The sequence below is a fragment of the Hippoglossus hippoglossus genome, chromosome 9 (genome assembly GCF_009819705.1).
Source record: "Hippoglossus hippoglossus isolate fHipHip1 chromosome 9, fHipHip1.pri, whole genome shotgun sequence".
Classification (NCBI taxonomy): Eukaryota; Metazoa; Chordata; class Actinopteri; order Pleuronectiformes; family Pleuronectidae; genus Hippoglossus; species Hippoglossus hippoglossus.
Window position 1 is genome coordinate 19,528,465 of NC_047159.1, and position 69,566 is coordinate 19,598,030.

Sequence of the window (69,566 nt, forward strand, 5' to 3'; positions counted from 1 at the left end):
TAGAGACAAATTCTCTATAATCATTCCCAGCAGGCCAGAGCTAGTTTCAGGCCTGTTAGATGTCACCTGTTGTTCACTGAGCCAAACATCTATACCGGGCCTGCTGCTCCCCCTACTCTTCCTGTGCCTATAGCTTTGATCAATAACTCTGCGGCCACCCGTCAGCCATCACTGCATCAGAGAGGGGCCCATTGTCATCTAATTACAGACCTACGAGTCTCTATGACTGAGCCAGTGCCTGGGTGAGTCTGATTAAAAGTCAGCTGGCACATGCTTCGGCTCTACCGGCTCTTTCAACTGGAACCAACAGCTTGGAGACACAGCGCAGCCAAACAAAGCTTTCTTCAGCCTGAAACTTTAAACGCTATCAGCGCTGGCGTCTCTCTCAGATGGGGGTTCACAGGAGTCAGAAGGAAGCGTGGTCGAGCATCTCATTTGGGATGAAATTGCGAGCACCTGCGACATCTGAGTAGGCTGAATCACACATGAGCTCATCTTCACGGCGAGAGCAGCGGAACAGCAGGACAATAGCCTCATCATCATCTGAGTCGGTGAGGAGCCAAGGCCATTGTCTGTCTTGACGGAGGTGAAGGATGGTAAACACAATAGGAATCTCAAGAGCTTTACCGGGCACGTGTGCATGTGCTTTCGGGTCCATCTGTATGTACAGTAATGTATATACCACCACCCCCTCCCTCCAGTGATAGCAGAGATCAGTTGAGTTTTATTTGATTTTGCAAGACCACAGCAAAATCAGTTCAAGATGGCGACCAAGCCTTTAGTCTGCATTGACTCCACAGTAAACCTGGACTGGTGGACGTAGGAGGACTATTGCTTGGGGGAACACTCACAGGAAGCACCTTCTGCTTTATCATCTTTCCTGCTGTTTTCGCTGGCAGCGCCTGCTCTCTCTGTCCTCCTCGCTAATCTCCATGGCCGGCGCGACCTGCACGCCATCCCGGGCCCCACTCACACATACAGCCACCTTCTTCCCAGGCCACTCTACACACAGAATATCGCAATTTGTTTAAAAAGCAGATCAGATAAGAGACGAATGATGTGGTATGTTGAAAAAAGGGCAATCACATTCGACCCTGTTCAGCTGCTAGATAATAAAAGCTTCATCTATATGTTATTGCTCCTTGTAGCTCCTAAATGAAGAGGGTGAACTCAACGAAGCATCCCTGACTCACTCATCTGTTCATGTGTGTCGCAGTGATTAATAAAGAGCGCTTTCCTCTCATCTGCAGCAGTCATGTTCTTACATCTATCATGACGGAGGGCCCCGGAGCAGATGTAGGTCTGGGGTTGAGTTTAGGTGACAACAGCACACACATGCAGTCGAAGCCACAGCGAGATTTATGTTAAGGCAACATGAGTTCATATTAGCACATGGACGAAACCTCAGATGAAGATCCAGCTCCAGATGTCTTCTTATGTGGCTTCCCTGACTCCAGTTGTATAGAAGCTATGTTGTGCTGTGAGGAGGAGGTTCATTTTCAGTGCAGTGAAGTTCAAACGTCGCTGATGTAGTGCGATGAAAAGTCTCGACTTTGTTCTGTACAATAACTTGAGATAATGAATGTGAATATGGAGCTACAAAGATAAACGTGAATTAAATTAAAATTGTTTTTAACTACCAGACAGGAATTACTGTATCAAAGGGTAATCAAACATAAGTGCAGAGAGTTTCATTGATTGGATAATGAGTCGTCACTCACCTATCAATTGTAAATTCCAGGAACGGGTGAGGACCCAAATGTTAACCTCTATAAAACAGATTCTGCATTTGAATATGATAAAGTATTAATGTTTGTGTTTCGTGTGGACAAACGTAAAACATGTGTGACAAAAGAAACTAGATGGACTGTTGACAGTGTACAGTGAACAGAAGACGGCGTCTTGGCCTGAACATCCACTGTCTACACCGGAAGCCCCAAAATATTGGCAGATATAGTTCGGCACTGGTCCGTTTCTGCCAACCCGCACCCACAAAGCACCGTACCAGATCCGACTCGTTACTGTCTCTATGCCTGGACCTTTTAACATATGACCCGTGACCCGATCCGTTACCTATGATTAAACACACTTGCCAACCTGTTGTTCCATTTTGGTGGCTGAGTTGTGTTCTTGAAAACGTATCTGAATTGTCACACAAAGTCGCTGAGAACGTATTAACCACTGGCTATTTCTGTCTTTATGTGTGGTCCATTTTGATGTACTAGCCAGTTAGGTGTCGGTATAGTGACAGTTATTTGAGTAGAAGGACAGATTCCACGAAGAGTCATTAGTGTGACTTACAAGTAGGTGAACAGGTCGACAGTCAGGAAGGCAGTGGCATCTAAAAACACAAGGTGAGGTAAAAAGCAAAACTTGATGAATGAATCACAAAGGAAGTGACAAGACAAACTGAACAAAGTGAGACACAAACAAACTAAACACACAAAGTCAACAAGACACAAGTGAAGCTAATGAAGGCGGCGCTGGTAGCCACAGAGGAGGGAAACCACACAAAGACAGGAAGTAAAGTGAGAGAGACACACAAGGAATGAAGATTCAAAATAAAACAGGAAATGATGAACTCAAAGTGTAAAGATGTAAATCCAAAAAACAAACACAAGCAAAGCATCAAGGTCAAACTCAATAAACACAATGAATCCAAAAATAAATAAAAGTCATTGAAACAAATCTGCGTCATTTGTGATGCAGCCTAATATATTTAGCTCTGCATGATTTGGTGCGAGTGTGGTTTTAGTTGGTATTAAATAGAAGAACTTTTTAGTGAATAAATTTGATGCTGAACTCATCGTCGGTTTCCTCCCTCTGAACCACCAGCTTGAGGGTACACTCATAATAACTGTGCTTATATTTAGAATTAGGTGTTTAAAGAGTAGGGAAATAGTAGGGAGCAGCTAAACCCTGTATGTCGTTATGAAAATAGGGAGTTGCCTTTACAGAGTTAATCAACAATCAATCTTTATGAATTATAATCTAGAATAATCCCACAATGTTTTGCCAACTTGATTCAGCCCTCTGGCTCGAACTGAAACCGGATGGAGAGGAAGGGGCTCTGTCCCCGCAGCTCTGCAGACACAACACCCTCTGTGCTGACACACGAGCTGCTGTTTCATCCCCACAGCTCATTGTAAATAACAGAAAAGCCAAGTGCAGAGCTCTTTTCTTGGGAAAAAAAGTCTGCTTTGTATTCCTCAGTGTGTATATTTACCCTGCTGGAGTACTGTACGCCCCTCTTCCTCACACTACTGGACTCCAGGGCCAGTTCTTTTAGAGGGGCCCCGTCTACACTGCTGAACATCAAATCTGCTGGCTCAGTTTTTGGCTCCTGCTCTGTAATGCTCAGGTTACACCTCATCTGGTCCACATAGCACTGTAGCCGCAAGGGGGTATCCTCATCTCCAATGTGGGAATATGTACTGTCTGATTTAGGAGGAACCAAAGAGTGGCTCCAATTACCCTGCAAATAGAACAACTTCTCTACATGGGGGGATCAGCCCCTGTTGATTCACTTTAATCAGTAAATCCACAATAAAGAGAATTCACAGTGAGTTAGATTACTTGAAAAAAGTGAGACTCTCCAGAAGTGCTGGCATGTCTGACCTCTGACTTATTTGAGGAAAAGTGGATTAAGACCATTTATCAACTAATTCCAGAAATCTCTGTCTATTTGTATATAGAGCATATATCTTGAGAACTGTTCATCTTATCAGCTTCACACTCGCTGTGTATATTGTTAGAGGCCCAAGGAAGAGCAGTGATGAATAACATTAAATATTCATAATATAATCATTATTTTGAATAGCATCTGTTAAAGGGAACACACTTAGAATATAATGAGCTTTGTTGATGACAGGGTATTGAGCTCCCCTGACACTGATCTAAATTATTCAGCAAGGGGGTTGAAACACACAAACACACACACACACACACACACACACACACACACACACACATCTCCTGTCCTGTCTCAGTGTATGGAGCAGTTTGCAGCCAAGAAGACACTTTTCGACTTGATAAATCAATTCAATGGTGTGTTGAAATTCAAGATTTTAATCTGTGTATTTGTATAGAATATAGAATAGAATAAAATAGAATAGAAAGGTCACAGGTCCTATATGACAACTCAACAAATATGCAGGTCCCATTTAGTAATAAAAAATACAATAAATAATGTAAAATATAACACAAAGATATATGCTAGAGTGCAACGGTGTTGGTGTCCCTTCACCAGAGTAAATGTTATAACTTTATATAATTGCTATAATGCTATACAGTACACGCGTTGGTGGGTATATGCACCAATCAAACTCATTCGTAATGGGGTTTGTTTTCTCATCCTCAAATATGTGTATCCATTATACAGTGAGGCACTTATCATGGCAGAGCACTTAAACCATCAAATACAAGTGTGTTTGTGTATGTTGATGGAGAACCGTCAGTCCAGCTGAGCGTTGACAGTAGGACTCATCAGAGGAGACTTTACTGCTACCACATCTCACAAAAACCCCAAACAATGACAGGAAGAGGGGAAGTCTTCAGGAGATGAGCCACACACAAACATCTTCAGGCGGGATTCTTTAGACTGGCGCTAAGTTTGGGGGTGGCGGTGGTGGGGGGGTCCATCCATTTCCTGTTTTTACCTCCCAGCTCAGCGGTGACGAGGGCCGGCATGTGCCAACACCCTTAATGACTAAAAACCTGTGAGCTGGCACTCACACAATCATTCAATTCACCATCATACCCAGAGTGGAAGTGGTGCAGACCACGCAGCCCTGAGTCTGCACATGTGTATTAGAGCAACAACATCATCTCATCATCATGAGCGGTGACCAGAAATGATGCCAATGACCGTGAGTCTCCAGCTACAAACACAATGGTTTATTAAGAGCCTGCTAACACAGAGGACATCCTCCCCATATGGCTGAGGGAGCCTGGCTCCAGCACTAATCTGCTCCCACTGTTTATAAAATAAACAGGCCCCCGAACGCTAACCGACGGGCTGCCCAGTTCCCCCCCCCCCCCCCCCCCCCCCCCCCCCCTTCTGCGCCCTCTTCACTGCATCTGGCTGACCTTTGACCCGGACTGTTTGAACTGCGCTTCCTGTCCAGTGCGATGTGAGTATGGCACACTGGCAAAATCTGCACCGTAGGCATTTTTCTTGCAACGGAAGAGGGGATTACCAACACATCCCCATGGAGGTGGCACATGTGGCAGCCCGCCATTCACACACATGAACACATCAGGGTTGCAACTTAGAACATCCGTGTTAATGTAGAAAAGGAGGTTCAATACCCAGATGGCGTGCTATAAAAGTGCAAATATATACAGATAAGGCTCCATTTAGTGGTGCAATGTTACTCCTGATTACAAAATCTGTGCCACTTAAGGGCAACAGCATTACCTTCTCAAAACAAGGCTGTTTTCACACAGACATCCCCACCAGACACCCCCACCCCTTCTCTCCTGGAGCCCTGAGCCTGCTAGGACTGCCGGGGGTGGAATGAGACGAGATAAGCCCAATGGTCGGCCTCCATCAACACATGAGACTTGCCAAAGTGAGTAGAGTTACAGACAGACAGGCCCTCCTCTGGGGCTCAGTGGGAGTGGGAGCGGGGCTGGGACAGGGGGGTGCTCAGACATGGGAGGCTGCTAATCTGCCCCTAGCCAGCCTGCTGATGCCCACCATCTGTGTCTGTAACTCATCACCCAACCGGCCAGGAGCCTCGGCAGGAGCACACACATGTAAACAAACAGCCGTGGAGAAAGCCATTTAACAGCTTATTCTACCTGGCTCTGTTAATTACTGATTATCAGTGCCACCCCCCCCCCCCCCCCCCCCAAAAAAAGCAGTGGACAGGGGCCACGCAGCAGAGAGAAGTGAGAGGGGATAATGGTTAATGGTGAATGGTCTGTGTTTATATAGCGCTTTTCTAGTCTTGATGACCACTCAAAGCACTTTACAGTACAGTTTGTTTGCCACTCACCCATTCACACACACACATTCATACAGTGCACCTGTGGGCAGCACTGTGAATTGGGACCAAGAAACTTCAGGATGTGTCAAACAAATCTGCAAAATAGCTCCATCAGTGCACAAGACGTTAAAGAACATACTGACAGCTTGGATGGCCTCCAGCAGGGAAAGGAAGACGAACTCACGTCAACAGAGCTCAGGTGAAATGTGGCTGCAGCTTATGCTCCATTTGCTTGACAAGATTTTCGCAGTCATAATTGTGCATGCCTCTGGCTCCACTGAGCCAGGGGATGTAGGAGGTCAAGAGGTCAGGAGGATGGGTGCAGGGGGGTGTGTGGAGCGAGGGGGGGGGGGGGGGGGGGGGGGGGGGGGGGGGCACGCGATTAAATGAAAAGCCCAAAAGTCCCCAAGGAGCCTGAACAGCCACACAGGTGTGCAGCACTTACCCCCATGTAACCCCCACACGCCCATCGTTCAGAGCGGAGATGTCCTGTAGGCGAAGCAGCAAGCAGGTGATTAGCGGACTCAATTACTATGCCTCACTTACCTTTTTATCATTCACCCGCATGTTGGAAACTCACTTTACAGAGGCTGCCTTGTTGTTTTGAGAGATTTAAAACCCCTAAAACCTGAGACTGGCTGCGGTTTGTGAATATTTTATAAACATTAGCTGAGGGACTGTGTGAAAAATAAGGTGGGGGGTGGGGGGTGGGGGCGTCAGACTAGAGGGAAGGTTATCTTTCATTTCTTTGAGCTTAAGGAAGAGCGGTTTCAAAGAATCTTTATCTTTTATTTCCATTACCAAAACGTACAATTTATTTCATCATGTACAATAAATACCGTCTTTATAAATTGATCATTTTAGAGTGAAGGCCCCTCAGTTTGTGCTGAGTGGTAATAACTGTTCATTTATTAGCTCTTGGTTTAAAAATAAAGAGCCAATGACTGAGATTTCATCACATGAACACATGTTGGCGGAAATTAAGAGGGGGGGGGGGGGGGGGTGGTGTAATTGAGACATGGTAAAACTTTTGGTTTCATGTCAAGCCGAGCCCAAAAGGAAATGTTTACACACACATGTTTATGTATGTAATCAACATCCCTATTGTGTCCACAGTTTTATTTGATCTCACTTTATGTTAATGGCGAGTCATCCTCTACTGTTTAAACAATCTGTACTCTATTTGCTATGTGGTTTGTTACACTGATTTGTTGCATGAGAAAAATAAATATTGTAATTACCGAAAAACAATAAAAATAAATTAAGATCAATGAACCAAATGTACTGTGTGTTATTGTAGCACTGTGTTACATTGAGGGTCCAAACTAAATTCTTATAACCTCGAGAAAGGAAGGTCTTGCTTTTTAAAAAACATTTTTTAAGATAAACATGTGGTTGAGCCCCCCCTCCCTGCACCCCTGATAATTTTCATGTCGTCCTTCAGGCAGGGCGGCCCGTCCACCGGGAGTAGCCGGAATGAGAAGAGTGATGACATTTAAAGTACTTTGCTAAATGCACCCAGGAGAAATTTTGGGGTGTTATTCTATGTTAAATGTACCTGCTAAGTATTTGCCTTACATGTAGTCATGTGTAAGAGCCCGAATGGAGGCAGGAATCGCACAATGGAAACAACATAGGTGCCAAGACTCCATTTTCCAAGATACACAGAGCCTTCTTTAACCCATGATGGAGTAGCTGAGCGATACAGGCACGGGTCCAGATTTAAAACATTAGCAGGCTTTAGTAACGTAATTTAACAGTCGTCTGTGTTTATGGTGGTCACAAATATCTCACAGGAGCCAGGGGATGGAGGATATTTACAAAGCTATGTCTGGAAATAGAGCTGTTATGTTTCCATCCAACTGACTGTGCATGCTACGCCGCAAAAATAAAGGACTGGTATAGACAATCTGGTTTAAAGGTCTGCGTATGGAAAGGAAGCCTGAGAGGGGAAAAGTGAGAGCTTCTCCTTTGGCGTAAGAGGGTCCGTTAGAAAGAACAACACACGGGCGATTCAATTATCCACCCTGACCCTCTCACAGGGATCCCCCTCTTAATGTCTCCCGCACAAAGACTAATGTTTTCCCTCGGTGCAATAAATACGTTTTTTATTCCCACTGCCACGGAGAGTTCACCTGCACAGACGATCACAATGTCTGCCCTCATATTTGTTACCGCCGCCTTTTAATTTGACCTGAGCCAACCTGTCATGCTCCATCAAACGTGGGAATCGGATACCTCAGGAACACAGGCGCCTTTGCTTTGCCTTAACACATTGAGCCTGGGAGCAGAAAGAGAGTCGCCCGCATCACATGAATCAAGCACTGTGACAGGGGTCCGTTGGGTCCGGGATCACACGGAGGATCACAAGTCTCCCCTTTTACCGCTCGCTCTCCCGTCTCTTGCTAGCTGGGGACGAGAGAGAGGCGGGATGGCCCTCTAAAGGCGTATATTTCCGTTGATGAAGAGATAAATCAGATCATTTCTGGAGTTAGGAAGGGAGCACAGAGGGAGCCTTCTTGGTCGTGGCCCTTTGAGATGTAAATGGAACGGTGGCACTGAAAGAGGGCCAGGTGTCCGATGCAAAGAGGGAAAGCGTGACGGTGCATGCATTCCTCAGGGACCTAGAGCATTAACTGTTGCTGTGCCTCATGTGGGCAAACATCAACAGATCCCGTAATGGTCCATAATGGCCTCGTGGAATGACATCACGGGTAAGTATGATTAATAGCTATTGACAGGTACTCCCTTTAAAGAAAGATACTGTATGAATCATGTCTATATGCACCTCGCCTCCCGAACGTCACACTGACAATTTACAAGGAATAAAATTGTGAGGACAATGACTGTTTCCACATTACCTTCAACTCAATGCCATCTCATTTGATCACAACACTGAGCTGCTGATGGCCAGAGGTCAACAGCTGCAGCTCACGCCTTGCTGGACGATTGGAAACGAGTTAGCGGGCTTACTGAGGTCATCAAGGTAGCAATTTAAGATGAACTCTTTAAAGCCTGAGGCATAAAACTTCAAGTAGCCCCACACCTCAAGGTGGAGAAAAGAGGTCAAACAGCAAATTAAGAAAATAGTAGTTAACTGTCATTAGTCTAAACGAGGAGAGGGAGCAGGAATTGTCTTCTCTCTGATCAAGTTGATAAGAAAAGCCTCAGAGGAGACAAGTCAAATGTGTAATGAATGGATTCACTCCTACAGGATGCTCAGACACAGACACCAGGCCACTGACCCCCACTTAATAAGATACTGTACCATAGAGTCTGATCTGAGATGATAGATTTTGGTCATTATACAGTGGTATCGGAGATTCTGAGAAAGTTAAGTTTTATACATTTTCTCTGCCACATATTGTGGTTCCCTTCCTGGGTCCTTTGCAAGAGGTTATAATATAGAGTATGGTCAGATTGGACATTAGTGACGCACTAGACCTGGGCATGCTGGGTAGCTGCTGGTACACACACACAGATGTAATTTTAAAGGAGCTGTCATGTTATATTAAAGAGGCATATTTATTAAATGAAATGCAAAAGTATAATGAATGTCTTTGTAACGATTGCAGCACATTGTTAAACATATGCAGTAGAAAATGGAAATGAAAACATCATTGGAAACCTTTGACCTTTTCTTCCAGGTTGGGAACCACTGCTTCATTTCAAAGTGATGACTCTGGTGCGCCATCTGCTGGAGAATATGAGACATTGCATTGAAAAGCTCAGACAACATAATGCTACTCTGAATACAAAAAAAGAAACACAACGGAAATGCTGCAAGTTTGCTTTAAATAAAACTTTATTTGTAAAAGTTAAACTCACAATGATGCGAACTGCGTCATGGTTGTCAAACGTCTTTCATCACCTTAATGAGAACGGTAAAATACCAGTCTGGAGAAAAGTTTTTTCAGAGGCAGGAGTTACCCATTTATTCCAGATGAATGAACATTTCCCCCAATAGTGTTACAAATAAGGATGTAAAATATATTGTCTGAGACTGCAACTGAATTAAAGTTTCTCTTAAATGCTCGATAAAATATGGGATCAAATGTTGAAAAATAGATTTCATTACAAAACAAATTGTTATTTTACATGTCATATCTACAGAAAAAGCATTAAATTAAAATAAAACATATGTAAAGTGTGAAATACAAGCAACTAAAAAACTATTGCATATAGACAAGTGACTGCTCGAACATGTGTTATTCTTTTAAACCCCACTGGTTTGTTTATAACTGACCTATACATGCACTTTTTAAAGCAGAATTGTATTTATTAAGTATACACACAAACACATCCCACATATGTACTTGTGCTTGTCAGGACTCCCTTTCTCATTTATCATTGTGATGAAAGTTACAAGACAAAAGAGCCTAACAACCCATGCTCATCTCCCAATTTCCCAAAGATATGAGGGCTCTCAGGCAAGAAATACCCCAGTAAATCTTGAAATCTCTAAATGATCCCTTGTCTGTGCTAATGGAATAAGTCTGGTCACAGGAAGCGGTCAAAGATCGTCTCAAAATAACAGTCTTGATTTGCTTTGGAAATTCTAGCAAAAAAATATTTAAAAACAGAAATAAACCCAACAAACTAGACATAAAGATCTGCTTGGCCCCAAATGGATACTTGAGCTACGTCAAGTGCACTAATCTGCACTAACTCACTGCCCCGGCTGTGACAGGAAACAAAGACAAACACATACACTACACAGATTAAAATTTGGCAAGAGACATTTGTTAGACGATTGGCTTGTAACAAGGCAGACATGTAGGACACGATGAGGAATGTGTGCTCCTCTCTGCTGCCCAGGCAACATGAATTACTGCTGATTTAAAGTGGCTAGATGTGCCTGGCACACGGATATACAGAGATTAACTGTGTCTATTAAACAGACTCTGAAACACTTGAGAGCACAACTTAATGTTCACACTGTTCTTTAAATAATAGTGCTTTGTAGAGGAAAACATGCATGAACTCAATGTGGGGTGAGGTCATGACTTGAAGAAGATCATTTTCAGCTGAAAAGTAAGAATATAAAACATGAAATGCAAGTTGTGAAAAAGTTCCCCTACTGGACAAGAAGAAATCCAACATCAATGTCAAACGTATATCTCCCAAACTGAGTGAATCCTAAAAGGAAGCCCATCCCTGCTCTGATCAGTTTTACTAACAGGTAAGAGGAAACCTTTTCAACACTGCCCTCTAGTGTACAAAACCCCTCATGAAACATATTGGCTAAAGTAGTTTGAAAGATGAAAAGAGTTTGTGTCCACTGCTGCACAATATTAGCATAGACTGTACATAAAGATGGACACATGACAGCTCCCCAAGGTGAAGCGAAAGCATCTTGATAGCCACCTGGTGGCTGGCTGTAGTAAAGGTCATAAACCCTACCTACTCCATGTTAGTGGATGGGATACAAGTTCTCATTTTCCAGTAAGTTTGGTTTTTATGAAGTATTTGATGCTATAAAAATGAGGTGAAATGTCATGAATGACAGGTCAGACTGACATGCAATTGGTCGCCTGTATTGGCGAGACCTTGCTACCACGGCTCGCTACTGTGCAGACTCTAGCTTCAAATGTGCAAGAGGGCAGCCTTAGTATCTGAGATATTTTGGCTTCATTTATGGATGATGGGAGGAAGTGGAGACTTCACGACCAACTTTATACACAGTCTATGAGCTGTGGCACCTCATTGTCCTTTGAGTCCCATTTAAACCACACCTGTCTGGAGAAATGACCTAGCTTCCAAAAACTCAGTAACGTGTCTCCCTTGTAAACAGGACACCTGGATCTGAGTGAAACCATTAACAGGAGATCACAGCAGCTTCATGTGGAGAAATGGCATCAAAGCAGTTTTACATTTAGCAACTATGTTTTTGGAACATCAATAATATCATAGGCATAACGGTTTTTGAAATGAAAGAATGAATATAAAACAGTCTAACACTAGAAAAATAGTGATAGCGATGCCGACAAAGCCAGCTGGTTGTTGGCTGATGGGTGCTGGTGTTTCACTCACACACACACACACACACACACACACACACTGACAGACGTGGAGCTACAGGTATGTGTCCTGGTCTGTGCTGCAAAGGCTTTGTGTGGATCGCTGAAGAAGAGATTCTTTGGCAGGGGGGAGGACTGTAGGAGGCTCTTGCTGCTGGTGAGTTGAGTTTGTTTCAGTTTGTGGCACAGCCTCGGCTGTCTCGACCCTGACCGGAGGTGGGGCAGGTGGCTCTGTGGGCGGTGGTGGAGGCGGAGGGTCGATTGAAAGAGGGTAAGGGTTGGGGACCTCCATAATGGGTTGGGATTTCTTCATGCTGCTCCTCTTCTTCTTGCTCTTCTTCTCCTCCTTTCCCTTCTTCAGCTGCGAGGTGGGCGGAGGCACTTCCAGTACAATAGTGGGGTTCTGCTGCAGGTCCTGGCGCCTGGGCGGCTCTGCCAACATGACGAGCCTTGCGCCGTGCATCCTGGGAGGCGGTTTGAAGTTGAGCTCTCCGCGGTTCTTCCTCCAGCGCTTCAGCTGGGTGTGATGCTCTCTTTCCACGTCTCGTGCGGTCACTGGCACCTCCAGAATCTGCAACAGGAAGAAACACGTCATCAGGTCACAGCTGGAGTCATATAGATCATAGTCAGGGGAATGTGAAGCAACAAGAGCAGCCCTTGCTGGAAAATATGTTCCTTCCATGTTTGGCCATTGTGCTAAAATGTGAACTTTGTCAGTAAATGCCAGAGGGCCTTGGGGTTGCTGTAGATACACCAACACTCACTGTCGAGACAGCCCCATGTATAAGAGGGGGTATTGTTAACATGGACAGATACTCACACAAGACTCGCACACAGGAACCAGACAGTGGCCAGCCAGCACTCTGGTCAATTTGTCTCTGTACCACTTTAAATCACTCTCTCAGACTCTGCTGGTCCTTTGGCTACATTTGTGAACACTCACTGTTCTCTGTTTATTTCATCCCCAATGACAACCACTACATCATTAAAGGATTTTGCCAGTGAAACAAAACTTTTAGCCACAACAACACAAAGCATGTAATCCATATTCTCTCGTTAAAGTAGATTTAGCCTGTTTATAAATATCCATCCAAAATCTGAATGAAAAATAAACATATAACAACTTAAACATGTGAAAAAGCAGTTCAAAGTTATATATACAATATTCACTGTTACCCGACGTCGCACTAATACCAGCATCAGCTTCACCAGCCGTAGCTCCTCCCTCCCTCCCTCAGCAAGCTGCTGCCTATACAATCTATGGGTGATGTGCAGCTCAGAGAAAGGAGCCTCTGAACACAACCAGAAGCATAGCTACATAAAGATCCTCTGTGTACAAGACAGCCAACAAAAAACAATCTGTGAAGATTGATCAAATGAATCGGTTGCTTCCCATCCACAGGTTGTCAGTACTGGTTCAGTGTCTGAGCATCTGTGTGAGATGCTTTGGTCACAAAATGTGTGTGTTTAAAAAAAATTAATTTAGGGCTGCTCATCTTGCTTTCCCAATTGCAACACATTCAACTGGTCTGTATGGCGGCCAACAGCTATATGCAGCATGGCTAGCATCACTAGCATAGCCGTGCTTAGCTTTTTTCCTGTATAAAAATAAGGTGTTAATAGCACCGTCGTAGGTAGATGACAGTGTTTGTGTGCTCTGAAAGCACCACTGCATGGGAAAGAGGTGAAATTTAGGCTTTTCCACCCTCTGTCATGAATACATCTGTGCAAATCAGAGCTAGGCTGGAGCCTAAGAGAGAAAATATCATGAAATTGCAAAATAGCTTAAATATAGGTAGCCATATTTTTATATGACCCAGCCCCTTGTGTGACATAAACCATATTTATTTAACTAATAATGCCTGTTACTGATGGAGATATAGAATTTCAGTCACTGTGAAGCAGGGTGAAAGATTGCCTCGAAAGCCTTGAAACACATGCATTCTTGTTAAAGGATTGTTTCTGTGGTGACATGTTGCTGCCCCTCTGCTCTTACCTCTCGGACGAGGTAACCCTCCTGCATGTATCGAGGCTCGATGGCCCTGAGAAGCTCCATGGTCTCGTACTGGCCCTGACAGGCCTTCAGCTTCTCCCGGGTCCCCAGCATGCACTTGAGCAGCACCAAACCAACACGTAAGATTATCTTTACTCCTGTGAGAAGGAGATAGAGCCAGGTGAGTTTCAGTGTGAAGAAGTCCTGAAGTAATACTCGTCTACAAACACGGAAAGTCTATCACTGAAGGTGTAGCACTGCAAGTCATTGTTTACCATCACAGAGGAACATGTCCCAGACACGCAGCACAGAAGCCCAAGGCAGCGTTCTGGAGAAGGCACACATAAACCATTCAGTCATGTAGAGGATGGGGTCGATCTTGTGTTTTTCCAGATGGCGGAAGGCTAGTGGGGAGACGCGTCGCAGCAAAGCGTACAGGATCTCTCCATCCAACTGTATAGCTTCCTGGAGGAGACACAGGGAGGACAGCATTAAAAGAGGAAACAAAAACTTTTGTACTCTGCATTGTTAGGTCAGAAACCTGATACACACGTGGATGTTCATCCATTTAAAAAAACAAGTACAAATGCATCATGTTGCTCTACTTGTAAATCATTTCACACTCTGCATGACAACCCAGATTTCCTAACATCTTTTGTAGCTCCATGCTATACTTTCATTACAGAATCCTTGATTCTACTTAAAAATAATGATATCATTTAGAAACTAGAATTACCGCCCTGTGATTGAATACCTCCACCAACCAGTGCAGTTTCATATGACGTCACTGTGAGCTTTAGATTTAACCACTAAACTGTTCATCTCTGAGTTCAAATGACAACTGGTCAAAATTTGAAGACGATATTAAGACATCTTGTTCAAAGAGGCCATAAACATGTTTTGTAAGGTCACAGTAACCTTGACCTTTGACAAATTGACATCGGTTAATCTTTGAGTCCAACTGAACATTTGTACCAAACTAGAAGACATTCCCCTCAAGGGGTTCTTTAGATATTGTGTTCTGAAGAATGACAACACGAAAAAATAATACTGGACAGTAACCACACAACAAAAGTAATTACACAACATAGTTCACTCATGTAGCTTGGCAAATAAATAACCCAAAGTAAAATGATGGTCTGACAACGCCTCCCCGGTTTCATCAGCAGCTTATAACCACAGAATTCCTACGTCTGCAAAAACAAAACTGCATTCCAGTTTGAGCAAGTCGGCTCAGCAGGTCAGTGTGGATTACTGTACAGCTCTTGTAACAGCAGTGTCACATGAAGTCATACTCTCTCACGATGAGCTCATCATTAATGCTTGTTTGTATTTCAGTCTCACCAGGCCAGGACTGTAGTAGCCAGGAAGATACTTCTCACAAATTTGGACCAGCCCCCAGAAGGCATCCTGTGGAGACAAACACAGATGATGTCACATAACGCCAGGAGGTTTTAGTTCCATAACTCAACTGACTAACGTAGAGGAAATTCAAATTTGACACAGCAGCACAAAAGAGTAGCGATGCAAGGGGAAAATAAGGGGAAGAAACTAAATAAGCAAGCAATCTCAAATTAATAAAAAATAAAAGGGAACTACCAGTTTCTCCCATAGACTGTGGCAGCCCATCATATTCTGATTGTTGCACCACAGTTTAATAATGGAAAAAAAAAATGTTTACACCTCTAATAATGATGATATAAAACATCTCTAACTTGGTGTGTGCAGCGCTATTTGTCGTGCTCCTGCTAGCTATCACATGCTCACGCCATGGTCCATAACAATGTTACCGTCCACCCTGACAGTTAGACCTCATATTTGCAGTTGCAGAATGCATCTTTCTCTCTCTCACAAGAACTTGTCTTTCACTCTTTAGTCTCTGTGCCACCTGTCAGTGACCTTCGTGTGCAAGCATATGCACCCCAGTAACGCTCATCGATTGTAGATAGACTGGGGGCCACACTGGAAATGATAGCAGTATACAATGAAATGTAGGCTTTTTATACATAAGGAGAAAAAAAATAATTAAGTCCAATTAGTCCCAAATCCATTGTAATATACAATACAGCATCAAACAATGAGTGATTTATTATGTGAGTTTGTGGAGTCACAGCGATACTAAAGAAAGTTTTATTTGAATACACAGCTTATCACTGTGAATCAGAACATTTACATAAACAGTTGTCAAGTCACTGCGGCTGCTTGATGCATTATTAAGTTTCTGGAGCAGCTCCAGGATTTATCTCCAAATGACATCATCTGTACAGTCGCTGCTGTTCAGTCTAAAAATAGACTTCTTCAAGGTCACAAATAAAAGTGTTCATGTGATTTCTAGTTTAAAGAGCAAAATATAACAAACCTTCAGATCTTAGTTTTTTAACACAGGCAGCTAATCCCTCCCCAGTAAAACACAGTATGGAGACAGCCCGTTTACACCAAAGGAGATACTTTATATGGTGTTTGTGGTGGAGTGAAAGTATACAGTACCTCAGCAGGCATGTGCATGAGCAATACAGCAGCTATGGGAGCCTGAGCCTGGCAGTATCCCTCCTCTGGCCTGTAGAGAGTGTAGGCCTTAAGAACACGAAACAGATCCTGCTGTCTGTGAAGAATCAACATACAGATAAGTTAAGACAAATGAAACGCCAAACAAATCCCCAATGGAGCCCTCACGCATCACGTCTCACAACTTACCCGTGTCCTCCCCGTGACACAAACATCTCATGAAAAGGAAACTGTCGATGGAGATCTTTCTCAATCACATCAACCCATTTGGGATCCCCTGGCTGGCTATCCAGCTCCTGGCCAAACACAGGGAGGAGACTTTATTACACAGTAAAAGCACTGTGGCCCTTCAAACTACGATTTAGAAAGAAGTTATTCTATAAGATTCAGTGATCACAGGATTACTTCTAGCATAAAAAGAACTCCATTTAATTATCCTACAAAGTTAAATCGAGAGTAAATGTTTTATTATTAGCTGTTAAAAATCTCCAGTGCTGTGCACAAAAATCAAATCAGGGATCTCAACAGAGGAAGTAACCCTGTAGGACAGCCACAGTTTCAGTAACAAATTCAAATGAAATTCAATAGTGAAACAAGAGTGAAAGATCAGCATAAACAGACCTGTAAGGAGGAAATGAAAGAAGAAGCTCTCTGACCTGAAACTTTCCTTGGTTCTGCTCTTTCTTCACCTTGCCCCCTGACAGGTAGAGCCATGCACGGCCTCGGAGGGCAGGAGGGACTCCTTTCTGGCACCGCAGCCTCACCTGAGCCACAGAGGCAACACATTATATAAAATAAAGCAAGATACAAAAAGGGAACAAGTGTGACAGAGACATAGTCGCTATGATAACTAGTATGTATATTGGTGGAGCTGTCACTTGGTGTTGGTTTTTCTTCTTGAATTCATTCCAAATGTAGGTATCTGCTCAAAACAGCTCAAGGCATATTTGACATTTTATATTCAGCAACAATTACTGCAAAGTTATTGCGCTCCAGTTTGTGAGACATCTGTTTTGGATTTCTGTCAGTACATAAAAAGTCTAAATGAAACATAATTATAGTGACCTGAATGGACCCAAAACATCCCGTATGCAGTTACTAAACATCAACTAAAAGCACCTCAAGCAAAACGTATGTTATGTGTCCAAGCGGAGACACAACTAATCTGTCATACATAGTCACAAGCTACTGTTTACGCAACAGATTGATTACAGTGAAATATGGTCCCTCTTGTTTGCTTTTCTGATATGAAGCTGGCACACTTCCCCAAGGAGAGTTCAATTTCTACTGTAAAGTTTGTGTAAAACAAAACAAAGGCACAGAATAAAGGATTAGAAACTCTGACCTTCAATGCATGACTTTTTGAGCCCACCGGCAAAAACAGGGAAGTGGAAACAACTTTTAGATTTTCATTCTGAAGAGTTGACTTGCACACGAGTACAGCTATAGGATAAAATCACAAGACCTTTGTTACAGCAGTTTCACAGGGAGTCTTTACAGCCCCACCCTGAATTTGAGACTGTCAATCTGTCACACGGTACACAGGGCGATAAAGGGATGGGTCGTGTCCTGCCCTGCTGCTGATTCATGGAAAAGAGTTAAGGCTGCATCTGTGAGCTGAATCGCTCAGAGCGTTTCAGCTGAGAACCAGCTAGACAAGTGAAGCTGCAGACAATGTGTCCGCAAAAGTATTGTCCTTGTGCAATCAAATGCTTGAGCAATGTAATTTACCTCGTCTGATCATGCTGTGTACAAAACCCGGCAGGATTAAAAAAAACTGCTGTGTGGAATGCGACAGAGGTGGCAAAGCTCAGATACCAAATTTATGAAACCTTTTCAGATCTGGACAATCAAAACAAGCCACTTGACATTTTGTGTTAATGAGTTAACACTTGGTGCTGACCTTGTCGAATCTCTTGATCATCCACTTGTCCCAGTGGTTGAGCATGTCCAGCCACTTCACCTCCCTTTGCCTGAGCACCTCTGGAGGCACATCCTGAGCTCTGGAGAAACAACAGAGAAAAGAATAACAATCATATTTTGCTCTTTAAAACAATATTAAACCCAAGGGACTTTCCTATTTGGAAAGTAAGCACTGCCAGGTTAAAAAAAACATGTGTATTTTCAATAAGGAAAATTGGAAATAAACCTCCAAATAACAAAGAGATGGTTGTTAGCAAGATGCTCTTCTAGGTTGAGTGTTTGTAACAAACTCAAAAGATGACCTCAGAAAGGCTCAGCTTTCGGCATCAGATCTGTGTGTGGCCATCACTCATGCGCAGTCAGTGAACTGTGCAATCCTTCGAACATAACAACTACTCGACTTGCTTTGAAGAGACTATAAAAGACAAAAAAAAACTCATATATAGCCCGTTAAATGGCAAAGAACCTCAAAGAGCTGCAGTCAGGATCGGTCCGCCTTGTGATGTGATTTAACTGCAAATCATTTACAGCCAAGAACAAGCAAGGACTTCACATTGTACTCTCCAGCAGAAAAAGAAAATGTGGGCAAGTATAACCTACATTATGAATGAGGGCTGTTGCTTTATGAAGCTATGTAATCATCTCATCAGCACAAGGCTGTAATTGTAGGCTTCAATTGTCTTCAAAGAGTGTTTCAAACGTCAGGAAGCCCTCCTTCTTTTTATGCACAAAAACGGCTTCATGTGTGTGGATCCGTGCAACGAGATGTCACACTCACGCTTCAGCTCCTAGTGACTCTTAACAGGGATGAGTTACTTTCACTTCTAAATACTGAAAGTTAAACTCTGGGTTTGTGACTACCTATAAAACTGAGAGCCCAAAGAGGCCCCGGAGTAACAGGGCACCAGAGCTGTGGCTCCAAGTCTGCCAAAGACTCCAAAAAACAGCGGGCTCCCAGACAGACAGCCAGGGCTTGGCACAACTTTCCCTCACTCCCACCACTATTTTAGCTCTGTAATGTAGGCTTTAGTCTCCCACTGAAAAGGGAAGAAACAGAGGCCTTCTTAGAACAGAAAAAAAGACTGAAACATGCCTCAAGGATATGAATGAATCCATTCAAAAGGAAAAGAATAGCTGCACAAAAACTGTGAGGGATAAATAAGATCGACACAAGAAACACCACACGTATAATAGAGAACGAGGAAGAATGATGCTTGGTGTTATTATGAATCCCGCTCATGTTTTCATTTGAGCCATGTTGACAGACCAACCGTGGGCATATGTAAAAAACACACAGTGCCACGCAGCTGGCCAGGAGCTCTGTGGTACACAAACACAATATGTCATCATAACTACCACGTTCAAACCCTGGTCTCCACTGGATTACTGGATCGGCACCTATATTATAGCTGGCCCTGAGTACACAGTTGAAATCAATGGGTGTAAATCACAAAAGTTGACGGAAACTTACGACGCCTGCGAGTGCTGCTGCGCCCCGCCGATGAATCCATATTTATCGGTCTGCCTGTCGCTGGTGAAGCCGTTGATCTCCGAGTCGGATCCCAACGAGCTCTCGTCGTCTATGCGGCTGCTGCTGATGGTCCGGATGCTCGTAGTGTCCGCCGACTGACGGCCGTTTTCTATTCTGGCCATGGTAGCAGGAGTGCTAGCTGCTGGCTAGCCAGGATAGCTAACGCCAGCGAGCTTGTTGACAGCCCAAAGTCAAAAGTGCTCCTCCGCATATGTTGACGGATCAAATAGCATCGACGTCATGATATCCCGACTTGACTTTTACAACTATTTCCTCTGTAAATGTTGCCGAAAGTCACGAACCAACTTCTAGAGCACTTTAAACAGGTTTAGCGATAGCTAGCAGCGCTGACGCGATGTCTTTTACAGATTTTACATTAGCTAGCCACTGAGTAGTTAGCCTAAACTCCCAAATGATCCCTGCACTGGCTCTACCTTCATCAAACTCATGCTAGGTTACTCACTTGTTTGTCACAGCTATTAACTAACGGTGCTAGCAGGTAAACAAGTTTAGAACTTGCTCAGCAGTGGATCGCTGCCCTGTCATCACGTCCGCCTGCCGCTCCTGGACGAGTCACAGACCCAGTGTCGTCCTGGGCAGTTCCAGCGTCTTCATGTTATAACCAGCCCTTGTGGTCTTCATGGGAATTACTCCCAATGTCTCGTAAAAAAAAAAAAGCAAAGCAACTTGCACCTTGTCTCAACATCAACAGCTCTAGTAAACCACCTATTTATTCTACACTAATTTTCTCCTACTATCCCTGGGCGTTGGTATATTTGGTAGTCTGGCATCAAAGCATGTGTCCTGTATTAGTTGATACTTTGTTTTATATAAAACAATAAAACACCAAAAGCAGATCAAGATTTTTTTGATTCCTTTATTTAAACGGGTTACAATGTGACTCTACGGTCACTAAATGAATATCATCATGAACAAATCAAAGCTTAACTAAGAGTTTGATGTCATACCTGCCAGACAGCATGTAACTCTTTTAGCATTCAGAGATAAGAGATAAGATGAACGTGCTCTCCATACAGACGGGTATGAAGGGTGCAATAATCTGATACAACTTCCATTCAACAAAAATGACAGGACATGGTGACAAAACAGCCACAAGTAAAATCTTCTGCTCGCTGCGTGGCTCACTTCTTTCTTCCACCTCTCTCCTTCAGCGCCAAGTGAATGATGGAGCCGTTGTTCATGTTGTAATAAGCTAGAGAGTTGGAATCCTTGATGAAAATGCCCTGAAAATGAACAAAAAATACACATTATTGTTTGTTTACTTCTTAAGATAATGAAGTTGAATGCAGGTCAGGCATCACAAGTTCAAATAAGGTCAGAAGGTAAGTTTACCTCGTATTGCAACTTCTGTTTTCCTGCGGCCATGCCTGTCGCTTCATGGATTTTGACTTTAATAACAGACACCTGCGGAGACATTGCATTTGAACATTTGTAATAATGCAGTATTTGTACTGGGATAAAAAGGAGAGATAAGCAGTCAACATTTTCATACCTGGTCTGTGAGCGGGACGGTGAAATTCAGCACTTGGCCATTTAGCTTCCATTCAGTCTTGTCCTGCATGTTGGGGACTTGTACTTTAACTGCCACAGGACCCTGAGGGGAAAAACAACCTAGGTCAGAAAGAGCAATCTAGAGGAAGTATTTGATATGACCGACCAAATCGGTATTTGACCGTATTTATTACAGCCAAAGCTTCACTAACTTAAGAGGTTGGTATACTGATGGGAATAATACATAAAAAATATTGTTTATAAGCCATCACAAATATAAAGGTTGAAACATTGCTCTATTCAAACCTTATTTCTGCGAAGGAACTCCTCCTCTGAAATAAGGTTTTCCTCAGTCTTCATCTTCTTGCTCATTGGCTCGTCGTCATGAGGTGGGGGTGGGTGGGAAGGTGGAGCCGGAGCAGAGCTGGGTGGTTGTGGTACTGGAGGAGCTGGGACAAACGCTGGAAGAAGAGTAAGGTTACTTAAATTTAAAAATGCATTCAAAGAAGTATTAATGTGACAGTGCATATTTATTTTTAATGTCAATGACAAGCGTCCAGAAAACCTTCAACTTACAAGTTGGAACAACCATGGGGGGTGGTCTCGGGGCCATGATGTGCTGTGCGGCTTGCGACATGGGGACCATATTGATGCGGGGAGCAGACATCATGGGAGGCATTGGTGACAAGACTTGTCCAGATGTAAGGCGCACCACAGGAGACATAGGCTGTCTTGGAATTACAGGTACAGCAGACAGGAGAGTGGTGCGCACTGGAGGGGCCATCTGTTTAACAAATACATTAGTGGATTATAAGTATGTTTGTATAAGAAAATACAAACGAAGAATAAAATATTTTTTCAAAAGATGGTAACATACGGGTGGGCGAGGCAATAAGTTCATAGGAGGACCGGGCTTCTGCATATTGGATGCAGACGACATATGGTGAGGCTGGTGATGGTCACTCGGCTTGCTTGGGCCAATTTTCTCCTTGGTATCGTCCTCTCCCACTAGTCCTTTGGCCTTGTGAATGGCTTCGATCTGCTCCTGAAGGGTGATGTTGGCCTGTGCTGCTTGCTGGGTACGAGCCATGCTTCCTGAGTGGCCATCCCAGGTAACCTGGTGGGGGAGGAAAAGCAAAGATGTTACAGACACCAAAACACAAAAAAACTAATGAAAACACACCATTATCACAACTGTAATAACTCAATTACATTCATCTTGGGAAATTTGTTTAACTCAAAGCTGTTCAATTCAAACAAATAACTGTTCTCACCTTCTCCTCTGGCTTCTGGATTTCTTCCTCACCGATCTTTTTACCGATGGCTGTCTCTTCTACACCGAAGATATCGGTACGCCTCTCGGCCAACTGTTTCAAGCTGCTCTCGATGTCCAAACCAGGAGCATAGACTTCATCCTCAATCTGTCTCTCTTTGATAATGCGGTCTCTTTGCTCCAGCCAGCGCGGATCCAGCAGACCAATACGCATGTGCTCTTGCATTTTACTGGCTGCGATCTTCTCACCAGTAATTGGTGAGATGAGGTACTCATCAGTAGGTATAATTGAGGGCTGAATCTTGGAAGCTGGGAGGAAAAGATAGCATTAGATGAGCACAAATTGTAAATAGCTTGTTATTCAGATGATGTTACTTTATGTAAGGAAGGACAAGTTACCTTTCGGGTCATAGTCTTTGCGAATGATGACCTGATCTGGAGTTGGGGGCAGTGGGGGTGGCATAGGGTTGTCTGGTGGCAGTGGAGCCTTCATGCCATCATCATCTTCATCAGATCCCTGAAGAAACAAGGAGGAGAGGAGTGATGTGTTGTTACCAGCATTTTCATTACGTTATATATTTTCAAGCAAAGCATCAGTAAATACAAGTTATAAATTAACTAAAATTTTAAATGACACAAATATTCCTATAAATTTACATCCACCCATTACTGCAACATCTTCATTAGTTGTTACCTCATCCATGTCCTGAACTTGTGTGTCTTGATCGGGTTGTGAGGGATGGCCCCTGTCCCGAACCTCCCGTTCATCGTCTTCATCCTCACTCTCAACCTCCATCTCCACCTCCTCACTCTCGCCATACTTCTCGTAGCGCTCTTGGATTAGGATGCGGGCACCAAGTTCCTCTGGTGTGGTGGGTGGGGGGAAGTGGCCTGGGGGAAAAAAGAGATAACATTAAAGATATTTTATTCGAGCTACATTTAAGGGCTTGCACATTTAAAGGTGATGAGCTTTGTGGTAATATTACCTTGTTCGTTGGGCTGGAAATCCACAGTTTCAACCACTACAAAGTCATGCCAGTCAATTTGGGCATATGCCACTCGTTCTTTCTCCCTTTCCTCCTCCTCTTTCTTTCTCTCACGCTCCTGGAACTTGGCCCACTCAACACGGTACCTCACCTGATGGTTGAGGATTATAAAAGCTGATTAATATGGGCAACATGCTATTACATTCTTACTCTCAGAGACAGTGACAGTTAAAAAGGGATTACCTGGTCCATAACCTCTCTTGGATTCTCAGCCTCTTTCTTCATCTTGATTAGTAGGCCTTTAGGAGGGATCAGTATCTAAAAGGTTGCCAATCAAAACCAAGATACAGTTTAGAATCACCACACAAACGATGAGTAGCAACAGTATCAGAGAGGCACAGTTTGTCAGGTCACCTTAGTGTACTGCTCAACCAGTTTGGTGAAGTAGTTGAAAAGGCTGTGCTGCGGCCGCAGAAAGTCAAACTGGTAGTTCCTCTGTTCTTTCTGCATGAGCTGAGTAAGAAACTGGCGGCCATTGCGAGCAACAAACTGGGCAGTGAGCTTGACAACATCCAGGTCAAATGCTGAGATTGATGGAGGATCTGCGAGGAACTCGAACTCAGGAGGTGGCTCTTTAGGAACTACTGTCTCCTGAATCACCTGAGCCTATTGACAAACATAAGATTTAAGTCATTGTGATGAAATAATACCAGCTACGACAAATGGGGGGGAAAATAAATAAAATTACAGCAGACAGAAATACTATGTCTTACCTTTTGAGCAAGCTGCTGGGCCTGCAGCATTGCCTGCTGCATAACTTTAGGCACTGCTGCAGATGGTTCCTGTCCTTTCCCCTCCTTAAATTCATTGACCTTGTGACGGTAGTAAGCATGGTAGGGGTCATTGGGATTGAGAAAATTAAATTTGGGATTGTTGATCTCATTTTGTCGGATTCTTGCTTCAAACTCGGGCCCATTCCTGTGAAATGACAATAAATTAGCTCTTATATAATAGACATAAAATCCAGTTAAGATATTTGACAGTTGACGTGGGGAGAAACCAACCTGGCAACAAAGCTGGCTGTCTTGTCAACTATGTTTCGGACCTCAGGAGGTGGATATATGATACCAACGATCGGTTTAGTCGCTGGGGTTTCTTCTACTGGTGCATCATTCTGTTGGTAAAATTACAATGCAACACTTAAAAACAGTCACATACAACAAAAAGAAGCAATCAATGAATAGTCTTGTGATAAAACGATAAATCCCATCTATTAAAGTTAGCACACCACAACAACTGCATTTTTATTTGAACATTCTTGACACCAATCTAACACAACGGAATTGAACAAAAATCAGTTGCATATGGAAAAATCCTACAAATATCGTGGTTAATGTGAAAATCTGCTGTAAAAGTCTTCTGTGGGAGCTGCTGTCCACTTATTACAGAGAAAGTATCTGTTTACAATCAGGTAAGTGAATTAACCCAAGTGAGAAATAATAATAATAATAACATAAAGAAAAACTTCCATCTACTTTTACCAAACATCGGGTTTCAGTACTTTCAGTAAACAACTCGTTCACAATTTGAGGGCTTACGTCTCAAACGCTATCTGAACATATAAAGTATTGAGCTATTGGGCTAAGTTGACACTTGTTAGCTTAATGTTAGCCCAACAAGCTAATATGTATGTCTTGCCGCATTGATGGAAAATAGATGTTAAATGCCCTGATGTCAGATTCGTGGATGTTAAATGCTACGGTGTCAGACTCGTAACGGCAAGGGAAGCGTAATTTACCGTTCGTTAATTTCCCAACAGAAGCGGTTAGTTAGCCACATTGCTAACATGAGCTAACCGAGTGGTATCGTCGTTACCTTATTGTTGGACTCCGGCTGAATGATTTGAACAGGCCCAGGCGGCATGGCGGCGTCTTTCTGTAACACCGAAAGCTACCTGAAAACAGCAGGTCAATGAGAAAAGTACACGCAGTTTAGAGACACGTACAACAACAATATAAAATTTTGAACAAGTCTATATTAGCTTAAATCCTAAACTCGCTGTGGCTGAGCACTTACTGCGTCGTGCGGAAAATTGACCCCAATGGCGACGTATTACTTCCGGAAACACGCCGCAAAGCATTATGGAACTCGCAGTTCGCCGAGGTTGCCAGGGAGATTCGAGGACAACAAGCTACACCCACTCACCCTGAGATGTTGCGTTGCAGTGTGAGTTAGCTGGGGTCAGACATGAGTCAGTTCCTGGGTCGCCAGGACTGTATCGAGAGCCTCCGGGGAGACCTGGTGGATCTTCAGGGCGCCATCCTGGACGTGTTCTCCAGAACTGGCCCGCTCCGCGCCCCCTCCTGGAAGTTCCCCGACAAACTCTCCTGTAACCTGGACATGGTGGCTCTGCTGGGCCAGTATGACTTTGTCGAGGGGGAGAGTGAATTCAACCAGCACTCCCATATTGTCTTACTGGAGCTTGTGATTGACAGGTAATTCAGTACGATTATTATTGTTGTTATTATTACTGTAATATTGTTATTTCTATAAGAGTAATGCTTCTTAATAATATTAATATGACTATTTCTTCGTTTTCTACAACTACTAGTGTTCATTGTAATAATAATAATATAAATATGGTAGTTGTCTGTATTTATTAATCACATAAGATTACTGATAACAACAGTACGGGTTTTCTTTCTTCCTGATCAAGACTACTGCTCCTTCTACAAAGCTCCAGTTCTTATGTTGAGCAGCTGAAGTGCAGCCACAGGAGAGAACAAACCCAGCAGAAAGGATGCCTGTCAGTTGGTCTCGTGGTCAGAAACTACTGGAGTAATTTAGTTGATTTTGCCAGCCTCACGGTATGCATTTTTTATTTATTAAAAGAAGATTTTAACAGAAAGTGGATAAATCCCATAACTCTTTCATGCTTTTTCTTCTGTGTTTTAGGGCACCGTCAAAGCCATCAAGAAACAGACAAAACCAAAGACATTTGACTGTGATGAGACAGAGACAGTGTCGTGTGCTTCCCCCCAGATGAGCTCAAGGAGTGACAGCTGCAAACATTGTTCATCTGCCTGGTCTTCATCAAGCTCCTTTAAGTTTTTACCGCAGAACCATGCACCCTCTAGTCCTTCCCACAACACCCCATGCGGTCCTAAAACGGACAGTCGCAGTGTGGGTTGTCAGACAGTGGAATCATCCCTCTCTCCCTGCGACGCCTGTCATCGGGTGCAGTCCACCTTGAGAGAGGCAGGATATGCTTTGGTAGAACTGTTTCAGAGTGAGGGCCTGCCGTCCTCTCTGCAGCCACTGTTGGCTGCTGTGGAGGACACCCTGGAGCTTGGACACATGACAACAGGGGATGTTGCCCAGTGGGCCAATGAGCAACTCAGGGACCTGCGCCGGCTGGAAAAACATCTGCAAGATGTGCGGGCTACAGTCCACCCTCTTAGGGATAGATTAGCAGCAGCAGAGGCAGAGCGGGATAAATTCAGAACTCAGTTGGAAAGAGCACGAAAAGACTTCAAGAAGGAGACAGAGAAACGCCAGGCAACCATTGTCCAGCTGGAGTTTTCACTTAGCAAAGCACAGAGGTCCATGAAGGAAACAGAGAAAAAGTTGCAAGAGGAGAAACAACAACTCAAGAGAGGTGCAGTAAACTCACAGATGAATATGATGAGAACACATAGAGATCACAGTTACCACTCATACTTTTATTTTCAATTTTTTGCAACAGAAACCTTGTCGCAGGAAGATGCATTGCAAGCACTTGGTAAAGATTTGTATGATTTAAAATCTAGGGTTTATATCTTTCAGGATTGTACTAAACACACTGGGCTTAGTTTCACACATAAAATAAACTGATAATGCTGAATGTTTGGCAGAATGTGAGAAGACTGCACTGCAGGAAAAAGTGAAGTCCTTGCAGTTGGAGGAAGAGGCCTGTTGTAAACTACAAAACAGACTCCAGCAATTAGAGAGTCACATCTCTGAAACTCAAGTTCTTCTTGACAAGGAGAACGCCAAGTACCACAGCGCTTGTCGCCAGCAAGAGGTCAGTGTCACAACAAACATCAGATTAGGAGACGTTTACGGTTTCACTCATGGATCAGTTGTGCAGCAGTATTCAAATACACAGGTGTAAATATTTTTGGTGCATGCAGTCAATGCAGGCGAAGCAGAAGTCTTTGTTGGAGAGAGTGGATGCTCTCGATGAAGAGTGTGAAGAGCTGCAGAGGCAGTTGGGAGAGAAAGAGGAGAGACAGAGCGACCGACGCAATGAGCTGCAACAGATGTCAGAGGAGAAGGAGCAACTGCAGGCCCAGCTCACACAACAGCAGGTATATTAGTGCTCCTATCCACAATAATACCCATAATAAATACCTTTAAACCTACAGCTCATGCTTACATTTGTGTATATTTTTCTGACAGGTCTTGCATTTTGACCTTCAAACGGAGAAGGAGACGATGGTAACAAACATGGGCGAGCTAGAGAAGAGCGTGGCTGAGCTGAAGGAACATGTGCAAGTTCTATTGGAGAGGGAGAAGCTGTTGGTGGCCTTTCCAGAGCTCAGCCCCCAAGTGCAGGCCCGACCACAGAGTAGGCATTTATTTAATCTTAGCATATTGACCATCTCTCTTTGGAATATACAGAACAGGAAGATGAACCCAAATAGTTTACAAAAGTGATTCCACAATTGTGTTTCCAGTCATTTATTTGCCACCTGTCTCTGTTGTAGTCATGTTGAATGCTTGCATATTCTTTCTTTGCAACTTTTCAAGGTACAGGAAATGTGCTTTTGGACATGGAGCAACAAATGCAGGCTAATTGTGTTCGCGTAAAAGTTCTGGAGCAGGAAAATGCTACCCTACTCAGCAGCCTGGAGAAACTGAGGGAGAGAGCTAATTTTGTTTCGAGGGTATAATAGGGTAATAATTATCTGACACTAATCTATAACAGTTCACTGTAAGCACTCTAAACAATGTTCTTTTATAAATGATTAATCATGATACTGTGGCTTAATTGTTGCTTTATTTCTTCTTTGTTCCACAGGCACAGCAGCAGTGCAGCACGGCTGGGATGCAGTAACAGGGGGAGGGAACCAAATATACATGTGTGGAAGGTAGATGATGTCAACTTAATTTTGCTTCTTCTTTCTCTTCTTCTTTTGAGGATAAGAAACAGACAAACAGACAAACTGATGTCCAAGTATTAGGATTTGATTGTGTTGCAACTTATCACCTAACTAATACTATTTGGTTGGTCACGCATTATATTGTGCTATATTTTGACTGGTGTGTTACTTTTTTAATCCATTTGAAACAACATGTTTATAAACAACCCATGATGTCAGATACTAGAGAGAAGGCCTCACTCCTATGATACATCAGAAAAAGGGGTTTAGATTGAATTCAAAATGCACAATGGTCTCTGAATTTAATGTATTTGTTAAATACAAATAAAAATACCTGTGGATAAACTCATGTCCTTTTTATTGTCTTACTTCAAAAACAAATATTGAAACAAACACTCACAAACAGTAAAATAGTTTGCTTCACAAAAGTCATGAAGAGAGAGAGCGAGAGAGAGAGAGAGAGAGAGAGAGAGAGAGAGAGAGAGAGAGAGAGAGAGAGAGAGAGAGAGAGAGAGAGAGATAGATAGATAGATAGATAGATAGAGTTGTATTGTTGCAGATCCAGGGTCGCAGCTGCGGTCACATCATGATGGTGGATCATAGATCATAGATCGTTGATTGTGTTTATGGTTCGTGGTGGCAGCTGATTATGACTACAACTAGAACTAGGGCTACGTTGTAGCACTAACGGGCCCGAGCACACGCATTTTGAAGCCTGTTGCGGTTAGTGGAGAGAGCGATCAATGACCAAGCGACGTCTCCGCGTTGCAGGGGCTCTGATGTAGCGTGAGCAATTTTGTGTCAATTGGACAATGTTACAACAACATAATTATCACACTGATCAGTAGGTGGCGCTATGACCCTGCACTAATATTAATATATGGAGGGTCCGTCAAAAAAAAATACGGACAGACAGACGGACGAAAAATAAATAAATAAATAAAATAAAATTGAAATTAAAAAAAATTAAATAAAATCTGTCCGTCTGTCCTTCCAAAAAAAAAAAAAAATACGGACAGACGGACGAAAGTAACTAAAAAGTAACTAAAAGTACGAAAGTAACTAAAAAGTAACTAAAAGTACGAAAGTAACTAAAAGTACAAAAGTAACTAAAAAGTAACTGAAGGTACAAAAGTAACTAAAAAGTACCTAAAAGTGCGAAAGTAACTAAAAAGTTACTAAAAGTACGAAAGTAACTAAAAAGTAACTAAAAGTACAAAAGTAACTAAAAGTACAAAAGTAAGTAAAAAGTAACTAAAAGTACAAAAGTAACTAAAAGTACAAAAGTAACAAAAAAGTAACTAAAAGTACGAAAGTAACGAAAAGTAACGAAAAGTAACGAAAAGTAACTAAAAGTACGAAAGTAACGAAAAGTAACAGAGTAACGAAAAGTACGAAAGTAACGAAAATTTACGAAAAGTAACTAAAGTAACGAAAAGTAAGTACGAAAGTAACGAAAAGTAACAAAGTAATGAAAGGTAACGAAAAGTAACAAAGTAACGAAAAGTAACAAAGTAACTAAAAGCAACGAAAAGTTACAAAGTAACGACAAGTAACGAAAAGTAACTAACAGTAATGAAAAGTTACAAAGTAATGTGCCATAATGCATTAAACGTGATACCATAAAATGGTGTGCCTTTCGGCATTCAATAAATTTGGTTATCAAAATAAAATATTAAATATTAATATTTTATTATTAATATTAAATAATAACTTTAATTGATTAAAGTTACCTCGGGGCCTTCAAAGGAAGGGAAAAGATAGCCAATTTATTGAATAAGTCTCATAAAGGTTCTAACTACAAATTTGGAACTCTGATTAACAATTAAATTAATAACTATAACTGTTGAAAGATATGGGGTTCTTGACAGTGTAGAGGTTGGTAAAATTCACTTCACAAAAACATTTATTATGAATATAATAAAGTATAAAAACACACATTACTAACGGTCTAATTGCTAAACAAAGATAGGTATGTGTGAGTGTCTGTGTGAGTCAGCGTGCTTTCAAAATGGTGGCTGGCCAAAGAGATAACACCCTTCCCCCACCTATTGGAATGTTTACGACCTGTAGAGATAATGAGGTGAAGAGTTATGCGTGTGTGCCAAATTAGAGAAAGTTACTAGATTGGATGCAACGAAAGACTGTGAAGAGCATAACAGACTAACATTACTTTCTCAATAACTTGTACCCAAAATATCACAACACCACAAATCAAACTTATAAACATCACACAGAATCGAATAAACAGTCTTGCTTAGCCTAGTATAATTATTAAGCCCAGTTGTGTTACCCGTCCGCGGAAAGGGGAAAAAGGAAGTTGTTGTGCAGTTCGCAGTTTTGTGTCGTCTTGCTGGTTTCTGTTGAGCTGTGTAGCTCAGTTGCTGGTTGAAGTTTTCAAGCAGGACATCGAGTCGCTGCTTGAAGGGTTGGTAGAGCTTGGATGGCGAGGAGGTTTCCTTGGTGAGATGAGCTGGAAGCTGCACCTTTGTGCTCCTCTCGAAGAGTTGGATGGGAAGAGAAGATGTGAGCTGGAGAAGAGGCTCGACAGCCTTCCCTCCTGTGGAAGGATCGTAGGAAGAGGCAGGAAGAGGCTCGACAGCCTTCTCTCCGTTGAGGGAGTGTAGAAAGAGACAGAAGAGGGGGAAAACAGGCTTATATTGGCCCGGTGACCTCACAGGTCATGGGGTCCAGAGTGACCAATGGGAGTTGAAACCTGTGTCCCTGGGGGGGTTTTCACCCCTCTATGTGAAGTTGATGCCCACTGGGAGACTGAGTTCCTTGCTCTGGTTTTTGATGGCCCCTGGGAGACTGAGTCCTGGGGGAACATGCGGCTTCAGGCTTTGATGGCACATGTAGGCCGAAGTGTGGTTTCACACAAAACCATGGCCCAACAGTAACTAAAAGTAACGAAAAGTAACGAAAAGTAACGAAAAGTAACTAAAGGTAACGAAAAGTTACGTAAAGTAACGTAAAGTAACGTAACGTAGGTGGCGCTATGACCCTGAACTAATATTAATATATGGATGTGTTCAGGTCAGGATTGTGATCATAGGTCAGTAGTTCGGAGCCGGTTGGATAATGCAGAGTGGATTTACAAAGTACTTCCTGTTTCATGGCGAATCAGTAGGTGGCGCTATGACACTGAGGAAATATTGACACATAGAGCTGTTCAGGCTTGGTCTCTGAGCATGAGACATCAGTTTGGCGGTGATAGGACAATGCACACTGGACTTATGACAACATCGTCTCCTTTGGTGAAGGATGAACCTTCGCCGCACCTCAATGTTTACACGGTTTGAGGAAATGTCACAATTCTGACCATGATCCAATGACTTGACTGTATATTGTAAAGCAGCCAGGAGCAGTTCATCAAAGTAAAAACATGTCATTTCCTGTTGCCACCAGGGGGCGCTGTGTTTTTAAGTTATGATTTCTGTGTAGATGTCATCAGGCCGGGACTTTTGTCTTACATGTCTAGTTTGGACTCGATTCGACCAAATATTTCCGAGATACAGAACCTCGTGTTTTGATGGCATGTAATATGGCCACTAAAGTCAAAATGGCAGGCTTCCTGTTGCTTTTTTCCAATTGCACCTGACCTTTTTTGTTTGTCTTGTCATGATACACCTGGGCTACGATTTTTGTGAAGATCGGTGAAAGCTAACTGAGGGGCTTTTCCTTAGATGGCGCTGTTGAGCCATTTTTCCACGCCCATTTCAAATTACTCCAGAATACAATTACTTTTTGGGGTTTTGAATTCCCTGCAAACTTTGGTAACAATTTGAGCATGTCTAGGCCCTGAAAAAGCCCCAAAAGGGAAATACAAATCCTTCGAAATACAATAGGGCCTCCCACCGGAGGTGCTCGGGCCCTAATAACTAGATATACAATATGCCTCGAACCATTACTTGCAATATCTCTATCAGAAGAATTGTCATTGCTGCTTGTTTGATCTCTGTTAAGTTTAGGGCAGAAGATGTTGCATCGTGTTAAGCCCTGTGAGGCAAATTTTGAATATGAGCTATACAAATCGAATTTTATTAATTAATTGATTTCTTCAGGCTAAAATAAACTCATTCCATGGAGTTATAATTGAGCTATAATTGTTTCAACCTCACGATGCCTCTCTCAGACTCACACAGACTCATACATGATTGTGTAACATGAATGGTGTCAAGTATTTCTAATTCAACTTGTTATAGTAGGTTTAGAACTGGACTCAGAACAAGATGATACAAAAGGAATAATTTCATTTTTTATTGAGATGTATAGAGATATAAAATATGAACGTTAAAATGTAAATAAAAAAAAAGAGGTCATCATATATGTGCAGTGAGGGGAGGAGGGCTCAAACTGCTCAGCTGAAATGTCCTATGGACTCATCATGCAGCGAGGAAGCTGCTTCCTGGAGAGAAGTGAAAGAAATTGATCAGGTCACTGAAACTTGTAGTGGGTAATACTTTATACACTAAGGTCAAATAGAATTTAAAAAAAGTTTGTATTTAGTTTCTGACAAGTTCTGACCTCTTCCAATAAGTTTGAGATAAAAGCAGCTTTGGAACCTCATTGTTTGTTTATTATGTTTTATATTCTATATTTCGAAATGTACAATTATTCAATGATTTATTGAACTTCATTTTAAAAGTTAGATATATATCCCAAGTGGTCACTTGTCATATAATTTAGTCACATTTCACATGAAACCACATCATTAGTACCCTCAGTCGTCTCTGGGGCCTCTCTTCCTGGTCCTTTTCCATATTTGGCCCTGTACACAAAAACAAACACTTCAGACGTTCAATCCAACATCAGCTGGTCTAAACTCTTTGCAGTGGCCGTGTTGCACCATGTAATGTAATGATGTGAACATGCATGAGTTGTATGTGAGCACTGTACTTACATCATTTTCCTTTGCTGACCAATCTGGGTAGAGCTGCTTGTGAAGCTGCCTCAGCCTCTTTGCTTCTTGATAATATTTCTCCTGCTTGTTTTCTGACAGCGCCCTCCACTGTGAAGACACAACAACACACGGTCAGTGCACACAGCAACACACAACTACATGTAACCACAGGCTGACTAGTGCACAAACAGGTAAATAATCCACATAGATCTGCATGAGTCGGTACAGGTCCTGTATTGAAACATCCCACAGTGAATTTAGATCTGTTCTCTTGTAAAGTGAAAATAAGTAACAAATCATTCACAGGAATAAAACTTACTGTCAAGATTAAAGTTAGAGGAAAGCTTTAGAAGTGTGGTCTCAGACACTGTCTGAAGAAGTTTGTGTGACACTGAGTCTCAAACCTACAGAGCAAAGACACATACCTTCTTTCCAATGATGGTGTTGACAGTTGCAGAGTCAGTTGATTTGTGTCTGGCCAGAACGTACGGCCTCTGCTCCTTCCTGAAAAGCATGAAGGCGTTGGGTGGCTTTGTGATGTACGGCATCTCATCATCCTGCTGGCTCTCACGTTTTCTCTTTCTGAGGGAAAAGAGAAAAAAAACAGACAGAGAGCATGAATTACCGATGTGTACAACTGTGAGAGCAACTTGTACACAAATAAATATAAATATATGACATATGAGGTGACTGTGAACTAGACAGACAGACTTACTTTGAGTTGTGGACGTTCACTGGAGAAGGAACTCTGTCTCCTGGAGCTCCGTAAATCACCTTTCCTTTGCTACATAAACACAATTAGACACATTAGAAGACATAAAAAATGTGTTTGAAGATACAAACAGAGGCTCAGAGGTGTGTGTGTGTTTAAATTAATGTGTGTGATACGTACAATAATCCAACAGGAGACAGCCTCACCTCCAGGTGTCCGGTGTGCATCGCTGTTGGCACATTGTTGAACTGGAGACAAGAACACACACAAAACAGGGGATGAGACAAACTGCCTCCTCTGTGTCATCTGTCCCCCTGGTGTCAGAGAGTTAAACACACAACCTGCACATATGTATATCTAACCCAGCCTTGTATAATCTCTGTCCTGATCTTAATATTGTCCTCCAAAACACGATGAACCAAAGATGAATAATATCTGTAACCTGTAGCTGCTCATGAATTACCACTTCCTCCATTAATAAGTATCTTTCTTGATACAGGTATTGATAAAGTTCCTCTGAATCTCTCTCTAACCTATAGTTAGTACCTTACCTGTGTCTGGTTGGAAGGCCCTGCCTGGCTGAACTCAGGGCCTGACTGCAGGACACTTTGCTGGTACAGGTCCTGTATTGAAACATCCCACAGTGAATTTAGATCTGTTCTCTTGTAAAGTGAAAATAAGTAACAAATCATTCACAGGAATGAAACTTACTGTCAAGATTAAAGTTAGAGGAAAGCTTTAGAAGTGTGGTCTCAGACACTGTCTGAAGAAGTTTGTGTGACACTGAGTCTCAAACCTACAGAGCAAAGACACATACCTTCTTTCCAATGATGGTGTTGACAGTTGCAGAGTCAGTTGATTTGTGTCTGGCCAGAACGTACGGCCTCTGCTCCTTCCTGGAAAGCATTAAGGCATTGCGTGGCTTTTTGATGTACGGCATCTCATCATCCTGCTGGCTCTCACGTTTTCTCTTTCTGTGGGAAAAGAGAAAAAATCAGACAGAGAGCATGAATTACCAATGTGTACAACTGTGAGAGCAACTTGTACACAAATAGATATAAATATATGACACATGAGGTGACTGTGAACTAGACAGACAGACTTACTTTGAGTTGTGGACGTTCACTGGAGAAGGAACTCTGTCTCCTGGAGCTCCGTAAATCACCTTTCCTTTGCTACATAAACACAATTAGACACATTAGAAGACATAAAAAATGTGTTTGAAGATACAAACAGAGGCTCAGAGGTGTGTGTGTGTTTAAATTAATGTGTGTGATACGTACAATAATCCAACAGGAGACAGCCTCACCTCCAGGTGTCTGGTGTGCATCGCTGTTGGCACATTGTTGAACTGGAGACAAGAACACACACAAAACGGGATGAGACAAACTGCCTCCTCTGTGTCATCTGTCCCCCTGGTGTCAGAGAGTTAAACACACAACCTGCACATATGTATATCTAACCCAGCCTTGTATAATCTCTGTCCTGATCTTAATATTGTCCTCCAAAACATGATGAACCAAAGATGAATAATATCTGTAACCTGTAGCTGCTCATGAATTACCACTTCCTCCATTAATAAGTATCTTTCTTGATACAGGTATTGATAAAGTTCGTCTGAATCTCTCTCTAACCTATAGTTAGTACCTTACCTGTGTCTGGTTGGAAGGCCCTGCCTGGCTGAACTCAGGGCCTGACTGCAGGACACTTTGCTGGTACAGGTCCTGTATTGAAACATCCCACAGTGAATTTAGATCTGTTCTCTTGTAAAGTGAAAATAAGTAACAAATCATTCACAGGAATGAAACTTACTGTCAAGATTAAAGTTAGAGGAAAGCTTTAGAAGTGTGGTCTCAGACACTGTCTGAAGAAGTTTGTGTGACGCTGAGTCTCAAACCTACAGAGCAAAGACACATACCTTCTTTCCAATGATGGTGTTGACAGTTGCAGAGTCAGTTGATTTGTGTCTGGCCAGAACGTACGGCCTCTGCTCCTTCCTGGAAAGCATAAAGGCGTTGCGTGGCTTTTTGATGTACGGCATCTCATCATCCTGCTGGCTCTCACGTTTTCTCTTTCTGAGGGAAAAGAGAACAAATCAGACAGAGAGCATGAATTACCAATGTGTACAACTGTGAGAGCAACTTGTACAAAAACAGATATAAATATATGACACATGAGGTGACTGTGAACTAGACAGACAGACTTACTTTGAGTTGTGGACGTTCACTGGAGAAGGAACTCTGTCTCCTGGAGCTCCGTAAATCACCTTTCCTTTGCTACATAAACACAATTAGACACATTAGAAGACATAAAAAATGTGTTTGAAGATACAAACAGAGGCTCAGAGGTGTGTGTGTGTTTAAATGAATGTGTGTGATACGTACAATAATCCAACAGGAGACAGCCTCACCTCCAGGTGTCTGGTGTGCATCGCTGTTGGCACATTGTTGAACTGGAGACAAGAACACACACAAAACAGGGGATGAGACAAACTGCCTCCTCTGTGTCATCTGTCCCCCTGGTGTCAGAGAGTTAAACACACAACCTGCACATATGTATATCTAACCCAGCCTTGTATAATCTCTGTCCTGATCTTAAAATTGTCCTCCAAAACATGATGAACCAAAGATGAATAATATCTGTAACCTGTAGCTGCTCATGAATTACCACTTCCTCCATTAATAAGTATCTTTCTTGATACAGGTATTGATAAAGTTCCTCTGAATCTCTCTCTAACCTATAGTTAGTACCTTACCTGTGTCTGGTTGGAAGGCCCTGCCTGGCTGAACTCAGGGCCTGACTGCAGGACACTTTGCTGGTACAGGTCCTGTATTGAAACATCCCACAGTGAATTTAGATCTGTTCTCTTGTAAAGTGAAAATAAGTAACAAATCATTCACAGGAATAAAACTTACTGTCAAGATTAAAGTTAGAGGAAAGCTTTAGAAGTGTGGTCTCAGACACTGTCTGAAGAAGTTTGTGTGACACTGAGTCTCAAACCTACAGAGCAAAGACACATACCTTCTTTCCAATGATGGTGTTGACAGTTGCAGAGTCAGTTGATTTGTGTCTGGCCAGAACATACGGCCTCTGCTCCTTCCTGGAAAGCATGAAGGCGTTGCGTGGCTTTTTGATGTACGGCATCTCATCATCCTGCTGGCTCTCACGTTTTCTCTTTCTGAGGGAAAAGAGAAAAAAACAGACAGAGAGCATGAATTACCAATGTGTACAACTGTGAGAGCAACTTGTACACAAATAGATATAAATATATGACACATGAGGTGACTGTGAACTAGACAGACAGACTTACTTTGAGTTGTGGACGTTCACTGGAGAAGGAACTCTGTCTCCTGGAGCTCCGTAAATCACCTTTCCTTTGCTACATAAACACAATTAGACACATTAGAAGACATAAAAAATGTGTTTGAAGATACAAACAGAGGCTCAGAGGTGTGTGTGTGTTTAAATGAATGTGTGTGATACGTACAATAATCCAACAGGAGACAGCCTCACCTCCAGGTGTCTGGTGTGCATCGCTGTTGGCACATTGTCGAACTGGAGACAAGAACACACACAAAACAGGGGATGAGACAAACTGCCTCCTCTGTGTCATCTGTCCCCCTGGTGTCAGAGAGTTAAACACACAACCTGCACATATGTATATCTAACCCAGCCTTGTATAATCTCCGTCCTGATCTTAATATTGTCCTCCCAAACATGATGAACCAAAGATGAATAATATCTGTAACCTGTAGCTGCTCATGAATTACCACTTCCTCCATTAATAAGTATCTTTCTTGATACAGGTATTGATAAAGTTCCTCTGAATCTCTCTCTAACCTATAGTTAGTACCTTACCTGTGTCTGGTTGGAAGGCCCTGCCTGGCTGAACTCAGGGCCTGACTGCAGGACACTTTGCTGCTGGTGGTTTATGGGAGCAGCCAGTTCAGCATGGGGTTCAGTAGGATGCTGCTCCAAGCTGAGAGCTGATGCTATTGGGGGGGTGTCCGCACCAAATCCAGTCCAGTAAAACATCTGATTCCATTCCCCAGCAGGGACATCTTGAGGAAGTGGATAGTTGTTTGGGTCCTCTAACAGTTTCTGTGATATTTCCCAGGCCACATCCAGCACCTCTCTGTCGTCCATCTCCTCCAACATTTCTGACGACATGCTCATCATCCTTGCAGGTGTGTAGCTGTCTCTTTCAGTGTTGTTCTCCTGTGACATTGATAAGAAACCGGGATTGAGACACTTTTATAGTGTAAAGAATCAGGGATAAAAGCTCCAAGTGTAAACAATATCTACTACTTCACTACAATCCAGAGGGAAATCCTGTATATGTCACTGCTCTACATTTACCTGACTACGTACATTACAGGTTAAAGATGTTATGTAGCTTATTTAACACATGACCAGCTTGTAAAATCAGATACAACTATGCAACAACAGAAAATAGCTCTTTTTACCTCAGCATGCAACAAGCTTACATGATGATAAATACAAATTAATGATCCAATATTATCATGTATTAAGATATAAAACATTACAAGAATCTAATACTTTCAATTAGAAGCTGTTTTGTTGTGATCTTTTTTCACTGTGGTTTTGCTTCTGTAATAACTATTAGCCAATGAGCTAAATGTAGATATGGACACTTACTATGCTTTACATCTGCTGTCAACATTACAACTGATCTCTTTGTAAATATGTTTTTTTTTAAATACAAATAAAAAAATCTATACTATAGTTTTCTTACAGGATCATATCACTGCCTCATTCATAAGCAACTCATATACTTTACTGGGCCATTATAATAAGTCTCTATACCTCAGGCAGGTTCACTACTCTGAGTACTTGTGAATAACCACTTCCTCCATTAATAAGTATCTTTCTTGATACAGGTATTGATAAAGTTCCTCTGAATCTCTCTCTAACCTATAGTTAGTACCTTACCTGTGTCTGGTTGGAAGGCCCTGCCTGGCTGAACTCAGGGCCTGACTGCAGGACACTTTGCTGCTGGTGGTTTATGGGAGCAGCCAGTTCAGCATGGGGTTCAGTAGGATGCTGCTCCAAGCTGAGAGCTGATGCTATTGGGGGGGTGTCCGCATCAAATCCAGTCCGGTTAAACATCTGATCCCATTCCCCAGCAGGGACATCTTGAGGAAGTGGATAGTTGTTTGGGTCCTCTAACAGGTCCTGTGGTACTTCAAAGGCCATGTCCAGTACCTCTCTGTTGTCCATCTCCTCCACAATACAGTCAAATTCAGCCCTCAGGTCCATATTCTGCTCAGGTATGTAGCTGTCTCTTTCAGTGTTGTTCTCCTGTGACATTGATAAGAAACCGGAATTGAGACACTTTTATAGTGTAAAGAATCAGGGATAAAAGCTCCAAGTGTAAACGATATCTACTACTTCACTACAATCCAGAGGGAAATCCTGTACATGTCACTGCTCTACATTTACCTGACTACGTACATTACAGGTTAAAGATGTTATGTAGCTTATTTAACACATGACCAGCTTGTAAAATCAGATACAACTATGCAACAACAGAAAATAGCTCTTTTTACCTCAGCATGCAACAAGCTTACATGATGATAAATACAAATTAATGATCCAATATTATCATGTATTAAGATATAAAACATTACAAGAATCTAATACTTTCAATTAGAAGCTGTTTTGTTGTGATCTTTTTTCACTGTGGTTTTGCTTCTGTAATAACTATTAGCCAATGAGCTAAATGTAGATATGGACACTTACTATGCTTTACATCTGCTGTCAACATTACAACTGATCTCTTTGTAAATATGTTTTTTTTTAAATACAACTAAAAAAATCTATACTATAGTTTTCTTACAGGATGATATCACTGCCTCATTCATAAGCAACTCATATACTTTACTGGGCCATTATAATAAGTCTCTATACCTCAGGCAGGTTTACTACTCTGAGTATTTGTGAATAACCACTTCCTCCATTAATAAGTATCTTTCTTGATACAGGTATTGATAAAGTTCCTCTGAATCTCTCTCTAACCTATAGTTAGTACCTTACCTGTGTCTGGTTGGAAGGCCCTGCCTGGCTGAACTCAGGGCCTGACTGCAGGACACTTTGCTGCTGGTGGTTTATGGGAGCAGCCAGTTCAGCATGGGGTTCAGTAGGATGCTGCTCCAAGCTGAGAGCTGATGCTATTGGGGGGGTGTCCGCATCAAATCCAGTCCGGTTAAACATCTGATCCCATTCCCCAGCAGGGACATCTTGAGGAAGTGGATAGTTGTTTGGGTCCTCTAACAGGTCCTGTGGTACTTCAAAGGCCATGTCCAGTACCTCTCTGTTGTCCATCTCCTCCACAATACAGTCAAATTCAGCCCTCAGGTCCATATTCTGCTCAGGTGTGTAGCTGTCTCTTTCAGTGTTGTTCTCCTGTGACATTGATAAGAAACCGGAATTGAGACACTTTTATAGTGTAAAGAATCAGGGATAAAAGCTCCAAGTGTAAACAATATCTACTACTTCACTACAATCCAGAGGGAAATCCTGTACATGTCACTGCTCTACATTTACCTGACTACGTACATTACAGGTTAAAGATGTTATGTAGCTTATTTAACACATGACCAGCTTGTAAAATCAGATACAACTATGCAACAACAGAAAATAGCTCTTTTTACCTCAGCATGCAACAAGCTTACATGATGATAAATACAAATTAATGATCCAATATTATCATGTATTAAGATATAAAACATTACAAGAATCTAATACTTTCAATTAGAAGCTGTTTTGTTGTGATCTTTTTTCACTGTGGTTTTGCTTCTGTAATAACTATTAGCCAATGAGCTAAATGTAGATATGGACACTTACTATGCTTTACATCTGCTGTCAACATTACAACTGATCTCTTTGTAAATATGTTTTTTTTTAAATACAAATAAAAAAATCTATACTATAGTTTTCTTACAGGATCATATCACTGCCTCATTCATAAGCAACTCATATACTTTACTGGGCCATTATAATAAGTCTCTATACCTCAGGCAGGTTCACTACTCTGAGTACTCGTGAATAACCACTTCCTCCATTAATAAGTGTCTTTCTTGATACAGGTACTGATAAAGTTCCTCTGAATCTCTCTCTAACCTATAGTTAGTACCTTACCTGTGTCTGGTTGGAAGGCCCTGCCTGGCTGAACTCAGGGCCTGACTGCAGGACACTTTGCTGCTGGTGGTTTATGGGAGCAGCCAGTTCAGCATGGGGTTCAGTAGGATGCTGCTCCAAGCTGAGAGCTGATGCTATTGGGGGGGTGTCCGCATCAAATCCAGTCCAGTAAAACATCTGATACCATTCCCAAGCAGAGACATCTTGAGGAAGTGGATAGTTGTTTGGGTCCTCTACCAGCCACTGTAATACTTCCCAGATCATTTCCAGCACCTCTCTGTCGTCCATCTGCGCCATAATACGGTCAAATTCAGCCCTCAGGTCCATATTCTGCTCAGGTGTGTAGCTGTCTCTTTCAGTGTTGTTCTCCTGTGACATTGATAAGAAACCGGAATTGAGACACTTTTATAGTGTAAAGAATCAGGGATAAAAGCTCCAAGTGTAAACGATATCTACTACTTCACTACAATCCAGAGGGAAATCCTGTACATGTCACTGCTCTACATTTACCTGACTACGTACATTACAGGTTAAAGATGTTATGTAGCTTATTTAACACATGACCAGATTGTAAAATCAGATACAACTATGCAACAACAGAAAATAGCTCTTTTTACCTCAGCATGCAACAAGCTTACATGATGATAAATACAAATTAATGATCCAATATTATCATGTATTAAGATATAAAACATTACAAGAATCTAATACTTTCAATTAGAAGCTGTTTTGTTGTGATATTTATTCACTGTGGTTTTGCTTCTGTAATAACAATTAGCCAATGAGCTAAATGTAGATATGGACACTTACTATGCTTTACATCTGCTGTCAACATTACAACTGATCTCTTTGTAAATATGTTTTTTTTTAAATACAAATAAAAAAATCTATACTATAGTTTTCTTACAGGATCATATCACTGCCTCATTCATAAGCAACTCATATACTTTACTGGGCCATTATAATAAGTCTCTATACCTCAGGCAGGTTCACTACTCTGAGTACTCGTGAATAACCACTTCCTCCATTAATAAGTATCTTTCTTGATACAGGTATTGATAAAGTTCCTCTGAATCTCTCTCTAACCTATAGTTAGTACCTTACCTGTGTCTGGTTGTAAGGCTCTGCCTGGCTGAACTCAGGGCCTGACTGCAGGACACTTTGCTGCTGGTGGTTTATGGGAGCAGCCAGTTCAGCATGGGGTTCAGTAGGATGCTGCTCCAAGCTGAGAGCTGATAATATTGGGGGGGTGTCCGCATCAAATCCAGTCCGGTTAAACACCTGATCCCATTCCACAGCAGGGACATCTTGAGGAAGTGGATAGTTGTTTTGGTCCTTTAACAGCCACTGTAATACTTCCCAGGCCATGTCCAGCATCTCTCTGTCGTCCAACTGCGCCACAATACGGTCAAATTCAGCCCTCAGGTCCATATTCTGGTCAGGTGTGTAGCTGTCTCTTTCTGTGTTGTTCTCCTGTGACAATGATAAGAAACCGGGATTGAGACACTTTTATAGTGTAAAGAATCAGGGATAAAAGCTCCAAGTGTAAACAATATCTACTACTTCACTACAATCCAGAGGGAAATCCTGTACATGTCACTGCTCTACATTTACCTGACTACGTACATTACAGGTTAAAGATGTTATGTAGCTTATTTAACACATGACCAGCTTGTAAAATCAGATACAACTATGCAACAACAGAAAATAGCTCTTTTTACCTCAGCATGCAACAAGCTTACATGATGATAAATACAAATTAATGATCCAATATTATCATGTATTAAGATATACAACATTACAAGAATCTAATACTTTCAATTAGAAGCTGTTTTGTTGTGATATTTTTTCACTGTGGTTTTGCTTCTGTAATAACTATTAGCCAATGAGCTAAATGTAGATATGGACACTTACTATGCTTTACATCTGCTGTCAACATTACAACTGATCTCTTTGTAAATATGTTTTTTTTTAAATACAAATAAAAAAATCTATACTATAGTTTTCTTACAGGATCATATCACTGCCTCATTCATAAGCAACTCATATACTTTACTGGGCCATTATAATAAGTCTCTATACCTCAGGCAGGTTCACTACTCTGAGTACTCGTGAATAACCACTTCCTCCATTAATAAGTATCTTTCTTGATACAGGTATTGATAAAGTTCCTCTGAATCTCTCTCTAACCTATAGTTAGTACCTTACCTGTGTCTGGTTGTAAGGCTCTGCCTGGCTGAACTCAGGGCCTGACTGCAGGACACTTTGCTGCTGGTGGTTTATGGGAGCAGCCAGTTCAGCATGGGGTTCAGTAGGATGCTGCTCCAAGCTGAGAGCTGATGCTATTGGGGGGGTGTCCGCATCAAATCCAGTCCAGTAAAACATCTGATACCATTCCCAAGCAGGGACATCTTGAGGAAGTGGATAGCTGTTTGGGTCCTCTGACAGCCACTGTAATACTTCCCAGACCATGTCCAGCACCTCTCTGTTGTCCATCTGCGCCACAATACGGTCAAATTTAGCCCTCACGTCCATATTCTGCTCAGGTGTGTAGCTGTCTCTTTCAGTGTTGTTCTCCTGTGACATTGATAATAAACCGGGATTGAGACACTTTTATAGTGTAAAGAATCAGGGATAAAAGCTCCAAGTGTAAACGATATCTACTACTTCACTACAATCCAGAGGGAAATCCTGTACATGTCACTGCTCTACATTTACCTGACTACGTACATTACAGGTTAAAGATGTTATGTAGCTTATTTAACACATGACCAGCTTGTAAAATCAGATACAACTATGCAACAACAGAAAATAGCTCTTTTTACCTCAGCATGCAACAAGCTTACATGATGATAAATACAAATTAATGATCCAATATTATCATGTATTAAGATATAAAACATTACAAGAATCTAATACTTTCAATTAGAAGCTGTTTTGTTGTGATATTTTTTCACTGTGGTTTTGCTTCTGTAATAACAATTAGCCAATGAGCTAAATGTAGATATGGACACTTACTATGCTTTACATCTGCTGTCAACATTACAACTGATCTCTTTGTAAATATGTTTTTTTTTAAATACAAATAAAAAAATCTATACTATAGTTTTCTTACAGGATCATATCACTGCCTCATTCATAAGCAACTCATATACTTTACTGGGCCATTATAATAAGTCTCTATACCTCAGGCAGGTTCACTACTCTGAGTACTCGTGAATAACCACTTCCTCCATTAATAAGTATCTTTCTTGATACAGGTACTGATAAAGTTCCTCTGAATCTCTCTCTAACCTATAGTTAGTACCTTACCTGTGTCTGGTTGGAAGGCCCTGCCTGGCTGAACTCAGGGCCTGACTGCAGGACACTTTGCTGCTGGTGGTTTATGGGAGCAGCCAGTTCAGCATGGGGTTCAGTAGGATGCTGCTCCAAGCTGAGAGCTGATGCTATTGGGGGGGTGTCCGCAACAAATCCAGCCCAGTAAAACATCTGATGCCATTCCCAAGCAGGGACATCTTGAGGAAGTGGATAGTTGTTTGGGTGCTCCAACAGCCACTGTAATACTTCCCAGGCCATGTCCAGTACCTCTCTGTCGTCCAACTCTGCCACAATACGCTCAAATTCAGCCCTCACGTCCATATTCTGCTCAGGTGTGTAGCTGTCTCTTTCTGTGTTGTTCTCCTGTGACATTGATAAGAAACCGGGATTGAGACACTTTTATAGTGTAAAGAATCAGGGATAAAAGCTCCAAGTGTAAACGATATCTACTACTTCACTACAATCCAGAGGGAAATCCTGTACATGTCACTGCTCTACATTTACCTGACTACGTACATTACAGGTTAAAGATGTTATGTAGCTTATTTAACACATGACCAGCTTGTAAAATCAGATACAACTATGCAACAACAGAAAATAGCTCTTTTTACCTCAGCATGCAACAAGCTTACATGATGATAAATACAAATTAATGATCCAATATTATCATGTATTAAGATATAAAACATTACAAGAATCTAATACTTTCAATTAGAAGCTGTTTTGTTGTGATATTTTTTCACTGTGGTTTTGCTTCTGTAATAACAATTAGCCAATGAGCTAAATGTAGATATGGACACTTACTATGCTTTACATCTGCTGTCAACATTACAACTGATCTCTTTGTAAATATGTTTTTTTTTAAATACAAATAAAAAAATCTATACTATAGTTTTCTTACAGGATCATATCACTGCCTCATTCATAAGCAACTCATATACTTTACTGGGCCATTATAATAAGTCTCTATACCTCAGGCAGGTTCACTACTCTGAGTACTCGTGAATAACCACTTCCTCCATTAATAAGTATCTTTCTTGATACAGGTATTGATAAAGTTCCTCTGAATCTCTCTCTAACCTATAGTTAGTACCTTACCTGTGTCTGGTTGTAAGGCCCTGCCTGGCTGAACTCAGGGCCTGACTGCAGGACACTTTGCTGCTGGTGGTTTATGGGAGCAGCCAGTTCAGCATGGGGTTCAGTAGGATGCTGCTCCAAGCTGAGAGCTGATGCTATTGGGGGGGTGTCCGCATCAAATCCAGTCCAGTTAAACATCTGATGCCATTCCCCAGCAGGGACATCTTGAGGAAGTGGATAGTTGTTTGGGTCCTCTAACAGGTCCTGTGATACTTCCCAGGCCATGTCCAGTACCTCTCTGTTGTCCATCTCCACCACAATACGATCAAATTCAGCCCTCAGGTCCATATTCTGGTCAGGTGTGTAGCTGTCTCTTTCAGTGTTGTTCTCCTGTGACATTGATAAGAAACCGGGATTGAGACACTTTTATAGTGTAAAGAATCAGGGATAAAAGCTCCTAGTGTAAACAATATCTACTACTTCACTACAATCCAGAGGGAAATCCTGTACATGTCACTGCTCTACATTTACCTGACTACGTACATTACTGTTTAAAGATGTTATGTAGCTTATTTAACACATGACCAGATTGTAAAATCAGATACAACTATGCAACAACAGAAAATAGCTCTTTTTACCTCAGCATGCAACAAGCTTACATGATGATACATACAAATTAATGATCCAATATTATCATGTATTAAGATATAAAACATTACAAGAATCTAATACTTTCAATTAGAAGCTGTTTTGTTGTGATATTTATTCACTGTGGTTTTGCTTCTGTAATAACAATTAGCCAATGAGCTAAATGTAGATATGGACACTTACTATGCTTTACATCTGCTGTCAACATTACAACTGATCTCTTTGTAAATATGTTTTTTTTTAAATACAAATAAAAAAATCTATACTATAGTTTTCTTACAGGATCATATCACTGCCTCATTCATAAGCAACTCATATACTTTACTGGGCCATTATAATAAGTCTCTATACCTCAGGCAGGTTCACTACTCTGAGTACTCGTGAATAACCACTTCCTCCATTAATAAGTATCTTTCTTGATACAGGTATTGATAAAGTTCCTCTGAATCTCTCTCTAACCTATAGTTAGTACCTTACCTGTGTCTGGTTGTAAGGCCCTGCCTGGCTGAACTCAGGGCCTGACTGCAGGACACTTTGCTGCTGGTGGTTTATGGGAGCAGCCAGTTCAGCATGGGGTTCAGTAGGATGCTGCTCCAAGCTGAGAGCTGATGCTATTGGGGGGGTGTTCGCATCAAATCCAGTCCAGTTAAACATATGATGCCATTCCCAAGCAGGGACATCTTGAGGAAGTGGATAGCTGTTCGGGTCCTCTAACAGCTCCTGTAATACTTCCCAGGCCACGTCCAGCATCTCTCTGTCGTCCATCTCCGCCACAATACGGTCAAATTCAGCCCACAGGTCCATATTCTGCTCAGGTGTGTAGCTGTCTCTTTCTGTGTTGTTCTCCTGTGACATTGATAAGAAACCGGGATTGAGACACTTTTATAGTGTAAAGAATCAGGGATAAAAGCTCCAAGTGTAAACGATATCTACTACTTCACTATAATCCAGAGGGAAATCCTGTACATGTCACTGCTCTACATTTACCTGACTACGTACATTACAGGTTAAAGATGTTATGTAGCTTATTTAACACATGACCAGCTTGTAAAATCAGATACAACTATGCAACAACAGAAAATAGCTCTTTTTACCTCAGCATGCAACAAGCTTACATGATGATAAATACAAATTAATGATCCAATATTATCATGTATTAAGATATACAACATTACAAGAATCTAATACTTTCAATTAGAAGCTGTTTTGTTGTGATATTTTTTCACTGTGGTTTTGCTTCTGTAATAACAATTAGCCAAGGCCACGTCCAGCACCTGTCTGTCGTCCATCTCTGCCACAATACGCTCAAATTCAGCCCACAGGTCCATATTCTGGTCAGGTGTGTAGCTGTCTCTTTCTGTGTTGTTCTCCTGTGACAATGATAAGAAATCGGGATTGAGACACTTTTATAGTGTAAAGAATCAGGGATAAAAGCTCCAAGTGTAAACAATATCTACTACTTCACTACAATCCAGAGGGAAATCCTGTACATGTCACTGCTCTACATTTACCTGACTACGTACATTACAGGTTAAAGATGTTATGTAGCTTATTTAACACATGACCAGCTTGTAAAATCAGATACAACTATGCAACAACAGAAAATAGCTCTTTTTACCTCAGCATGCAACAAGCTTACATGATGATAAATACAAATTAATGATCCAATATTATCATGTATTAAAATATAAAACATTACAAGAATCTAATACTTTCAATTAGAAGCTGTTTTGTTGTGATATTTTTTCACTGTGGTTTTGCTTCTGTAATAACAATTAGCCAATGAGCTAAATGTAGATATGGACACTTACTATGCTTTACATCTGCTGTCAACATTACAACTGATCTCTTTGTAAATATGTTTTTTTTTAAATACAAATAAAAAAATCTATAATCTAACTATAGTTTTCTTACAGGATCATATCACTGCCTCATTCATAAGCAACTCATATACTTTACTGGGCCATTATAATAAGTCTCTATACCTCAGGCAGGTTCACTACTCTGAGTACTCGTGAATAACCACTTCCTCCATTAATAAGTATCTTTCTTGATACAGGTACTGATAAAGTTCCTCTGAATCTCTCTCTAACCTATAGTTAGTACCTTACCTGTGTCTGGTTGGAAGGCCCTGCCTGGCTGAACTCAGGGCCTGACTGCAGGACACTTTGCTGCTGGTGGTTTATGGGAGCAGCCAGTTCAGCATGGGGTTCAGTAGGATGCTGCTCCAAGCTGAGAGCTGATGCTATTGGAGGGGTGTCCGCAACAAATCCAGTCCAGTAAAACATCTGATCCCATTCCCCAGCAGGGACATCTTGAGGAAGTGGATAGTTGTTTGGGTCCTCTAACAGCTCCTGTGGTACTTCAAAGGCCACGTCCAGCACCTCTCTGTCGTCCATCTCCTCCAACATTTCTGACGACATGCTCATCACCCTTGCAGGTGTGTAGCTGTCTCTTTCAGTGTTGTTCTCCCGTGACATTGATAAGAAACTGGGATTGAGATACTTTTAAAGTTTAAAGCATCAGGGATAAAAACACCAAGTACAAATTATTTATACTACTTCATTAAAATCCAGAGGGAAATCCTGTGCATTTCACTGCTCTACATTTTTCTGACTGATAAATGATAATAACTCTTTTTACCTCAGCGTGCAACAAGCTTACGTGATGATAAATACATATAAAATGCTGCTAAATACATATTATTGATCAAATATGATCATTTACTGAGATATTTGTAAAGATTATTTTGTTTTATTTACAACAATCAGTCCACAGATGCGTCTGTTTACAGATAAGTGCATCTAAATTATAACTACAGAAAATAATGCTTTCTACATGAGAAAACAACACGTTCAAACTTAGTTTTAACAAAAATGTCGATGTAAATATTACCTGTTGTGTTCTCTGATGAATCAGTTGGCTGATAACTAATAATATCAATAATTGATGTTAAAGAAAGTCAATATATTAGACTGAAATGTAGATTTCTCTCCAGGTGTCTCTCTCTGAGGTCATCTAGTGGAAATGATCAAAGTTACAAATTGTTCTGAACATATATCACGACATCAAAGTTCAATACTCCTTTGATCCTTTGATACCATTGTTCTTCTCTTGTGTGGAGCTGAGTGGTGATGAACAAAGGACTAAGCTACCAGTGCCTTTAGTTTACAGCTAATAAGACAAAAGACAAAAACAAATATAGTTAACTTGTGTCTTGCTAATGTAATGAATTAGGACATACAGGCGAATGCACTGTACTTAAGGGGAGACACTAAAGGTGAATACAATCTTTGAATCTGTTATGTCAATTTGTATCTAATAATGTCAACTAACTGATTATAATGTGCTAATTAGCATACATTTGCCAATTGGCACTGCAGATGATTATGATAACAAATTTAACTAAAACATTTCACCATAGAACTTCCTCAGGTAATGATTTACATCAATACAGTATTTTCCCATGGAATTTTTTTAATATGCAGAATAGCTTGTTTGGTGAATTTAAGAGAAATCTACTTACACAAACAGACAGAAACACCATCTAAAAGTGTATTTTTGGAATTTTTCTTTTCATTAGAGGGAAAGAACACACTGAAGCAAAATAGACCAAAATCTCAAAATTGACCAGTACATGAAAAAACGAACTAGTAACTCAAAATTTAGTTCGAAGGCTACTCATCTAGTCGCTACTAGTTTGTTGTTTGATGACAGATCTTTATCAATACATTGGCACCATCAGTTATTGTGTGTGTGGTAAGTGTAATAAAAAAAAATAAAAAAAATGTATTGGATAATTAATGTATTCAGGCAATTCTGTATCCAGTTGCTTGGCTATAGAAGCTGAAGGTTATCTTACTTGCGAACAAAAAGTAATTAAACAATACCAAAAATGATTTATAACTTTATTTCAAAGTTTAATGCCTGTTTTGTAATGATTTCAATAAAGTTGCTTTATTTTTGCAACTTCTCAACAGATTTCTTGTAGTGTGTTTCTAGTATATTTGCAGGATTTTTTCCAGTAAAATTAACAAAATGAGTAGGAGAGCAGAGCAGAATTCACTAAGTCTAATTGCTGCAACTTAACATAGGCGGTTAGTTGGTTTGCTTATTTATGTAGAGAACAATCTTTTTCAGTTTTGAGTGAAGATTATTTTCTTGATTTTTAAGTGTTGTTTATTTCAATACCACCAAAAGAATTCGCAGGATTTATTGTCATGTGCAAAAATAAACAAATTATTTGCGCTTTTTTTGAAAATTCTTACTTCCTCTCCCTGGTTCATGGAGTTATTCAAAATATATACTAGAAACTAGTAGCATAGAAAACATGCACATTATGGCATAGTTTATTTTGTTGTTGCTGCTCTAGTTATAAACCTAGTGAATACTAAAGAAGACCATTTTCTCTGTGTGAACTGTTGAGTATTTAACAATTGTGTGAGTGTATTTATTTTTTATAAATAATTATGAGGAGTACCCTTTTTCTCACTTGATCCCCTGCCCCCCAAAATGTCTGTGCACGCCCCTGCTCTCCATCAAGACAAAGCAGTCTTGTGTCCCGCCTCTCACCTTTCACAAGAATGAACTGTGAGTGAAGTGTAAACTCCACCAGAGAGCGCTGTTGTAACCAGGAATTTATGACTGAAAACCTTTTAACAAGTATAGGAAATGATACATTAAATGTCTTTTTCTTGTATTTTTTCAATTGGTTTGAACAAACTGTTCACAGAAAACAACAAAGAAACATTGAATGGCACTCAGTAGAGCTCATACTTCACCAACAGTCTCCCTATAAAACCACATTTAAATGAACTAGATCAGGTTTATTTGAATGTGCACCAAATTTCACCCACTCATAAATAGTGGTCCCCTCAATATGACAGATTTTTCTCATCAAGATCTATGAATTATTCTCATAGAAATCAACAAATCTCACCCTGTTGAAAAAACAACGATGTATCCGCCCCCTGATCCTGATTTGCACCAAATTTAACAGGTTCTTTTCTTGGTAATCTGTTGAGTAGTTTTTGCTAAGAAACAAACCAACCAAAAAACAGACAGAAAACATAACCTCCTTAGCAGATGAAACAATGACATCATTTTTAGTTTTAGCTTTCCTTTCCTTCATTTTGTGAATTGTATGTTACACCAACTCAAGACTGATGTGAGTTATAATTTTCTGATGCTATTTAGAAACAATTTTTATGATAATACCAATACTTTAAAAAACGTACGAGATTTGATTCTTTTAAACGACACACGCCAAACAGATATCTCCACAATTCAGTTTTTTGTAAATGCTGCTTCAAAACATTTATTTTTTAATTGATGACACAGTCGTTGCATTTTATACAGACGTACACAATAACAGAAACAGATCTGAGACTTTGATGTGCAAGTGCAGAATACAATACTATTCCAAATAAGAAAAGAACTGGATTATTTGTAATTGTGCTTCCTGGCACAAAAAAGACAAAAGAAAGAGGTGAGAGAACGTTCAGCTAAAAAAAGCACCACAGTATTAATGTTTGCCACCAGCTCCAACATCGAAAGTATAACTGTGACACAAATTTACCAGAAAATGGTGTGCAAAATTGTACAAAATTATTTTTGTAACTATGCCAAAATGCCTCTTAGTGTACATCCGCTTCCATGTTTGTGTTTTGGTTTAATAATTAGAAAGCGTGAAGTCCGGTATAAGAGTTTTTATGCAACACACGAATAAATATCACAGACTACTTTAGCTTTGGAAGCCTTTCTGCATTGATTACATGTTTAAGGCCATTGGTTTCTTATGTAACACATGCAAATCCAAACTCAAATAAAAACAAAGAGGAGAAACAGAATCAAGATTCACATTGATTTAAAAAATAATGCCCCGTGTTGATTTATTGACACCGTGTAGGCTGTGGGAATGTTATCGGTGTAAAATGAGAGTGTTCTCACACATGTGCCTTTCTCTGATCTGGGTCAAGCTGCAGACTGGCGACAGGGACTGCTGCAAATCTGCTGGGATTACAGGGGCCCATCAGGTTTAATATAACCAATATCTGCCAATAATTTTACCCTGTGTGTGAAGATTCCCATTCAGTAGGCATGTGCTCGACTCATGTATCCAATAATCTCAAATTATCTCTGGAAATTGGTCATATAGCATATAATAAAATATAACACTATAATAAACTCAGTAATCTATGTGCTTTGATATATCATAATCTCATGCCAACAGGGAGAGAGGGGGAAGGATTGCTGTCTAAAGGTGTGTGAGAAAAACCTGCACAAGATCAGTGACACAAGAAGGAACAGGGTCATGGGATGAGATTTAGATTCAGTGAAGCACTAAAATGTTGCTCAGCCAATTAAAAGGTGAACACATTACTTATGGAGACTAATCATGGTATGCAAAAAACATGTAGGGCTAATTCATGTAGCACAGACACAAAACAGGAACGGGAAACACAAAAAGTGAAAGTAATGAGATCTGTATGAGAGCAAAAAAAGGATAGTAATCATAGAAAAATAAATACGTAGAATATATTCAGATATTGGATTAGATAATATGTCAGAAACAACTAAAGGTAGGGCAGTCTATAAACAGAGCCTCAAGTTTCTCCTGAGGCTTCGAGGAGAAGTACGAGTTTGAGAAAAAGGCGTAAATTCCCCAAAGTCTGTGCATTCCTCTGCTTGACTAAAAAAAACATGCAACAAATGGATCCTTATGATTCTCGAGATGATTTCTTCAAAACTCCAATGGTGTGTTTTGTTAACAACAGAATTATATTTTAGGTGAATGTCCATTTTCCAGCTCCAGATTCATGTAAGAATAAAAAATAATTCACTGGGTAACTAAAAGAACAGTTTGTCACAAAGAAAGCACAATATATAACCTGGAGCAAGCACATGGAGTCCGACAAACTGGCAAAGTTGAGAGTAAAGAGCTGGACTAAGAGGATGTCACATAAATTTGATGCAAGAAGTTCACGGGACAGTAATAAAGCTCTCTACTGTACATTCGAATGTTACAAGATATACAAATTACGCTTCACAACCAGAACGAGACAGAGAGCGTGCGTCCCATCCTGTGGTGTGCTTACATTTGCAGAGCAATGAGTACAGACTGTGGAAGGCCAGTCACACACTAAAGGGAGTGAGATACAGACAGTACACTAGTAATAGTACAGCTTTTTGAGTGGTAGACATCAGATAATACCAGGCAGTTGTCACGACGACTATATTTGGTCACACATCATCTCTTTTCGGCGTACTCCTCTGAGGTCGAGGCGGCGTTGATGTGGTGCGCCGGGGTGTCCACCTGACCGTCAGGCTGGACAGGCTGCACGGTTTCCACCAGGCTGCCGCTGGGGAGCACCACGTAGCGGGCGGCCATGTCTTTGGGCTGCAGCTCCCGCCTGCCCTCCTTACTGTGCCAGATCCCATAGCCAAAATACACTATGAGCCCTGGGGACAGAGACACATGGAACGGTGATGACTCAAAATAAAAGCGCCTCAGAGTGAGTGTGTTATTCAAGTTGAGGGAATCAGCGTTTACATACATTTATTGGTTTCATCTCCATAAAACTTGTTTTTCCCTTTCCCAATAGATCCTGAACTGTGCTCAATGGGGAATCTCACAAATGGGACATTTTCAACTGGTTCCCAAATTAAATTCATAGAAACTGCTTCGTGTCACCCCCCCACCCCTGTGTGTCTTATATGTATCCACTCAATTTTACAATTTAATTAAATTCAATTCTGTTTTTATTGATATGGATTTTGTTTCACCCCAAATTGGGTTTATAGGGAAAGGGGAGGGGTTTGAGAATCATGGTCTGTGTTCTGTATGATTGCCTGAATAAAACATTGAAAAAAAATACATTTAGTGATCTTCTGAGATAGCTAGAGATAACTAAACTTCTAAACAAGTTTACAGCCATGCTACAATGGTTTAATGTTGATTACCTTGATTAACTCTGCTTTCGAATGAGGGACTCCCATGCATATTTTCTGCAATGGCCACTATGGAAGGTTAGTGTGAGAGATTGTAATATACGTCAAGTGCAATATTCCACGAGGTTGCATTTTGTTAACCTGCTGAAGTCTGACAGGGGGGTTTAAATGGTTTACTGGTTCAGAGAAGCCTTAAGCTAATGCAGCTAATCACGCGTCCCCAGTGATCTCCTCTCCCTGACAGGACTTTAAAGCTGTTCAACCATCCTCAGAGGTTTGCTGACAAATGGGTTTATGTCCTTAAGTACAGGTTGACTTGCCTGATGTAACACTTATGTGCATTGCATTGACAAGCAACAGGGGGCAAGTGCTTTCTGACAATATATTCACACTACTTACGGACATAACAAGCCACACATGACATGTGCATGATTGATTTGTCTTTACGTAAAACCAAAATCCCTTTAACATGCTGGTAAGTGGTTGTACACAAAGTTTTAATACCTGATGTCTGCAGTAAAGCCTTTTTATTAGTTTTTAAATTAAACTATTATTGTATTTAAGGAATATGTTTCAGAAACCTATGGTAAAGCTCGGTTAGGTTTTTGGTCCATTGTGTTTTCTGCATAAATCCAGTTCCTTCTTACCTATGGCAATCCACACAGTGAAGCGAATCCAGGTTAGAGCGCTGAGCTTCATCATGAGGAACACATTGATGAGGATACTGGCACCTGGGGTCAATGGAACCAGAGGTACCTACACAACAATAAAACTGCAGTCATTCTCCAATCATAAAATGGCTTCAAACAAATGGCATTAACTGTTGTTTAATTTAACTGTTGTTGCCATGGGTAGTGAAATGGGCAGTGACAGGCTCAACCATCATATTACACTTAATTTAACACACTAAAATCCATGAAGGAGCTCACCTGGAATGTTTTTCTGTTGGTTTGCGGCTCATGAATCCATATAAGCGCCAGGCTGAGGACGTAAGCAATGCTAAAAATCACCAGCAGCATTGTGAAGCTCCAGACAGGAAGGTGCAGCTGCTTGGTACCAAACTCCAGCACAGAGCAGAAGGATACTGAGCTCACTATCAGAGTCAGCACACAGAAGGCCACCGTCTCGCCCGGCTCACAGTCCCCCAGCAGCCGGCCTAGGTATGGTTCCCAGTAGGCCTTCAGCTGTCCCACCCCTCGTCGCTCTGTGGTCTTCTGCTGCTCCACCAGCTGCAGTTTGTCAGAGAAGGACTCGTACTGCTTCAGCTCCCCGCTGTCCTCCGTTATGGTCTGGGTCTCTGAAGGGGCAGGGGAAGGCTCGGCATTGGGGTTGGGAGATGTGGATGCGGTCCCCTTGGAGCTAATTTTGTCAGGCTGGAAACGTAGCACAATGACGCTCGCTGCCACAAAGGTGTACGCCAGGAGTGTGCCGATGGAGAGGAACTGAACCAGGGCTTCCAGGTCAAAGATGAGAGCCATGATGGCCATGAGGACTCCAAACACCAATATAGCATTGACAGGGACTTTGGTGATGGGATTGACACGTGCAAAAATGGAAAAGAACAATCCATCCTCTGCCATGGCATACACGATCCGAGGGAGGGAGAAGAGATTACAGAGCAGCACGGTGTTCATGGCTAGAAATGGGAACAGAGACTACTGATCAGAACATAACACAAAATATAACAGTGCAGATCAACAAAATGTACAAACAGCCATTCAAAGCAACACTATTTGAATTTTTTACCTAAAAATAGAAGCTTCAAACTGACTTTGACGATACACTATCTTGAAATAGGGAGAATGGTGCCGCTTTCATTCCCTCTCCTCAGAGCCTGTTCTTGCTCCATGTTACTTTGGTGAGTGGGAGCGCTCTGTGAGAAGTGTGGAACTGACTGATTGTTGCAGCGCCACAATCAGAGTAAGAGCACGGTCGCAAATGTGTGAATGGAGCAGTAGTTAACCTTTGCCGTGCGTTTGAGGAGGCGAATCAAACATTTGCTTCCAGTGGCAAGAAAAATCGCAGATTGGCTTCACGTGGAGTTAAACTTTGACTCGCTTTACATTCGCGTGTGTGTGACCGCGCCCTGATGCTGGAGTGTAGATCAGTTAAAAAGATAGAGAAGTCATTAAAAACCAGGATTTATCTCCAATATCCAGTGAGGTAACTTAAAAACTATAAAACCGAGTTTGTTAAAGCAGCAGCTTTTCTGGTTCAGGAAGCTGGGGGTCATGGGTAATATCTACTCTTCAGTCTTTTGTCCACATGAAAACCACTTAATTGCTTGTACAAGGAGGCCAAAATAATGAATTACCATATGTGGTCGCAGGGGATGCTGTTGTTGCTCACTAAAAGTTACATAGTGTTGCTTTAAATTGCACTTCTTAGTATATGGTCTGCACTCACCACAGATAGAACCTATTGCCACAATTACTCCGGCCCAACTGTAACCACGGCGGAAGAAAGCATCGGCCAGAGCTGAGTTGGGGTCCAGCGTATGCCAGGGTACCATTAGTGTGAGCACTGTGGAGACCAGGATATAAGCCGTCGCTGCCAGTGCCAGGGAGATCGCAGTGGCAATGGGAACAGCTTTCTGTGGATTCTTTGCCTCTTCACTTGATGAAGCGATTACATCAAAGCCCACAAACGCATAGAAGCACGTGGCCGAGCCTGCGAGTATTCCAGACAACCCGAAAGGTGCAAAGCCTCCTTCTTTCTGGCTCCAGTTGGCTGGTTCAGCCAGGATAAAGCCAAACACCAGTATGAAAATGATGACAGCCATACTAATGACGGAGAAGATGTGATTGAGGTAAGAGGACACTTGAACTCCAAAGGAAATGAAGAATGAGGCAATGACTAGGATCCCTGCTGCGAGTAGGTCAGGGTAATGGGCAAGGATGGGCACGTTCCACTGCATAATGTGTGTCTCTGTGAAGTTCTGGATGGCATGATTAAAAATGGAGTCCAGATAGCCACTCCAGGCACGTGCCACAGCAGCACCACCAATCATGTTCTCCAGAATCACATTCCAACCAATGAGAAACGCCCAGACCTCTCCCACGGAAACGTAGGTAAACATGTAGGCCGATCCTGTTTTGGGAATGCGTGCTCCAAACTCTGCATAACAAAACGCAGCCAATAAAGAAGCAAAACCTGCAAAAATGAAGGATATGATGATAGCAGGCCCGACCATGTCTTTAGCCACTGTCCCTGTCAGGACATAAAGGCCGGAGCCCACCATGCCACCAACACCCAGCAGAGTCAGGTCCAGGGTGGAGAGGCAGCGTTTCAGCGACGTGGCCATCATGTCATCATCCAGTGTCTTGAGACGGTTCAGTCTCTGACAGAGGCGCACCGCTGGTGAGCAGCCTCTTGGACAAGTTGCCATAGCTACAGAGTCAGACGGGCCAGCAGGGCAGGAGGGTGTTGTAACAGTCAAACTGGATCCATTACCTGTCTATGAAGATGACCTGGAAGACACAGCACAAGCATGTTCACAATCAGAACAAGACAAGCCACTGCAGTTTTATGAGGTCAGACTTGTTTGGATGACGGTTCAGCTCAATGCTTTAACTGTATAGCTTGACATGTTGTTGTAAGTCTGCAGGGCTCAAAACTTTTTATTCAGATCTGCTAATGGACACGTGGTCTAATCTGTCCCAAGCCACTTTGCACAGGTAACTCTTTTCCAAGCTCGGCTATTGTATTTATGGAAAGTATTGATCAATAAATGTACAATGACAACACCTTAAACGACAGTCTTACTAATAATAACAGCAGCAATGAAGGCTGCTCTGATTAATTATGGTAATAATGATATACTTATAACATTAATCATAATAGTTGACTTGTTTAGGGCACATTGCAATAATTTATGTTGTGACTGAGTTTAGAATAATAATATACAGGTTATTCATTTTTAATGACAATATTAATAATTTAACAATAATGTAATACTAATGTGCTGGATGATACATCTTCGCTAGCTGTGGAGGAAGTGATGATTTTTTTTTCTATTTTGGTTAAATATTATTTGTAGCGATGCTTGTGAAGTTATTACTTCAGAGTTGAGGGAAAAGACAGCTTAATAAACTCTGTAAATACATCACATTACATTTCAGGTTGTAAATAAAACTAAACACCAAATCAAACCCACGTGTCAGTCTTTTTATGATGTGATTTATTTGACTGTTTTCCAACGTTCCTGTTTTATCTACATTTTACAACGAGGCCGCATGGATGCTCAACATCACAGTGAAGGGACACACCACGTCATCTAAAAGGCATCGCTCATGTGTAATATGAGATCTGGTAGTGTAGCAACGAGAGATCATGGAGATACATGCTTTTATTTATTTGATTTGGTTAACTTCACACAATATGTTTAGTCTTTTCATCATACACATCCAGTATTCGTCCTCCTGTTCCGGGTGGAGCAGCATCAGATTCCTGCCCTCGGTAGATAGACGGACGGGCATATGGCGACAGCAGGATGCTTCCGTTTTAATTACGTAAGGCTTTATTTCCCTTTAGAAATAAACCCACTGCCTCAAAACACACGACTCGTTTACACTGAAACATCGACGTCAACTACACAGATCCACTCGTGACGTGGAACCGTGGGCAGACAAACACTGCAGCACTGTGCTTTTAATGTAAAATGAATATTTTATAAGAAGTGAGGATCATTAGACTCCCTCTCTCCTGCGTGTAGCCTTGCCTGGGAGCGACGTCGCACTTTACGATCGCGAGGGGAGTGGGAACATTTGACGGGATCCGCGTTATATTCACACATGAAGAGAAGAGAGAGAGAGAGAGATCCGCAGTAACACGAGGAATATAAAGACGGGTTTTTACCTCAGTTGTTCAGGATCATCCGAGCTGCAGGTCCGCGGCTGCTGCTGCTGCTGGAAGTCGCTGAGGCGCATCGCCCGGTGATGATGGAGCAGAAGGTGCGCGAGAATAAAGCCAACACGCTTCTTAAAGGCACAGTCACCTCTGGGCCACCGACGGGGCTTCCCCACTGCAGCCCGCCCATATATAGACCCCACCCTTTATACACAGGAAGAGATTATCGACAGCAGGTGGGCCCACAGGAGGTCCCCGGGCCTTACTGTCTATACAATTGACTCAATATAAAAGCGAAAACGTTTGAGAATCATAATTAATTAATAAATTCCAGGTAGGTGTAAACCTACTTGGCAATAAATACTTCTGATTCTGATTCTGATTCTGATTATATAACGTAGGTAAGCACCTTAAAGGGATAGTTCACCAAAAAATATAAATTCCCTCTATCTACTCACCACTATGCCGATGGAGGGGGGGGCAAAGTGTTTGAGTCCACAACACACTTTAAAAGTTTCAGGGGTATACAAAGTTGCAGCTAAATCCAATACAATTCAAATAAATGGTGACCACTTCTTCAAATGTATAAAAACAACAGAAACATAACATGCCTCCATACAGGTCCTGTGGTGTCATCCAAGTGTCCGGAAGCCCCGACATTCAAATTCAACTCGAAACATGGTCATTTGCACCATGTTTTTAGCACAAATGTCCGTGATCCACATGTGAACGTGGCTCCGGAGGATAACAGCGGACATTTAGGCTCAAACATTACGGACACGTGGATGACACGAAAGGAGCAGTATGGAGGCATGTTTTATTTTATTTTTTTTACGTTTAAAGAATCCGTCACCATTTACTAAAATTGTATTGGTTTTGGGTGCAATGCTGTTTAACCCCTGAAACTCCTTAATTCTTTTGTGGACTCAAACATTTCAAGTAATTATAATTTACTGTGTATTTAAACCGTTCAGTTCGTGTCATAAGAACAAAATCAAACAGTGCAAACATGTCACAGAACAGGTTCAAGTGCCAACAGGGAAACAAATAAGAAAAAGAGCAATCATCCTCCGTCCCCTGCAGTTTATGCATCAGGGTGCAGATATTAAAACCCTGTCAGCAGACCCATGAGGCCACAGAGGGAATGGAGGCACAGTAAATCACACTGTAGTCAGGTGTCTGACCATGGGGCTTTATATGTGATCATTAAAAAAACTTAGTTTGTAAAGAAGATGGATGTGATAGAGGTACTGTTGGACCTGGTCAGAGGACTAGCATTAGGTGTTTGACCCACTAACAGTGTGTCTTACAAATGGAGACAATACATCAATAGAGAGGCCACAGATAGTTTAGCTGCAGATTTATTTACTAGAACATGAACTGATGAAACTGTGAAATAATTCAGAACACAAATTAGTCATGAAAAAGATCAGTGTCAACAGAACTCAATTCAGTAAAAATGATTAACATATATAGATGTTTCAAGAAACTCCAAAAAACACTTGTTTATTGAAGCTGACATTTGTGTAATAGAAAAACAGATAATTTATTGTTTATATATTTGTAAGACATTTTCTAAATATCAATGCAAATATAAAGAGGAAAGCTCAACACATAACGTGAACCCATAGCCTCACATAGTCTGTTCGGAACAGAGACACGTCACCCTGTTTCTACTTTAGATATTTGAGGTGAACATCATGAGGTCAGGTCAGTCGTAGCTGGTCCACTTTTCAAATGTCCAGCGGCTGATTTAAATAAACATCAGGTTTTCACACAACCTGCCAGAACGACTTAAGGAATGGCAAAAACGTAATAATTATAATAAAATTCGGCTTTGTATTTGATCACATAATTAGATATCTGTTTACACCCAAAGGAATTGCACTTTCCTTTTCACCTCAAACGTGGCTGACTGCTCCAAAGGCACCAAGAGGCTCTTAAAAATAATCTTATTTCAGGAAGGTCACAGCCTTATTTCCATTTACGACCACGTCTGGTCCTCTCTTCATGTCCTTTAATGTGTCTTTAAAGGATTTGAAGCAAAACAAATCAATTCAATGTTAATGTGTGACATAGCATTAAGCGCTTTACAAGCCATGTTCATCTCTCCAACCGGCTTATGATGGTGATGACCAAAACACTCGGGACAACCTGTGTTCAACATTCTCTGAACTTGCTGCTTCTTACAAACAGCAATGTAAGTAACATGTTGACTGAGACACGGTGAATCTCACAGTAACTGGATTGTGAGAATATGCCGTTGGTTTTATGCTAAAATAAAGCTTCTTCATTATCTTCCTCATCGTATTCCAGATTGTGACTCTTTCTGTTGAAGCTTGAGGACCAGTTCAAGTAGGTTCATCTGCATTGTCAGCTCCTGAAACACACAAGAAGCAAGAGGTGAGGACACACTTTGCCATCTGATGGACATTTATCTGTATTAAAAAAGCATATTTGTATCCTACCCCACTATTTATGGCATTACTATGGATTTCAACTTCAGTAAGTGAACAGTCAAAGAGGGTAACCTGAGGATTTGTGGTGATATAAAACCCTGGGACTCCCGCCTTCTCCAGGGTGTTCTGCTGGTCTATCACTTTCTGATCCATTTCAGCTACAATCTTCTTATCCATCATTTTTTGTTCCTCTCGCACACGTATGTCCAGAGCCTGACGATAAATGATGTTAGTAAACCAATCAACATGTAGACATATGACAATAAATAGTCCTTTTTTACAAACAGAGGCATTAGGATTTCATTGCCTCACCTCTACTTCCGATTGTTGGTTTGATTTGAGAAGCCCAAGGTTGTGAGACTTGCACGACTGCAGAGCGTCTTTGTGTTTTCGTAAAAGCTCCTGTTTGAGTGCTGCACACACAAAGGATAAGCAGTCAAGCATCACAGTAGCATCTGCAGTTACCAACCTCACAACAAGGCCCCCGTTTCATGAAGCAGGTTTGGTACTTGGCAGAGTGTTTGATTTCAGAGGAATTCCTGATTTTACCCAGGTAACAGGAATAGGCTTGCAGTTGTGAACAGACCCCATCAGTCACTGCGTGTTTTCTGTGGAGCACTGACCTTGGTGTTCACCGTGCAGCTTCTGCCTCTGGTTGTACAGATTCTTTTCAGTCAGATGCTGAATATCCAGGAGCCCCTGCACGATCTCATACACCGTCCCATCTATGAGCGCCAGGGCCAGGTCACTCAGTGTGTTGTAGGACAGGCGCTGCTGGAAGGAGCTAAACACAGAGGAGAAGAACAACAATGCCCAGCGAGATGCAGTCAATAAATCATTCATACAGATAAACCTGAGACACCAACTGCTGTGATCCCTTGTCTGAAGGTTAGGCAACATTACCTGGGTAAATCTTTCACTAAGGTTTGCAGCTCAGACAACAGGTAGTAATGTCTCTCCTGTTGCTTGGTTGAATCCCCGCCAGTGACCCCGGGATAACCATCCATCTCCTTCACTGGAGAAGTGAGAGCAAAACAAGAGGCTGCTGTTCAACACATCCAGCTAGCTAACCAAGCTAGCAGCAGTTTGGGCTAATTTCACTGTTTTCACAGTGTAAAGGTCCCGGAAACAAGACAATGTGTTGTCTTTGGGAGACTAGCCTGCATATAATGACGTCCGTCTGCTAACAAAAGTTAAGTTAGGTTACATAAACAACATGAGAGGCTGAAAAAAGCTTGTTTTTAGCTTTGCTGCTCTAACGTATTGTTTATACGCTAACATGTACTTCAGTGAGGACCCCGGAGAGGTGGCTGCCAAGATGCCTGTATGTAAATGCACCTGCAGTAGCTCAATATGCTCACTTGGTGGCGCGTTTAGACAAAGAAGGGGGCGCTCCTGAATGTAATTGTCAGGTGTGACCCACCGTCCTTAAGACGGTGACAAATTATATAGAAGATGCAGTGACGTCAGGTAGAAACAGCTGGTGGACGGTGTCAGATTTTAAAACAAGTCATGTGAGGGCAGTTTATTCATGTTTACATTTACATGGGTGATGATCCATTCATTCACAGCGCAGTGTGTGTATGTGTGTGCGTGTGTGTGTGTGTGTGTGTGCGTGTGCGTGTGTGCGTGTGTGCGTGTGTGTGTGCTCCACAGTATCCCACTTGCTCCTGTGACTGGGCTGGATCAGGTTGTGGATCTGATCTGAATCTGATCTGGATCCGGATCTGAATGTGGACGCGCGCCTGTGTTGCGCGCTGCTGGAGAGAGAGCCGTGCGCCGTCACGCGCTGAAGGTGCCATGAAGCGAAGGAAACTGAGTTGCAGCGGAGGAGGAGAGCTCTGTTTATAAGAGCCCGCACATGGGAACACAGGAGGAATATTGGATTGTTACCGCACTCGACTCCAAAATGGCCCAGAACACATCTCTTTATTTTCGTATTGTCGAGGGCAGGAACCTCCCCGCCAAAGACGTGTAAGTAATCCTTCCGAAAGGCATGTGGCTCTGTGCTCAAGTCTCAACTCGCAGGATGGAGACGACACAGCCACAACATTGTTCAGAAGCTTCTTGTCAGATTGCACGGGGAAAAGTCCAATTTGCATGTGAAATGGTTTTTCCAGCTGTGCTACACTGCCTCATGTAGATTTCTTGAAGAAATGTGATAGTCAAGTGTTTAAATTTAAGAGGAGATTCATTTGACCATCAGACAAACTGCTTCTTATAATATGTCTCGTGATGTCCTGTATTTCTCTTGTCATCTTCAGCTCTGGAACCAGTGATCCATACTGTATTGTAAAAGTTGACAATGAAGTAGTGGCCAGGTGAGTCCTGTTCTGTTTTAAATGAAGATCTGCACATATGTGTTTATGAAAAGTATCTTGTATATACAGTATATATTCATCATCACAGTTTATATTTGCATTGGCTCAGTTTTCTGGCTGTGCTTGCACTACTCTGTAATCCAGGGTGGAGTGTGTATGTGTGTGTGTGTGACCCGGGTGGTGGTGCCCACAGCGTGGCCCCTCCAATGCAGAGAACCTGATACTGGTCTGGCCTTTAAAACTCCCTCAGGTAACCATGGAGAGGGTGCATCTATTATTGCAGGGTGCTCCCTGCGTATAGGCAAGGTGAATGCTGCAGAATACACCAGTTCAGATGATTTCATTCTCCTCCTCCCCACTCATTCTCCAAATAACAGTTATTTTCAGTGGCGCTCGTTGACAGTATCCAGATTTAACTTTGGAGGAAATGTTTGTCGTTGTCTTCAACACCAACGTAGAGAAAAGTCAGTGGCCATTGTTCCATCCGGCACGTTGAGGGAAAATCGCACAATGATTCACTGCAGACAGTCAAACTAATTATCTTGTGGTGTCACTGGACAACTGACTCGAGTGTGATGTTCTCGGATGATGTGGCTGGTTGTGGAGGGAGAAAACGGACACGCTCATAAAGCTCTGCAATGCTCCAGTGGTGGTTCAAACTTTAATTCTATTGTTATCACGAGGTTGCTGTAACTAAAATTGACACTGAATTTGAGCAGACCTTCATGACCAACTCTCCGCACTCAACATTTTTCAATATTCGGTCAAATGGACGTTACAATAACAAAAACATTTTTATTGAGGTTCAATAGACTGTCTTCATAGAATCCTTTCTGGCTTTAACAGAACCTTTAAGAGTTTGTATAAAACGAAACATTTAGGAAACTTAGCAAAAACCTCACCTCATACAGTAAAGGAATAGTAAATCAACATTGTTTATAAAAAGTCTGCAGGTAGAAGAGATGCTCTGAACTGTTCAGTGGAACATGTTGGCGACATGTTGTCATGTCTGATTATGACATTGCGTACAGTATGTCGCTAAGATGTGAGCGGGTCCATAAACGAGGATTTGTTTAATTTCAAAAGAGCTTAGAGCAAAGTTTTGATAAAAGTCATAAAAAATAAATTATCATGTGTAGCAGATTTATGTTTCTCCCTTTTGTCCTATTCCATTAAACATCTTATGATGCCTTGGAGGGATCCTGGATCCTAGTGGTTTTAAAAGCATATGATCCGTCTCCCCTCGGGTATGTGAGAGCTTGTACTGCTGCCACTTTTACAGTGACGCCTGACTCTGCTGGTTTCTGTTGGTACATTCATGTGATGTGTTTTGCTATAAGGTCTGTTCATCACGTATAACCTCACCTTTCAGGACGGCCACAGTGTGGAAGAACCTTAATCCTTTCTGGGGTGAAGAGTATACACTGCACCTCCCGATGGGTTTCCATTCCCTCTCCTTCCATGTCATGGACGAGGACACCATTGGGTAACAGTCATTTGAAGCTATTCCATATTCAGCCTCTTTACTGACGGAGCCTTTCAGTTGATTTATAGTCCTCTAAGCCAACAGTGTTTTCTTAACTTGGCTCATGAACTAATATATTTGGGTTAAAACCTCACATACAGTTTAAATGTTCTGAGAAAGTAACTCCAGGCTTTGAATAAACAAACATCATCAGACAGATGGTCGCCCACATTGAGTGATTCAAGTTTTTTTTTTTTTTCTCTGGTCGTCTTGTGACCACGGTGCTCTAATCAGTCTGTCCTCAAATTCACCTCATTTAACTGTTGCAACAACTGCAGCATCAATAGCTTCTCTCTGATAATCTCCTCTTTTATCTCTTTCAACAGGCACGATGATGTCATTGGAAAGATTTCACTGAATAAAGAAGCCATCAGGTCTCCAGCCAAAGGTAAAACTAAACATATCTGGGTGCACGACCGCAGCTCAGAGGTTAAACTTACATGGATTTCCACGACCGAGTCAAAGTTCCATGTGATTGAGGCGACCTGCCCTCCTTTTTCTTTTAGACGGAGACTCTGGGAATGTCTCCCAATGCTGTCTCACACATTTAATTTGATAAGCGCACATTTATCAGGCACTTAAGAGTCGGTTTCGGTCGCGTAATCTCTAACTCGGAGGCGGTGAAATCAGCGTTCCCACTGATTTGTTATTAAATGGCTCTCCTGGTGCTCATCTGCCTAAATGCTAGTATTTTTCATCGCGCATCATAAACCATCTGTTTGTGTGGAACATCACTGTGCTGTAAAATGATTATAGAACAGCCAATTAATTTTAAATGACCTCAAGCCTTTTTAATGTCTTACAGAATCTTTCACATTTTAGAAACTATAGTCCCAGTCTTCATGTCAGCACGATCTCCAGCACGTTCTGCATTGTCTTGGTTAGACGGAGCACTTCAAATATGGTGCGGTGTGATGCTGTTGTGTAGTTTTATTAAATTGCTCGATGTGTTTATCAGGGTGTGTTTGCTGAATACTGATGCCTCTGTAGAAAGCCACCTGGCTTGGCCTCGTGTGATTAATGGCCACAGGGTGGTACTGAGTCAGTTACTCCCTCGCACAAATCTTCTCACAGTCTGGCCTTGACGCACCCTTGCACACAGCGAAACAGAGGATGTGACACGGCTGAAATATAAACAATATCAGATTGGGACTGAGCATGTTCTCATCTTGTCTTGTACTTTATAGATTATAAAGCATTTTATACCTTTATGCGTAAAATTTGCCATTTTAAAATGTTTGATTAGACCACAACATGTTCGTATTTGTATAGCAGCTTTTCTGGTCTTGATGACCACTCAAAGTGCTTTACAGTACAATTTTGCCACTCACCCATTCACACACACATTCGTACAGTGCATCTAACGCTTTCTCTATCACACATCACTCACTCACTGCCGACGCAGCCATCAGGGGTTCAGTATCTTGCCCAAGGATCGGTCCACCGACATTCTTGTTAGAGGACAACTCGCTCTACCCCCTAGCCACCCAATAGTAATACAAAAGCCACCATAATTCCCTAAAGCTCAAGGTGACGTCTGTACCTCTTATCAGCACAAATCCTGAAAATCTTCAGTTTACTATTGAATAAAACAAAGACATGCAAATCCTCTCAACTGAGAAGACGGGACTAGGGAGTACCCAGAATGTTTTGGTTTGATTCAATTTAAAACAATGAATCTGAATATGTGCAGATTATTTTGTCTGATTAAGGAGATTACCTGACTACTTTGACGTTATTGATGAAAAGGTTAATTCATCAGTTTCTCAATTGGCCCAAAACAACTGCTTTTAGTGTTTATTGAGCATTGCTGTTTTAAATGACTGGTGTCTTTCCGTGTTGCCTGGTCAGGGCTGGACAACTGGCTGAACCTGACGAGGGTCGACCCTGATGAAGAAGTCCAGGGAGAGATCCATCTGAGTGTGGTGCTGCTGAAAGATACAGAGAAGATCAACCTGCGCTGTCAAATCATTGAAGCCAGGTAAGATAACTTTCAAATCCATGACACAGCAAAATGAGAGGACAATGAGCAGCAAGCATGTGACCATCATATTATCATGATGTTATAATCGTCTTTATAAGCAGATTCAATATGATGAAAGGGGACACAAGTTAAGTTTCTGTAGCTTAGTCCTTCCTGTGCCGTCACTATTTCTGAGCTCAAATCTTTACACCATCACCCCGCAGGCCTCCACACTCTCCTCCAGAGTCACGCCGCCATATCACACCACTCACTGTCCCATCTGTGCGTCCCAGGCTACAATCTCTCGCTCTCAGGCAGGGCACTAATGAGCATGTCACTCAGAACTTGACACTGAGTTATTCAAACATGACCCCACGAATGTGGATTGAGTTTGAAAGGATAAGGTCGAGTGGAGAGCAGAGGATTTGTCCTCGCTGACAGTTTAGAAGAGTTTGTTGAGTGGTTTCAGCGTATTGATCGGTTCTGTTGTCTTTCTGTCTGGTGATAACTACAGAGACTTGGCTCCAAGAGACATCACCGGGACCTCGGATCCGTTCGCAAGAGTTATTTTCAACAACCACAGCGCAGAGACCTCGGTGAGTTGTCTGGTAGTTTGATCATTTTATATTACAACATGCATAAGTGAGCTGAGGTCAATCAGTCGTCCAACAAATTTAGTTTGTATAGCCCACTATGCACAAAAAACAATAAGCCTTAACAAGGTGCAACATCCCCTATGGTGCCTTTCACCCTCGACAATAGTGAGGTGACAAAGGTTTATTGTGGATTTCTCATAACCTGGAAATGCTGTGTTTTAGATTATCAAGAAAACTCGTTTCCCTCACTGGGGAGAGACACTGGAGCTGGAGGTGGATCCAGAGGAGCTGAGTGTGGAAGGACACGTCACTGTGGAGGTCTGGGACTGGGACATGGTGGGAAAGAATGACTTTCTTGGAAAGGTGAGGATGTTGTAGATTTAAATACATGGTTGGTTAAAAAAAGTTATTGTTATTGTAAGTTATTGTTCTTGCCTGGAGTCATATCCTTGTTTGCTCTTGGTTGCAGGTGGAAATCCCTCTTGCTTGTTTGCACAAGACACCTCTGTTAGAGGGCTGGTTCCGTTTGCTACCCTTGGGAAACAACGAAGTTGATGCAGGGTGAGAATTATGGGTGTGTTTATTTGGACAGTGTGTTGAGTTTGTATGCTTGTATATTACAAATGAGATATGCATTTTGCTTTTGGAAACCTCTCAAGGCTCAAAGTGAGCCGCAATCACTTGGTGTTTTTAAATGCGTCTGTTCCTTGAGATAATTTTAGACCAAACAAAGCTGAGTGAACTGCGAAAAGATGACGCGAAAGTAAAGTGAATCTAAGAGACTCGCAGTTAAAGGGTTTTTATTGAGGGTTGCAAACTGTTGAGTATAAATTGGTAACTACCCGAGTCATTACAAAACCTATTCGCTCTGGGACTATGTGTTACACCTGAGTGGTTTAGGGAAGCAGTGTGAACAATTGACACAACATAAGTACACACTATCACTGTGTTTAGAGATGTTATAAAAAAAAGAGCATTCAAATGTATCACACGCAATCAGCGTCTTGCTTTTTTATCGACAGTTTCCTGCAGATTTCAGCAACTTACTAACTTTAAACAAAACCATAGACAACAAAGCCAGGAGCTTGTGTTTATTCAAAAAGTCCATAAAGATTTCCCCATCTTTCCCAAGATACCTTTAATGCAGGTTAATCCTCTCTCTCTGTTCTCTCTGAGATTCTTTGGTATTTTCCTTTGTCACAGTG

At 41.7% G+C, this 69,566-nt stretch overlaps 6 protein-coding genes and 2 long non-coding RNA genes across 11 annotated transcripts in view; 2 read left to right on the plus strand and 6 right to left on the minus strand.

Annotated features, from left to right (window-relative positions):
- Positions 1–11,678: 11,678 nt before the first annotated feature.
- Positions 11,679–20,559, minus strand: tbc1d10ab (TBC1 domain family, member 10Ab). Its single transcript, XM_034596131.1, has 9 exons — positions 19,906–20,559; positions 18,415–18,514; positions 17,168–17,275; positions 16,701–16,807; positions 16,494–16,608; positions 15,351–15,416; positions 14,282–14,471; positions 14,010–14,164; positions 11,679–12,584 (listed from the first exon to the last, which is right to left on the minus strand). Exons 1-9 carry the CDS (start codon positions 20,085–20,087, stop codon positions 12,069–12,071), a joined length of 1,539 nt encoding a protein of 512 aa, XP_034452022.1. The 5' UTR covers positions 20,088–20,559; the 3' UTR covers positions 11,679–12,068.
- A 263-nt stretch (positions 20,560–20,822) lies between these two features.
- sf3a1 (splicing factor 3a, subunit 1) lies at positions 20,823–25,885 on the minus strand. The gene is made up of 16 exons (XM_034596242.1): positions 25,809–25,885; positions 25,612–25,686; positions 24,801–24,910; positions 24,510–24,714; positions 24,151–24,402; positions 23,980–24,054; positions 23,737–23,887; positions 23,445–23,641; positions 23,150–23,267; positions 22,752–23,059; positions 22,355–22,594; positions 22,054–22,261; positions 21,784–21,938; positions 21,479–21,580; positions 21,319–21,390; positions 20,823–21,209 (listed from the first exon to the last, which is right to left on the minus strand). The coding sequence occupies exons 2-16, from the start codon at positions 25,657–25,659 to the stop codon at positions 21,108–21,110; spliced, it is 2,343 nt and encodes a 780-aa protein (XP_034452133.1). The 5' UTR covers positions 25,660–25,686; positions 25,809–25,885; the 3' UTR covers positions 20,823–21,107.
- Positions 25,834–29,065, plus strand: ccdc157 (coiled-coil domain containing 157). Its single transcript, XM_034596243.1, has 9 exons — positions 25,834–26,231; positions 26,453–26,603; positions 26,692–27,394; positions 27,482–27,517; positions 27,630–27,799; positions 27,909–28,085; positions 28,177–28,345; positions 28,528–28,664; positions 28,799–29,065. Exons 1-9 carry the CDS (start codon positions 25,984–25,986, stop codon positions 28,832–28,834), a joined length of 1,827 nt encoding a protein of 608 aa, XP_034452134.1. The 5' UTR covers positions 25,834–25,983; the 3' UTR covers positions 28,835–29,065.
- A 6,358-nt stretch (positions 29,066–35,423) lies between these two features.
- Positions 35,424–35,849, minus strand: LOC117767778. The gene is made up of 3 exons (XR_004614943.1): positions 35,779–35,849; positions 35,602–35,670; positions 35,424–35,469 (listed from the first exon to the last, which is right to left on the minus strand). It is a non-coding gene; the product is annotated as an uncharacterized LOC117767778 (long non-coding RNA).
- Positions 35,850–36,524: 675 nt separating this feature from the next.
- LOC117767776 lies at positions 36,525–37,075 on the minus strand. The gene is made up of 3 exons (XR_004614942.1): positions 36,880–37,075; positions 36,703–36,771; positions 36,525–36,570 (listed from the first exon to the last, which is right to left on the minus strand). It is a non-coding gene; the product is annotated as an uncharacterized LOC117767776 (long non-coding RNA).
- Positions 37,076–51,999: 14,924 nt separating this feature from the next.
- slc7a4 (solute carrier family 7 member 4) lies at positions 52,000–59,654 on the minus strand. Its single transcript, XM_034596397.1, has 5 exons — positions 59,507–59,654; positions 57,056–58,119; positions 55,579–56,285; positions 55,297–55,405; positions 52,000–54,160 (listed from the first exon to the last, which is right to left on the minus strand). Exons 2-5 carry the CDS (start codon positions 58,035–58,037, stop codon positions 53,949–53,951), a joined length of 2,010 nt encoding a protein of 669 aa, XP_034452288.1. The 5' UTR covers positions 58,038–58,119; positions 59,507–59,654; the 3' UTR covers positions 52,000–53,948.
- A 1,845-nt stretch (positions 59,655–61,499) lies between these two features.
- Positions 61,500–63,242, minus strand: dgcr6 (DiGeorge syndrome critical region gene 6). Of its 2 annotated transcripts, none has more exons than XM_034595035.1 (6): positions 63,117–63,242; positions 62,860–62,971; positions 62,580–62,740; positions 62,269–62,369; positions 62,029–62,169; positions 61,500–61,877 (listed from the first exon to the last, which is right to left on the minus strand). In XM_034595035.1, the coding sequence occupies exons 2-6, from the start codon at positions 62,961–62,963 to the stop codon at positions 61,800–61,802; spliced, it is 585 nt and encodes a 194-aa protein (XP_034450926.1). In that variant the 5' UTR covers positions 62,964–62,971; positions 63,117–63,242; the 3' UTR covers positions 61,500–61,799. The 2 variants fall into 2 exon arrangements, with proteins under 2 accessions (XP_034450926.1, XP_034450925.1); XM_034595034.1 differs by having other exon boundaries at positions 61,500–61,640; positions 61,754–61,877; positions 62,860–63,242.
- Positions 63,243–63,376: 134 nt separating this feature from the next.
- Positions 63,377–69,566, plus strand: part of LOC117767418 (rasGAP-activating-like protein 1) — a 19,346-nt gene continuing 13,156 nt past the window's right edge. The window contains exons 1-10 of one of the 3 annotated variants that reach the window (XM_034595029.1): positions 63,377–63,470; positions 63,613–63,930; positions 64,221–64,277; positions 65,650–65,763; positions 66,129–66,190; positions 67,654–67,783; positions 68,280–68,361; positions 68,584–68,724; positions 68,831–68,922; positions 69,565–69,566. The exon at positions 69,565–69,566 is cut by the window's right edge and continues 116 nt beyond it. In XM_034595029.1, the coding sequence (XP_034450920.1) occupies positions 63,818–63,930; positions 64,221–64,277; positions 65,650–65,763; positions 66,129–66,190; positions 67,654–67,783; positions 68,280–68,361; positions 68,584–68,724; positions 68,831–68,922; positions 69,565–69,566 (793 nt within the window). In that variant the 5' untranslated portion in view covers positions 63,377–63,470; positions 63,613–63,817. Of the gene's footprint in view, positions 63,931–64,220; positions 64,278–65,649; positions 65,764–66,128; positions 66,191–67,653; positions 67,784–68,279; positions 68,362–68,583; positions 68,725–68,830; positions 68,923–69,564 lie in introns of all 3 variants that reach the window. The other 2 variants (XM_034595030.1, XM_034595031.1) reach the window with 2 other exon arrangements.

Bases quoted from the DNA above. Each gene is read 5' to 3' on its own strand.
- tbc1d10ab (XM_034596131.1), bottom strand. From the start codon at position 20,087: ATGGCCAGAATAGAAAACGGCCGTCAGTCGGCGGACACTACGAGCATC. The intron at 15,417-16,493 runs GTACTGTATACT...TTGTCTCCACAG, and splicing joins TCATGCACATGCCTGCTGAG to GATGCCTTCTGGGGGCTGGT. The intron at 14,472-15,350 runs GTGAGACTGAAA...TGTCTCCTCCAG, and splicing joins GCTACTACAGTCCTGGCCTG to GAAGCTATACAGTTGGATGG.
- sf3a1 (XM_034596242.1), bottom strand. From the start codon at position 25,659: ATGCCGCCTGGGCCTGTTCAAATCATTCAGCCGGAGTCCAACAATAAG. The intron at 24,715-24,800 runs GTTGGTTTCTCC...GTCATTTCACAG, and splicing joins ACAGCCAGCTTTGTTGCCAG to GAATGGGCCCGAGTTTGAAG. The intron at 23,642-23,736 runs GTAATATTACCA...TTTTTCCCCCAG, and splicing joins TTTCCAGCCCAACGAACAAG to GCCACTTCCCCCCACCCACC.
- ccdc157 (XM_034596243.1), top strand. From the start codon at position 25,984: ATGAGTCAGTTCCTGGGTCGCCAGGACTGTATCGAGAGCCTCCGGGGA. The intron at 26,232-26,452 runs GTAATTCAGTAC...TTCCTGATCAAG, and splicing joins CTGGAGCTTGTGATTGACAG to ACTACTGCTCCTTCTACAAA. The intron at 28,086-28,176 runs GTATATTAGTGC...TTTTTCTGACAG, and splicing joins CCCAGCTCACACAACAGCAG to GTCTTGCATTTTGACCTTCA.
- slc7a4 (XM_034596397.1), bottom strand. From the start codon at position 58,037: ATGGCAACTTGTCCAAGAGGCTGCTCACCAGCGGTGCGCCTCTGTCAG. The intron at 56,286-57,055 runs GTGAGTGCAGAC...TCCCATTTCTAG, and splicing joins GGCAATAGGTTCTATCTGTG to CCATGAACACCGTGCTGCTC. The intron at 54,161-55,296 runs GTAAGAAGGAAC...CTCTGTCCCCAG, and splicing joins CACTGTGTGGATTGCCATAG to GGCTCATAGTGTATTTTGGC.
- dgcr6 (XM_034595035.1), bottom strand. From the start codon at position 62,963: ATGGATGGTTATCCCGGGGTCACTGGCGGGGATTCAACCAAGCAACAG. The intron at 62,741-62,859 runs GTAATGTTGCCT...CTCTGTGTTTAG, and splicing joins TTAGTGAAAGATTTACCCAG to CTCCTTCCAGCAGCGCCTGT. The intron at 61,878-62,028 runs GTTACCCTCTTT...TGTGTGTTTCAG, and splicing joins ATATCACCACAAATCCTCAG to GAGCTGACAATGCAGATGAA.